Below are 70311 nucleotides of genomic sequence, written 5' to 3'. Positions count from 1 at the left end.
TCCCAAAGGAGACTACAAATTGAGGTCCATGTTCTGGGGGGCACCGGCAGAGGCTGAAGTAAGCTGGCAGGGGGAGTCCCAGGAGTTTTCACACTAGCACATACTGGGCATGAAGCAGCTAACACCCTTATGTTAGAGGACATAGTGGGCCACCATTATCTTTGGGCCACCAGGAAGGCGGTTCTAGTCATTCCAAGATGGCAGGCTAGGCGAGACGAATGCCCCCCTTTCAGGACCGACTGTTGTATATGAGAGGGTACAAACAGACACTCTGCAGGGCAACCAGATAGAATGTTAGTGGGGTCTGGAACCGAAGCCTTGACCCTGCGCTCCAAAGACCACCAGGTAGCCCCCAAAACCAGACGAGAAGGAACAATGGTGTTGGATATTGAAGAGTCCCCTCCTTCCTCTCTCTGATGCAAATAGGACAAGGCGTCTGGCTTGATGTTTTTGCTGCTAGGACGATAAGAAAGGGTAAATTTGAAGCGATCGGGAAAAAAAGCCCACCTTGCCTGGTGAGGGTTTAAATGTTTGGCAGTCCGGATATACTCCAGGTTCTTGTGGTCAGTCCACACCACAACTGGTTTTTCAGCCCCCTCCAACCAGTAATGCCACTCCTCAAGAGCCAATTTGACAGCAAGTAATTCTCTTTTAACTCTTGTGCTATCTTAGATGACCCCACCCTTGCATTGAGATGTTCTCCCTACCATGACAAAGGTGGATAAAGGTGGAAAGATTTCATGTAATCCATGGACACCAGTGAAGATCACAAATCATTGAAGAAAAAAGGTTCAGAGCTCTGTCTAGTGGGTCTAGATGACATGGTTGGAATTACTGGGACAGCCTTTAATTGGTTTAGGTAGATAGATAGATAGATAGATAGATAGATAGATAGATAGATAGATAGATAGATAGATAGATAGATAGATAGATAGATAGATAGATAGATAGATAGATAGATAGATAGATAGATAGATAGATAGATAGATAGATGGATGGATGGATGGATGGATGGATGGATGGATGGATGGATGGATGGATGGATGGATGGATGGATGGATGGATGGATGGATGGATGGATGGATGGATGGATGGATGGATAGATAGATAGATAGATAGATAGATAGATAGATGGATGGATGGATGGATGGATGGATGGATGGATGGATGGATGGATGGATGGATGGATGGATGGATGGATGGATGGATGGATGGATGGATGGATGGATGGATGGATGGATGGATGGATGGATGGATAGATAGATAGATAGATAGATAGATAGATAGATAGATAGATAGATAGATAGATAGATAGATAGATAGATAGATAGATAGATAGATAGATAGATAGATAGATAGATAGATAGATAGATAGATAGATAGATAGATGGATAGATGGATAGATGGATAGATGGATAGATGACTTTATTAATCCCACGATGGGGAAATTTCATTTATTATTTTATGTATTTATTTATTTTAAAATAAATATCATTTAATGTTTATTTATTTTCATTTATCTTTCATTTTATTATTAGTTTAAATTAATTTTCATCTGAAAGGCACAAACTGATATGTGGGGTGCCCCAAGACTCCATCCTGGGTCCTACACTTTTTAATCTTTACATGCTTCCGCTTGGTGATGTCATCGGGAGACATGGCTTTAACTTTCATAACTATGCTGATGACACTCAACTGTATGTAGCTGTGTCTCCTGATGACACTGGACCTGTGGACAGCCTTTTAAATTGTATTTTAGATATTAAAATGTGGATGGGAGAGAACTTTTTGCAGCTCTTGGTAATCGGTTCTGAAGCTGAGAGAGATAAGGTCCAGTTTTATCTGTCAAACAACTTTATGACTATATGTGATAGAGTAAGGAACCTCGGTGTGGTTGTAGATGTAGATCTTAGCTTTGACCAACATGTGAACCAAGTTACTAAAACTGCATTTTACCATCTGAGGAATATCTTCCGAGTGAGACCCTTTCTCTCTAGAGCCAGTGCTGAAATCTTAATTAATGCTTTTATTACATTATGATTAGATTACTGTAATGCCCTCCTCTCTGGGGTAAAGAAAAGCACTCTTAATGGCCTGCAGCTAGTCCAGAACTCTGCTGCACGCCTTTTAACGAGAACCAGGAAGAGGGAGCACATTACACCAATCTTAAAATCTCTGCACTGGCTCCCTGTCAGCTTCAGGATTGATATTAGGATTCTTTTAATAGTTTACAAGAGTGTTCATGGTATTCGTCCTTCGTTCATACCAGATTTGCTTTTAACTTTAATAACCAAAAATCCTCCACATTTGTGGGACAAAAAACGAGAGATAACTGACAGGACTAGACAGGACACTGCGACAACAGAAAAACAAAGACAGAACCTTAAATTACTAAACACACTCATTGAAAATAGCAAGCAGCTGAGAAGCCTGGTGAGTGCACAGAATGGGAGCGAATGCAGCTGCAATCATGACAATTTATCTTTTTTATAATAAGACTAAATATTTTCATATTATAATATGAAATAATAATAATATATAAATCATGCAAATTACTTCAAAAATGATTTTTCAATGTCTTTTTGAAACAAATTTACTTCACTCCAACTGTTGTCACAAGTATATTTTTCTGTTTTTTCCAGTTTTGCAATTTTTCTCTGGGTCATCCTCTCTGGAGAAGAACCTTTCCCCAGTGAGTTCAATCAGTTTTCTTATTATCAATACATGCCTTTAAAATAAAGACCAAATGAAAGATCTGACATCCTTTTATCTGTAAAATGAACCCATTTTCATCTCTGCTTCTGTGTTTCAAAAAACAAAGCTGCTCATCCAACACGTTTGCGCAAGTGTGTCGCTAAAGGTCAAAGACCCACTCTTGAAGAATTATCAAAGCAAGATAAAGCAGGAATGAACGATCTGCTCGTTTTAATGCAGAAGTGCTGGAACGGTGATCCAACCCAGAGGCCAACATTTGGAGGTATGAGATCATTTTAATTACAGACATGTTCAAAGTTATCTCAAAATCATGGTCTTCTCTGCAAAAAGCAACTGGAATTTTCCAGTATACATTCTGTTTTTTCATCTGTTCTCCTTCATTATTTAAAATTCTTTAGAGATTACTCCCATGGTGGAGAACGTGTACGCAAAGCATAAATCCAAAATTATTCATGAGGTCTACGAGGTTCTAAAACAGCTGGTAAGAAAAAAAATGTTTTGAATAAAAACACCTAGTTTGAAAGTGAACGAGTGGTTATTTTATTCTTTCCTCTAATTTTTTCACACATTTTGTTCTTTCAGGACAGTGACTCAGGAAGCATCACATAATCCTCAGTTTACTAGCAACTCCACCAAAGTTTCATACTGTAATATATTTTAGGCCTGGGTTTTATTTTCCACATTTTATTAAATTGAATTTACCAGAGCCTTCACGATCCCTTCACGATTTTTACTGCCTGTTTGCTATTTTTTTATTGTTTTTGTTTTTATGTTATTCTTTCGATCTGCTCGATTTGATTCAATTTTGAACTTATACGGTTATTTAGACATATTTGTACAGAAATACAATAATAACCAACATAGATTTTAAATAAAATGTATTAGTGAAAGAATAAACCAATAAGATTGTTAACACCATAAAGTGTTCTCAAACGAAGCAGCTCCAACAAATATGTGTAGATCATTATGTTCCGCCTCTAGAGAGCGTTTCGGTTTGGCCACTTTATTACACTTTATTTCAGAAGATTTGAACAAATAACTGAGTTTTATACCACAAAGGGTTAATTTAAAGAAAAAATTTCCTTAAAAGAGTTTGGAAAATTTCTGGCTGTGAGAATATAAAGCTGTTCATTTAGTCAGCAATGTATGTTTGGGTCAATTGTGCATTAGCATTAGCCATATAATGGTAAATTGTTAGGTTTGGAGTTGCTGGACCCAAAAAGGCAGACAGGGACTTGGTTTGATTTAGTGAGTTTTATTGTAGGATGAAAAAGAAGGGGTTGGGCGTTGGATCTTTGGCGTTGGTTTTGGTTCTTTGGGTTTTTGTTCTTTGGAGGTGGATTCAGAGTTTCTTGTGGCTTTTGATCAGGAGGCTTGGGTTCATGAGGCTTTGGTTCTGATGGCTTTGGTGTGGACGTTGGCTTTGGCGTTGGCTTGGGGTGTCGGCTTTGGCTTGGTGTGGGCTTTGGCTTGGCTTTGGCATAGGCTTTGGCGTAGGCTTTGGCGTAGGCTTTGGCGTAGGCTTTGGCTTGGATCGGCGAGTCCTTCATTAGAGCAGACGAACCGACAATGGCTGGAGGGCAAGATGGACTAAAATAGGTTCACTGATGCTGAACAGGTGTGCAAGACCGGATCCTCAAGCAGGTGTGCGGGGACGACCCTGACGCCTGACATAAATTCCATTATGTGTTATCATCAAGCTAGTGGAATTTGGTTTATTGCTGTTTCTGGAATCGAAGTACCCGATTTTATCAAACCCATCCTTATTGTAAATTCAGCCCCTTTAGACCTCTCCAACACTGTGGAAACATACCCAATTGCAGGAGTGATGGATACAAATACTGGCACTTGCTTTACGACACGTAATGCTGGTGTAGGTACCAAAACTATTCGGCTTGCAATAACCGTTCGGGGTCCTTTGGGGTACTGGGACTAGTGCTGAGGTCACATCATGTGATTGGCTGTCCGTTGGTCCAATGATGTGTCAGATAGTGATTGGTCTGGACAAATTACGATTCTACCATAGAAGAAGATAGTATTAAGTCAGTTGTAAACAAACAGAGCTCTGACATTGAACAAGATTATCTTCTAGATGTGCTTTAAAAACGTACCTTCAAAAGCCGCCTCCGCTAGCGCACACACCGTCCCAAAGTTCGACAGCTCGCTCACACAGACAGAGTAACCAAACGGATAGCGGTCCAAACCCTCCTCCGCACCGCAGACTATAACAAAGCACCTTCCCTCCCTGCGAACATGAAATGATGAGACTCCAGCTGCTCTGCTCAGAGACACGGTTCGCTTGAATGAAGCAGCCGGTTCATTCTAACAGCCACAGAACTTTTTTCAAAGTGGGTTGTGGCAAAATCTCTTTGTAAATAATACAGAGAATAATGTCAGACACAACTTATGAAGAAAAAGAAATTTAGTTACAAAAAGAAACGTGACATGAAAATCTCTAGAGCCCCAGCAGATCTGGACGCTATGTAGTTTGTCCAAATGGGGGGATGTTATCCTCAGTCGACAGGACCCCGAACGGTTATTGCAGGCCGAATAGTTTTGGTACCTACACCACCCAGCACAGACTGATTGACCGCACCACTACCCAAAGGTTGCTGGAGGCTCAGGCAGCCCCAGGTGGTATCACTGACATCAGAACATTTATTCTTTGTATATAGATTGTGTATATAGATGTATTAAATAGATATTTTATTTCTATTTATTTATTTATCTGTTTTCTTTACTTAATAAATTTATTTATTTATTTACTTAATTTAAGGACTATTCATTTTTTATGTTTTTTATTATGCGATTCTTTTAATTATTATGTTATTCATCATTAATTCGTCATTTACCTTCTCCCGTTTTATCCCCTTCGGGGTCGTGGGGCTGCTGGAGCCTATCCCAGCCATTTACGGGTGAAGGCTGGGGACACCCTGGAAAGTTCGCCAGTCCGTCGCAGGGTCACACATATCACACACCAACGCACACTCACATTCACACCCATGGACAATTTGGAGTTTTTGGACGGTGGGAGGAAGCCGGAGTCCCCGGAGAAAACCCAGGCATGCACGGGGAGAACATGCAAACTCCTTACTGAAAGGCCCTTTATTGGTGTATTCTGTTTTAGGTCCCCAGCCGGGACTTGAACCAGGGACAGATTATTATTTTACTTGTGATATTTGAGATTATGTTTGAATCATTTTACGTATTTTATTTTTAACTGCTTATATTGTTATATCTCATTTTATTTTTATTGTTATTTTATTATAATTTTTAATCTGATGTTTCATACTCCAGTGTTTCCTCCTCCATTGTTCTGGGGCTCTACCGGCTCCGCCTGCAGGGGGTGCTGTTGCTGCGGTGCCCATTCCCATTGGGCTGGCTGGGGTCCCGCTCTGTGGTCTAATAGCTGTAAAGTGGGCCCTAGGCTGCTCTGTGTTGGGCGAGCGCTGTGGTAATGACCCCCGTGGTCGGGCTGGGCCTTGGAATAAATGGACCCCCATGATATTGTTTCCTCATAGCAGTACCAAGCCAGACTTTTTCTTTTTTTCTGTGTGCGATTGTCCTGCGTTTTCTGTTTTTAATAATTTTCACTTTTTATGGCTATTTCATCTGCTTTTATGTTAAGCGCTTTGTGTTTTTGATGAAATGAAAGGCGCGATATAAACAAATGAAATTTGAGTTTGACAACAAGGACAGATACACACAGTTCACAAGGCAGCAAACAGAGGTTTTGTTGAGGAAAGTCAACTCCACTGCTCCACTGCACAATGCAGAAAAGGCTTTTACTGGAGTGGAAGACCCCACAACCAGAAGGATTTTGTCTGCGGGTGAAGCAGTACAGAACGGTTGGATGCTAAAGGAGACTGCACGCCGCTACATGGAGGTCCAGCTCTTGACTGGAGGGCTGGTCAATCCCAAAACAGGCGGCAGGATGAGCGTCATAGATGCCTATACGTCCAAAATGATTGACAGCACAATGATGAGGGAACTGCTAGCCGACGTATGAGAAGGATATCTTAGACCCACTAACACAGGAGAAGATTAACTACAAACAAGCTCTGGATCGCTGCAAAAAAGACCCAAAGTCTGGGTTACCGATGCTGCCCACCTCCTCCAAAGGAACTGGCTACACAACAGGCAGCAACTCATTCAAGTATTCTTGAATCTAGATATGTTTACTGATCAGGGTTAACTTGTTTATGAAGCTACGGGGTAAACAAGTACCGCTGGAAATTTAAAAAAAAATTGTGGACTTTTGCATGTTGACTCAGGAGATATCTTTTTTTTTTTTTTTTTTTTTTTTTTTTTAACTTGTCCTGTCCAACAGCTGGGCAGACAGATGAGAGCTGAGGGCCTCTTGTGTTGGACAGATTTTACTTTAACAAGAGGGGTTATTAATCTTCAGACAAACCAAAGGTATGTCTGAATAAACCCCTTTTGTAATTGAGGCCAAACTTTATTAATTTCAATCATGTCTGTAAATCTTTGGTGTTGGACCGGACGGAAAAGGAAAGAGGGGAAGAAGAGAGAGGGACGATAGAGAGAGGGGGGGTAGGGGGTGATAATAGGAGGGGAAGGGGGATAAGACCATGAAGCAGCATAAAGAAACAAGTTTACTGGTTGTTAATCATTATGGTAAGGTTCAAATGTAGTACAATAAGGGCGGAGCCTGTCCACACACACACTCAAATGTTATAAACACACCTGCTAGCTGCAAAAATGTCCACCTGTCGATATGTATACAAAACAGATAGTGTTCACACGCATACTTATGCCTTAAAACCAACTAGTGTGAAATATTTCAGTCATTCAGTCATGCAAACTGTTAGTGCAAAGGTGAGCTAACACCTGTGCTCAGGTGAGTGTTTATGTTCTTCTAAAATGGATGGTGGAACGTGGAAAGAAGGAGGGAGAGTGCCCAGCCATCCCCACCCCAAGACCCCCACCGCAGCAGCAGCGGCAGCCGGAATCCCCCCAACGCCACACGGGAACCGGCAGGGAACAACCGCCGCCCGGGCGACCAAGCCCGCCACCCAGGCCAGAGCCAGCAGGACCGCCGCAAGGCCCCCAGAGCCAGAGAGCAGGGAGGCACGGAGGGAGAGAGAGCGCCGCCCCAGCCCAACCAGGAGAGCAGCCCCCCCGCCGCGCCGGGAGAACCCAACGCAGGGCCCCACCGGAGAAGGACGCCCACAGCCCCAGACGAGCACCCCACCACCACCCAGGAGTTCCGGGCATCCCCCCGCCCCAACCCCAGGTACGAGCCAGGACCCCCCAAGGGAGACCCGCTCCGCACTCCAGGCAGCCATCCGCCCGGCCCACGGTTGGTCCAGGGAGGAGCGAGGCAGGGGCCCGCCGCCCCCGCCCAAGAGGGGGGAACCCCGGGGAAAAAAGAGGGCCCACACGGGGTGTTGTAAATATGGCCCGACCAGGCTCGGCCACAGTTGAAAATTTGGCGGGGCCCAGCGCTCAGGAGCAAGGACCAGAACCCACCCCCCAGGGACACGAACACTCCCGGCTCAGATGTAATGTGAACCCCCCCGCCGCGCGGAGAGAGCACCGCCGGGCCCAGGAAACCGGCACCCCGGGGACACGGCCGCCGTCGCAAAGGGGCCCGTACCCCCCACCAGGGAAGAGGCAGGGGACAGATGGTCCTAGGTCCCACCTTCCTTGCAAAATGTGTGTGCGTGTATGTGTGTTTGAGAGGGTGTGTGTGTGCATGTGTGTGTGTTTATGTTGGAATGTATATATTGAGGGGGGAGGGGTGTGTGTGCTAAGGGGGGTGCAGTTAAAATTGGCGGGTAGGGCACTGAGGGGACATCTCCTGATTACTCACAGTGACGTCCCCTCACCCTCCCCACCAAGGGACCCTATATGTCTAAGGTGTGGTTAAAATTGGCGGGTAGGGTGCTAGGAGGACATCCGCTGCTTGCTGGCAGTGATGTCCAAGCACCCCCCCTACCAAGGGCCCTACATGTCTAAGGTGCAAATAAAACCGAAAGAGGGGGGGCCCACTCCATACGGCAACCATAGGAGGGGGGCCACTGCCTAGTAAACCCCCCCCCCCCAAGGCTCATCGCAGGCTAAGCCCCCCACCCCCTCACCCTATTATGAGGTTATATGAGGAAGGGGGTAAGTTGGGGACAGCTGGTAGACTGTCCCCCGGTGGTCAAACAGCTGTCCCCCCCCCAGCAAGGGGGCCAGGCCCACCCAGCCCAGGGGCCCCACCCCCGGAGGCGCCGACACCCCAGGCCCAGCACCCCCCCCCCCACACAGAGAGAGAGGAGCCAGAAAGCGTTGGCCCCCCCCCGGAGCAAGCCCAGGCCCCCACCCCCAAACGCCGGCCCTAGAAGAGCTCTGATCAGGCCTCGACGGGACCGAGGCAGCCGACCGGCCGGGGAAACCGCCGATGGCCTCAGCGGAGACCCCGACCCGTCAACCCCCCTGCCCCGTACCAATAGTGCCCCCCCCCCCTCCCCCAGAATGCCCCCCCACAAGGCAGGGCCGACAAGACACCCCCCCCCCCAGACCCCGACTCAGGAGATATCTACAACTACAGCTGCCTGTCAAGCTAAAATATTTGCACAAATTGTAAACATAGATCTGATTGTATATTACTTTTTTTGACACCAAACTTTAAACTCAAGACTGTTCTTATTTTATTTATTTTGTTTTGTCTTAATGTAAAGCACTTTGTGTTGTGGGTAATATAGGAAAAGTGCTTCATAAATAAAGTTTGATTTGATTTGAAGCTCAATCCATCCCTTGTTTCGTTTTGGTTTTCATTCCAAAGAGTGTGATTTACTTTTGGAGAGTCTGACTTTTTAAGAAATTGGGAGACAATGTTGAGGGAGGTTTCAATGATTTTTGTTTTTCTTTGGCCCACCAAATCATTTTCCGTCTCACAAATACAAGCTTTTTCAAACAGCATGTTTTTTCATCTGCTCCTGATTTACAAAAACTTGAAAAATAAATTCCTTGAAAATGCAATTTGTGCTGGTTTTTAAAATATTTGTCCTCAATCATCATAAAAAATGCCACAAGAACGTGTTCAAAACACCAAAACCAAAAAGACTATTTTCATCAGTCGGTCTCTAAAATAAAATGACAGCTGCCCCTGGATTTGTTCAACAAATACACACCCTGAGAACGTTTAGTATTGAGTCTTAAATGTGTAAAAACCTTACAGGGTGATCAAGAGCAGAAGGAGCTCAGGCTGAAACAGTCAGGGCTGCATCATTGCATCGATTAATGGCAGAAACAAGTACTGCAGAGAAATAAAAACCTGAAAGGCTGTGATGACTGAAGCTGTTCCTTAGCGTCAGCAGGGTTTCTGAAATTTTCCTAAGATTTTTTGTAACTTTATTTAAAAGAGACCACAGTTTGTCAGCAGGTGGCGCAGATGTGCCATTATTTTAACTTTGAGAGGCTTGATTTATCTGTAATGATGGAACTTGTTTAAATAAATGTTTACCAAAGAAAATGTCTAAAAATCAATTCACTAACTACAGAATTCTGTTCTTGATATTGTTAAACACAAAAGGAAGTATTAGAATCACCATTTAAAACGTTTGTTTTTCATTATAAAATCATTACCTATCATAAGATAGTCATGAAAAAGTCTCACTTTTATGAGAATCTAGTCATAAATTATCAGTAAAAAAAATGTTAGATGAACATAATCATAAAATTACGAGATAAAAAGGAAAGATTTGACAAGAACAAAATTTTAAAATAAAGTTTTATAAGAATAAAGTCGTAAAATGATGAGGAGACAGTTGTGAAAGAAAAAAGTTGAGGTTGTAAAATTGAGGAAAAAAGCCATTAAAAAACCTTTTAAAAAACATTTATTCTTGTAGAATTGGACTTTTTTCCATTTATTGACTTTATATTCATAACTTCACAACTTTATTTCTGGTAAAATTTTGACTATTTCATCTTTTTTTCTTTAATAAATGTGTTCTTTCCCCCCAGAATTTTTACGACGACTCTATTCTGATGAACCATATTTGTTTACCTCTTCATTGGTGAACCTGACAGTCTGTCGAACAAATGAGACGAAGCTGCAATCAAAGCAGGAATGAACTGATGGATGTTTGTTTACTGGAGATCAGTGGAGTGTGATCTGCTGCTCTCCATTCTTTCCACACTGAGGCTGTTCTTAGTGGAGACACTGAAGAACCAGAGTGGTTCTTCACGGTTCAGCGTGTCCCACAGACACGCCTGTCACACCCACAGCCACTCAGGTATCTGGCATGCTGCATCTCTCAACGCAGGACTGCATTCATTGCATTTACGCACAGATCCAGGACTACACCCACAAACTCCTCCATGTTTGAGTTTCAGAGAGGCCAAACCGAAGCGTTTGTTCACCTGCTACTAAATCGCTTTTTGGAAAAAAAAAGCTGCCCTTTGACGAAGCTGCCTGTATAGTTCTCATGATGTTCCTCCTGTCGGGTCTAACATTAGATATGATCTAGGCGTGTGCGTGAGTCATCTTATGTGTCACACTCTGTTCTCCCCTGGGTGTTCGCCCCGGGGGTCTGGGCCAAATGTTAGTGCTGCTCTGTGATCAGATCATCTGTCCGGCCCGGCCTCCAGAGGACGCCCAACAGGTCCAGCTGGTCACGTCAGGATCAGACAGGGTGTTGGCTTCACCCTTCTGGGCCGAAGATAGCAGCTGTTCTCCATGATCCTCACTGAGGTTTCTGCCAGTTTGAACAACCTGTTTCTCATCTTTAATCAAACCTTTGCCAGCAGATTATCTAAACCGATCAAACAAAGGTTTTGCTTTTACTGTTGTTTGTACTCTTAAAGCAGCAAACTTTACAGTTATCTTGATTTAAAATGTCAATGGGAAGCAAATAAGGTGATGAAGACTCTTGTCATTCTCAGGGATCCGCTGCCTGAAAGGTCAGTTTATCTCCGAGCTGCTGACTTATGTGCAGGAATGTCAGAGCCCGCTGGGCTGCATAGCTGTCATCCCGTTTGTTGCATTCCTGCCCAGCTCTGGTGGCTCCAGGTTCAGATGCAGACAGTTTGCTAATTTGAAACCCTTTTAATTGTTTAATCATCCCTTTCAGGGAGCTTGTGGCTTGCCATAGTATCTATCTATTCTACATCACACCTACAAGCTTTTTCCAACAGCTTTTTTCATCTGCTCCTGATTCACAATGGTTTAAGTACTCAAAAATTCTAATTTAAGATTAATTTTCTTCATCTGTGTCTTCATTATCAGAAAAAGGACACAAGAACATGTAAAAAAAAAAAGGTGATTCAAGACAAGATGTTTTTGGTGGGAACAGCAAAAACACCTTTAAGATGCAGCCGCTCCTCTCTACGACCCTCCACAGCCCCGTATAACCCAAAAACCGCCACACCAGTACGGGTCAACCCCCAGATAACTAAGGCTTTAGTTAACAAAGTGTGTTGATAAGCATTTAAATATTTAAATACATTTGAATGGTAATAAAATTATAGTTTTGACCTGGAGCAGCTGTTTTTCACAGATTTGCCTTTTTTTAATCTGAGACTTTCGTGAAAAAAATTCCTCGCATCAAATATAACATTTTAAATAATCTAGATAATAAGGAAAAAACATTTTTTTTCCCTTTATCTAATGCTTAAGGTTCAGATGCAAAACATTGTGTGAGCTCCCTCAGGTGTAGTGAGTCAGAAGTGGGAGGGGCATGGTTGCTAGGGGCAACACACGCTGCCAAAGTCGAGTAAAAACAATATCCACATTTTTTCTTTAATTCTTAATTAATGCAACAAAGTTTTTATTTTAATGCTAGTCACTGAAAAAACTGTTATTTTTGAGTCTAAAAACTTGTTGGAGGGTGGAGATGCGAACAGCATTTAATTTGATGTCCACTCTTTTCGCTTGTTTTGCTTTCAATTCATTTTAGTTCAATTCAATTTTATTTATATGGCCCAAAAACACAACAACAGTCGTCTAAATGGGTTTTGTCTTTCTGCCTGTGCGGCTGGATTCTGACCCGAATGGTCCTCCTTCCTTTAATACCAGCAGAGCAAACACACCTGAAGCTTAACAGGTTACCACAGTCTTCAGAACCATAAAATTACTTATTTACTTTCATAAACTCTAGTGTTCCTTGAATTTGTTGAATTTTTAACTTTCCCGCTTTGTAAACGTCAACATGTGTCTGCACCACATCATTATTTAAATCTGATTGCTTAGATGCCTCTCATGCGTTACCATAGCAACCACAACATCCGGATGAAACAACAGCATTTAAATTAGTCACAATTGAGCAAAATAAATGTGTTGTTTAAAGAAAATAGAATACGTTGTTTTTCCTTAAAAGTTTAGTCTCGTTTAGAAAAGGTGTCGGGAGTGACTGGGACGTGATAACAACACTGTCAATCGTACACGAGTTTCTGATCAGGACATGTTTCTGTCACCGCAGTGGACCCCATTTAGCCCACCTTAACACATCTGCATTTGTCTTTTTGCTTAGTGCCATGAACAGAAAGCTGCAGATGCTGAGAAGGTTCTTTCAGTCATCGCTCTGCCACGCCCCTCCATTCATTTCCAGTTACCCTTTTTTTTCTCAGTTAGCCGCGTGCCGGCTGTTGTATTCCCCAAACATCTGTGGACATTTCTGTTACATTAGCTAGTTAGAGAGCTGAAGCTGTCACTCATTCAAGCATTGACTCTTGAATTCATTTATGCTAATGTTGATTGATTGTCATCTGTCCTTTAAAAATTCTCTCAATCCTCTTTAGTAAGAAACACATAAAAAAAAACACAGGGATGTTTTCTATAATTTTCCAGGCTTGTAATCAAACCAGTTGACCCTAAATGCTGTCTCTTGTCCCCACCCCCTTTGACTACATTTTTTCTGTCAGCTTTTTGGTTCAGAGGTGTGTGTTGCACCTGTCAGGGTGTGTGAATGGGAGCGCAGGATTCCTCTGCAGGGTGTGTAAAAGTTTCCTTCTTTAAGTGGGAATAATGGCAAACGATTGTTGGGCCTTTACCTGTTAAAGGATTTTATATCATTAGACAAAAATGTATAGCTGAAGAGGAGGCAGCAACCTTCTGCAGATGACCCCCAAAATGTTTGACCCTGTTGTTAACGTGTCAGACTCTTGATAAAAGCATTTCGGCTTTAGTGTTTTTTTTTAATGAACCTGCTTGTCACGTTGAATAACTGAGCAGGTTCAGCTCAGGTCAGACATCCGGAGCCTCCAACATCAGTCAGGAACCAGCCCGCCGCGGTCTGCATGCTTCGGTTAGTCAGAGGAATGATCCAACACACCCTCATTGTGTTTCTGCTTTTGTTGTTTCCTCTCAGTTTGGAATCTCTGGACATACAGATACAGGATTTCTGTTTCGCCACCTGAAACACTGAATAATTCAGGATTTTTTGTTTTAAAGGATAATATTTTTTCTTCTAAACTGCTTGAACAATAACTAATAACTGTTACATTTTATGCTAAATCACAGTTTCACAAATATTTTCCAGAGACGACTCAAACAAATACGTGTTTTGCTGAGATGAAGGATTCTTTTATTATGTTGACAGCTCAGTGAAAGGAGAGGCTAACATCATGAAAGTGAAAGCTGTGAGATCAGAAAATGTTCGCCTGTCTTCAATCTGCTCTTTTGTGCAATGCACACTAAAATAAAAATAATACAGCTTAGCCTAAAATACAAAAGAGGTTTACACAAATATACTCCTCAGGTGCCTGAAGCCTCAAAAGCCCTGATTGGAACAAAGAAATCTGTCCAACATGAGAGGCCTTCAGCTGTTTGCGCATTTTCTAGACAGAACAAGATTAAAAAACAAATACTTTTTTTTTTTTTTTAAAGAGCTTCACCAATAAACTGACAGGTGACAAGAATGTCTGTGTGATGCTGAACAGCTTAAGTCTGAACATCTTATTTCTTGTTGTCGGGGAAACCAGCTTCCTTTTATTTACTGTTAAAAGTGTTTGATATCAAAACATTCAGCTCCCTAAATCAGTTCCAAGTTTATGCTTTTAGAATTGACGTTTTTTACAAAATAAACACAAAAAACTGAGCTTTTAAAATGAAATTTACACACTTTTAAACAACATTTTTGTGCTTTTTATTTAATTTTATTACCTAATTTGCAATTTAACATGTATTTAATTTTTTTCCACTGTTTCTAATTCTTTAACATCTTCCCAACTGCCCCCTACAGTCTTCAGCTGATTCAACATTTTGTATTTCAATTCCATCACCAGGTAAGGTTAAAAACCTTCAGCACAGACTAATGAAGAATGAATCATGTGTTTTTAGTTTCCACCTGCAGACTGATGTCGATTGAGCTCCTCTTTTGACTCTTTTTTTTTTACTGCTTTTTGGTTGATAAGTTGCTGGTTCAAGTTGTTTTCCTTTCAAAAACTGTTATTTGGAGAAATTTGTTTTTTCATATTAAAACGTCACAACAGATTTGAGTAATTTAGGAAAATGAACATCCTACAGAGTCATGGACGGATCAACTGAATGAAGGGCTTTGGAGATAAATTCTTCCTCATATCCCCTTTGATTTTTAAAATCAACATTTAGATTTTTTTTTTAAATGTCTGTTTTACTTAAAAGTGGATGTTTTTGGTGCCTTTATCCGTAAAAGTGAAACTCAGACAATCGTTTCTTATTATTTGGGAGTTGCCATAATAAACAGTGACTCTGAGCAAATTGAAAAGAATGAATGAGTTCTGACGGGTGAACACACCCAGAGAGCCACGCTGTGACTGAACTGTTCAAAATGCGTCCCTTTCGTCACGCCGCCCCAGAGACCAGCTGCTCAGCCGCATTCCTCAACGTTTTGCTGCGATGCTGCAGAGACAGACGCCCTGATCCTGTCCAGGCCTTCAATGCAGCGCCAACCTGTGCAGCCAAAGGACCCCTTCTTTTAATCCCAGTCCTGTCGTGTGTCTCTGTATGAAAGTGGTGATAAAACGACCTCTGTGACCTTTGTGCTGCTCAGCTGTTGACTGTACACATTGTGTGTCTGTGTTTCCGGCCCCCACCTGCAGGTTGGGACCTGAGTTGGAGTCCAAATGATAAATTATAATGAACAAAAGAAGAAAATAAATGTTTCTCCTTTGTTTGAGACAGAACAAAATACAAAAAAAATAAAAAATGTTTTTACTATTTGAGCAAAAACCAAGGGAGGACGCAGAATGTTCTTTTGCATTTAAACTTTGTTTTGAATGACTTTTGTGAGGGTTTTTTTATTTGTGCATCAAAAGACGGCTTTTCTTCATCACATCTGCAGGTGTTCCTGTACTGTCGCTCCTTCAATGAGACGCTCCGTCTCAGAAAAGGGGCCTCGCTCCTCGGTGTCTGTCGAGCCCGGATGACAAGAAAAGCCTGAAGGAGGGAGGAGGGAGGAGGAGGAGAACAGGTCAGTCTGGTCTTTCTCCACGACATGGTTGGGTGTTACCTGCCTGGGAGGTGCCAAAAGTGTGTTGGTCTGAGTGTGTGTTGTTTTTATGTGTATCTGAGAGAAAGTTAAGACAGAGAAGGAGAGGGAGCCACAGGGTGAGGAAGACGAAGACGGACGAAGACACAGAGAGTGAGGTTTTCCTGGGATTTCTACTGGACATCAGCCAAGATGTTTAAGAAAAAGGACACCAAGACCCCGTCTTTAAAGATGAACTCGTGAGTTCTTCCTTTGCAGAGAGAATGTTGCATGTGTTTAGTTTATTCTTTCTCCAGAGCAGAGAAGTGACTTTAAGGCCGGCTCTTTGGTGAAGTTGTTTCACTGCTTCGCCTCTGTGATAGTGACGTTTTTCAGGTGAAGTTTCCTTTGCGAATGCGAGACGGTTCTGTAAATAGATCAGGTGGAACAGGTGAGGATGTGTAACCCTGCAGGCTCTGGCTCATTTTTCTGTAAATGCAGAGGAAAAGAAAAGAACCATTTGAGGATGGATTGTCTTGTCTGATAGATCTTAAGATGCTAATTTTAAATGAGTGATATGAGTTAAGACACAAACACCTGTTTAATTCTGCAGCTTGAGTCATAAAACGGAGGAATCCACCCAACGGAGGGTTGAGTCCATCAGGTGGGACAGCAGGGACGTCAGGCATGACCGGCCTCCTGCTTCACCTGTCTTTCGGGGTGTGATGAGGGCTGGGTTCTCTGGTGTGGGGCGTTGGTCCTGAGCTTTCACAGATGCAGATTTTAACAGAACGAGTGAATCAGTGGGTGTGAATCACCAATGAATCAGATTTCAGGTTTCTCTTTTTTCTTCTGATGTTTGACCTTGGTGTGATGCTTCGTTTTTTCACTGGTTTCATGAATCGTGGAGACTCGGCCATGTGCACACCTGAGGGCCAACCTCCAAGCCTGCAGATGGCGGCCTTGCTTTTCTCTGACTGTTTTCACATTGAGTGACAGGTGTTCAGGAAGTTTCTAAGCACCAGATTTGAGTGTAAAGTGGATGTGACGCCCTCAGGCGTGACGGATGTGTGTTGTGGGTCCCTCCGGAGTTCGTCTCCTGACATTTATCCACGACATCATTGTCCACATCTGCAGCAACGCAAAGATTGAATAAGCAGTGTCACCGGCGCGCTGTTGGTTTCTTTGCTTCTGTAAACATTCCGTGAACGTTGCTACATCTCAGATGGATGGGTGTGAGAGAGCAGCCATGACAGGGAGTGTTTCAGCACAGACTCCAGCGACAAAAATGCAGACCAGCCCTTCCCAGATATGTGGGTCGTCCAGTTATCCCACTTTAAGTGAAGTATGTGACTACAAGAAAAAACGTTGTATCCATCAAAAAACTACAATTCCCAGAGCCCCACCCTTTAATTTTTGGTATCATTGGAAAGCACCAAATGTCCTCTGCAGACACCAAAAGGAGTTCCTTCTGTAGTAATCAGTGGTTGGGAGATATTCAGGATCAGAAATGTTCTCTACAGGGAATAAACTTGCACTACAGAGAGTCAGAAGGTTAAATCTCAGCTGAAAATCAAAATAATCCAGATTTTCTTCAATAGGTTTGTTATAAATGTTGGCAGAAATGTTTCTGATGTTTGTTTTTTTTGCTATATTTATAGCTGTATGGGAATATCCAGCCTTATAAACCCCCCCCACCGGTGAAAATAAACACACCCTGCTGACTCACGAGGAAACCTCACACACAGTTTCCATGACAACACACAAAAGAGCCAGAAAAACCAAAGCAAATGCATTTTCTTCAAAAAAATCGAAAATATAAATTGAACTCTTTGACATTTAGGAGTAACAATGCATTTAAATTGTGAAAAAATAATGAATAAAACGCCAAAAGTTTGTTCTTTAGGCTCTAAAACGTTTAACGAATGGAGTTTTGTTCTTTGATATGAAAACTTCCTGAACTCTTACATGAATTATGCTAAAAATTTGACTAAACTTGCGATGATTTTCAAAGTACAGAGTTTGAGCTGCTGATTGTGCAGAAAGCTGTTGTTCTGCACATACCTGTCTCACCTGCTGAGTGAGTCTCGGCAGACACCCTGACTCTCTGCTCATTCCCCCTTCAGAGCGACTTTGGGTTATATTCACACTAATCTTTCCATAATGCTTGCTTCCGTTCACGTTTTAGACATACTGTCTTTTTGAGTCAAACCAAACACGGAGATGTTCAGAGTTTTCACAGCATGAAAGATAATTCCTTTCACCCGATTCCAAACATGCACATTCCCGGTAAAGACGGCGTTGCATTCCTCCACGCTCCTCTGTAAAGGAATGTGGCGTTTTTTTAAACATCACAATGACAGATAGACTTTCATTTGATATGGGACAAAGGCCACGTTTCTGAGGTGACCCGGCTCATGTGAAGGAGGTCCAGTAAAACATATCAATGGCTTTGTCACTCAAGCTGTGAACTCTGTGAAGGAATTCTGATGATGGATTCCAGCTGACTGTTGCTTTAAAAGAAAATCAGTCAAGTCCTACTCCGATCATCTTTTGATCTATTACCAAATGGTAGTCTTTTAATGACGATGAGGTTGTTTTTAGCCAAAATTAAAATAAAAACTGTGTCATTTTACAAGGACATAGTTTCTGCAGAGCGGCAGGAGTTTGTTAGAAATTCACCTCTCTGTTGTGGACCGGACTGTTACTGTCAGTAATCAGTTTACATTCTGTCCCGCAAGCTTAAATACAAGGCTTAAAGATTTTGTCTAATAAAATTTTGTTTTCAACATGTTCTTGTGGCCTTTTTCTGAGAATTTATTCATTTCCTTCATTAAGGATCCCCCATTAGTTTAAGACTATTCTTCCTGGGGTCTTCCATTAAGAATACATGCGTTGATACATAAAATCATAAAAATACATACATCATTAAAACCAATAAATGGGAATCATAAATAATCGTAAATTTGTGTACCGTACTTTGTTTTCTAACTGTAAAACTTTGTTTTATAAAAGGATTTTTGTGTGAATTTCCTGATCCAAAGATGATGCACTATAAAAAATAATTGGAAAAGATAATCAAAGGGCTGCAAAACACAGACCTTGTTTTTTTTAATTTACTGATTCTAGGGATCAAGATGTCACACAATTCTTTATTTGTGTGCCTTTTACAACCGTAAAATGTCAAAACCATCACGATGTCTGAGTTTTAAACTTTAGTGAAGCTTCACATTAAGGCAGGAGTCATCAGCAAACATTCACCAGCTGAGCAGCATTCATACTTTACAGGATGTCTTTGCTGTGGAGCGTCCTCTCCGTGTCCTGAAGCAGTTTGTCAGATTTTGTAAACTGATTCGGATAAACAGGCAACATTTTTAACATAAGAAAAAAAATTCATGCAGTTTTTAGGGCAAATTTTAATGCTGCATAGTCAACTGCCAAATGTTGTTCTTGTTGTCTAAACAATTCCACAAAAATATTTTCTGGATTGAAAGTTGGGGTCTTGAAGGCTGACTTCCTGCTTCCCCTCGCCCTGCAGGTCTCAGACCACCTTGGCCCAGCTGATCGCCAAGATGCAAAAAGACGCCGACTTGGTGGAAAGAGACGTCCTCCGGGCTGAAGGGCTGATGGCTGTGGTGAGGCCCAACCATCAGTTTTAGCACATTTGGTGTATCTTTTTAGCTTTGTTTACCACCCGAGTTCATTAGTAAAACATTTAAAGCTATTGGTGTTACTTCCCAACTGTGCTTTTTATGCTCAGCCTGATGCTTAACTTGTGCTTTAAGGGTTGAAGGGGTGGGAAACATGGAGAGTCCAGGGTTGTGTCCAAATTTTGTCACTAATCCCCAATTGTTGCACTATTTTTGTTGGGTTGTCCAAATCTACAATTCCAAAATCCAGAGCCCTGGAAATTTCTCAGAAGTCTCTATGAAAAACCAGTGTACGTCGACGCCCACTAGTTTGGACCACAATGCATTGCGTTTCAATGTTTAATCGTTTGGGGAAAAAAATATTTAAATGTATTTTTTCTGAATCATCAAAGTTTTTCTCATCTGAACATAGTGGATTTATAAATATTCTTAATAAAATATTTATATTTATTAAGGTTTTCTTTTTTGGGAAAAGGGTGGTTTCATATTTGCCGTTTTTAAAAAAAAAAGGTAAGTAGTCAAAATGTGTTTGAATTGCAATAAATTCAATTTCAATTTCTGTTTTCTCCTGTTTTGCACTGTGTATGAAGAGTGTAAAAAAAGATTGAGTTGATTTGCTTGCTCCTTTCAGGATGCTGAAAATGACAAAAAAGAGCGGCCGTTGCAGCATCAGCAAGAGGTCTCCAGTAAACTTGGTGAGGCTGAGGATCTGCTGAAGGAACTTTTCTTGGATGTGGACAAAGCCAAGAAAAGCAATTTTTCACAAGCTCAGGAGATTGAAAATGAGTGAGTAGAGAGAGAGCTGACAAGGACCTGTGCGTTTAGCAAACGAGGGTATCAGAAAGAGGCTAAACGCATGTTTCGGTGTCCTGCAGTATCATCCACCTCCATGAGCGCTGGCTGAAGGACTGCACCTTCTACCGAGACGTCTATGACCAGATCGACGATGTGTCGATGCTGCCCATCATTGACTGGGGACCCGTGTTCAGTGAAAAGGACGTAAGTGCAGTCACACCACCAACAGAAGAGGTCAATACCTTTAAAAAATGATGATAAAAATGTCAATCACACCAAGCGCCCCCACATTCTGATTCCAAATTTGACAAAAAGCAAACGCTGCAGTTCCTCAAAAGACCACTGAGGGCTGGTTGTAGAAGAGAGTCAAATACAGTTTTTCTCAGTTGCTTTAGTACAATTCTCAGATCAGAATTGAAGTTTGCGAATACGTGTGTGCGTTTCTCAAAACAATTTGTACAAACAGCAAAACACTATGGATTTCTTGCAAAAGTCTGTAACTTGCTCAAAATCTTTAGTTCATCTCTCAAAACTAAGTCTTTATGTCTTTGAACATGTCAGTGCCATTAGAATGTCAAGTCCTTGTGTCATTGTCTACGAACAAGACAGTCAAATGACTTAGTCATGTTGTCAATAACTGTGTACTTTAGAGGGAGGTTCTGATGGAAACTATGGCTAAAGTTTGGATGACAATTATTGTAAAATGGAAGTTACACCTTTTTTGTTTGATTGCAAGAGACTGGACAAGATTCCCATTTACACTTTTATTGTTCATATTGTAATTTGTTGACAGACCATGTCATACCAACATAGAAAAAAACCACTGCAAACAGTAACACAAAGGGGAAAAAAGACAGGACAATACTCTGTACAACAGTACAGGCAGTGCAGTAGGAATTGGTGTGGTCTTCCTACACCTCTTGTCGTTCCTGTATGTTAGGCCACAAATTCTCATCCACATCACAGCGAATACCCTCTCTTGCAATGCAGCGAAATATGTTTGTCACATTATGACAACTTGGTCAACCATTTTGCAGTTAATGACTTATACGATGAACTAATGACTAGGTGTTTTGAGGAGTAAGACTATTGCACAGTGAACTATATAATACATTTTGATCAACATGACATAAACAATTGATAATGTAGCAAAGAGCAGAGAATTGTACATAATCATTTGCATGGATGTACCAAAGCAATTGCAACTTGTTCAAAGAAGTGAGAAACTGCTTATATGATGTGCACAAGTGACATCATGATGTGAAGATTGAATAGTTTTGGGACTTTCCTTCTGATCTGAGAATTGTACTAAAGCGACTGAGAAAAACTGTAATAGTGTGCAGAGGTGGGATTATTTTTTTTTGGAAGGTAAAGGTGACAGTGGTAATTGGAGCACTCGGGGCAGTAACCCCCAAGCAGGAGGAGTGTGAATTCAATAGGATAGATGGATAGATGGATAGATAGATAGATAGATAGATAGATAGATAGATAGATAGATAGATAGATAGATAGATAGATAGATAGATAGATAGATAGATAGATAGATAGATAGATAGATAGATAGATAGATAGATAGATAGATAGATAGATAAGTGTGGGCACCCCTGGACATTTTCTCCTCTGTACTGATGTCAAGAACATTCAATCCAAACACAAAGGTGCAACAAGTTTTTGGAACTAGATTAATGAAGTTATTGCTACAGTTTTCAATGATTTTGTGACTATAGGTACCCGGCTATAGATCCACTTTTAAACAGTGAAAGAGTCCATAACTACTACTTGTGATTTTGGCCATTTAAAGCATGACATCACATCAGCTTTGCACGTATAAATGAGCCACAGGAGTACATTTTTTTTTATCCAATTGTGTTTTCTTTCAAGTTTGTACCTCTTGGGCTTCATTTTCATCTCACATTTGTGCAAAGTTTTCCTTTTTTTTGTTCATTTTCATGTAGTTTCTTCCTCTTTGTGCCTCTTCAGAAACAAGTCAACACGGAGGAGTACGGCCCCACCATGGCGGACGTACAGAAGCAGATCGCCTCCCACAACATCTTGCACAAAGAGATCGAAGCCTACGGCTCACAGCTGTGCCTGAGCTCCGCCGGCAGTAAGGTAAGCACGCATGTTTACATGAAAACATGATCACACAGAGCCACTTTCACAGCTTAAGTTACCTGTCACTACCTTGTGCTCCAGGATAAACTGACAACCCTGAAGAGGCAGTACAATAACCTGCTGGTGAGTCAAACTTTCTGTTTTTTCATTTCTGCTCCACCTTTTTCCCTCTTCTTTTTGGGGAAACCATTAAGTGGACTTTGTGGAAAACTTCTACAAATCCAAGCAGTTAAAACTGTTTGTTTTTTTAAGTGACTGGTAAATGACATTAACATCTGGATCTGTGGATCTTCTTCCTGTTACCTTCAATGCATCTTCACATCATTTTTGGGATACCTCAGTGTTTGGAAATCGCTTTCATCACAGCTTGTTAGAGATTCACAGGAACCTTTTTTCCTTCCTTTAGGATAACTCCAAGTGGCGGCACCACTACCTGAAGAGCCTGTATGAATACATGCAGGGCTGCGACAAGGAGCTGTCCTTTCTGGACAAAGAGCAGAAAAAGATCATCAAGCAAGACTGGAGCGATGACATGGTGGACCCTCCAGACGTCCGGAGGCAGTACGAGGTGAGACCTGATCATCTAAGTTCACTGTTTGCTCATAAACAACCAGAAAAAAACACTCGTTTTCACAGAAATGTTCAAACACAACATTTGATCGACTGTCTTTCAGAATTTCAAGAGCAACAGTCTCATCCTCCATGAAGGTGAGGTGAACAAACTCCAGGATGAGGGGGACCGACTCATCGAGCTGAAGCACCCGGCCAGCGTCACCATACAGGTAAACAGCAGCTCAGCCTTTCAGCAGAAGGTTTTGGCCCCGACAGCTGCCACGCTTCTTCACCTCTGCTCTTCCCGTCACTCCTAAAGGCTCAGAGAGACGCCTTGCAAGACGAGTGGCAGAAATTCCTCAACCTCTGCATCTGTCAGGAGACACATCTGGAAAACGTGGAGGCATACAGAAGAGTGAGTGTGAACAAAAACGCATGAATGTAAATGCATCTCTTTCATTTACTTTCAAGCAATGCTTTTTTGTTTCAGTTCCAACTGGACACGGAGCAGCTTTCAGAGACTCTGTACAAACTTGATAAGAGCCTGGAATCAAATTCTGGAAGCCAAAGAAACAAAGCAGCGACGCTTATGCAGCTGGAGGTACGAGACGTTTACCGAGGAAGAGGATTTAGAAAAAATGTAGACTGCTTAAAGCTGACATCAAATTAAGAACTCTTATTTTTTAAGAATGTGCAAAATCTGTATCTTTTCACTTTTCTGGAAAAGTAGATTTTCGAAAAGAGAAAGATTAAAATAGTCAAAACTGTACATTTCAAATTTGCAGTCTTTGTTAGAGAAAAATGTTTGTTTGCCTTCAGGGTCTGAAACCATATGTATACCCCCCCCCCCCCCCCATTGCTCTATGGTTAAAAAAAAACGAAAAAGGTTTTAAATTCAAAAAGTAACTATGGAGTAAAAATGTGAGTTATTAGATTTAAAAAAATGAATAAATCATTTATTTATCTATTTATTGGAAAACAATTACATACTTACACCTAATCTTTTTTTAAATATTGCACACAAGACTGCTTTTTTAAAAACAAATACATTCATCTATTGCACATTTCACACTTTGCATTTATTGAGTTGTATTTGGCCAGATTTGATTGTTGTTCATTTTCCAATTGTTGGGAAAGGTCAAAAGCAATTTTTATCGTTAGGGTCAAATACTGCCCCCATGAGTTTGTGTTTTTTCACATAACAAAATGTATTTTATGTTCCACTAAGATGTAACATGAAGCCCAAAACACTACATTGTTTTTCTGCTTAATTAGTTTTTAAATGTCCAGTTTTAAAAGTATAATCTTGACACTAAAGGATATTTGGTCAAAGCAGACGTTTGTGTGAATTTTGGCTTTGACTAGTTAAATGAACAGATTCTCACCTGGATGTATCTGTTGTAGGAAACAGAGATTATGGGTGTGGGGGTTACATCATTCAGATTTTTTAAAATCATAAAAAAGGAAACAAAATGTAAAATCAGAAGTGATTAATAAACTCGACTACGTTTCTCTGAAATGCTGTAGAGTCAAAGTGCAAAAACTTTAGATTAATCAAAATTAAATGAGAAATCCTTTATACTTTTGGGCTCTTGTCTGTGTGGATGATCGGTTCTGAGGGGAGTTCTGGTTTGTTTCCCATCAGGGGGGGGAACCAGTGGTGCAGAACTCCGATCAGCTGCTGGCTGACCTCAGGAGGCGGAGCACCACCATCGCTCCACTGAAGCTGCGGCGCGTTCCCGTCAACAGGCCCATAACTGTGGAGTCGCTGTGCGACTGGGAAACAGAGAAGGTGGGGCTACTGTCCATGTTTTGGTTTTTTATTTTGCATGTTCATCTCAGAAACCCGTCTCAAAGCTGTGGCTGATCTCCTCTCATCCCTGCAGGATTCTGTGTCCCGAGGCGACAAGTTTACTCTGAAGTCAAACTCTGTCAACGAGAACTGGGTGCTTGTTTCAGCAAACGGAGCCACTAAAACCTTTCCAGGTGTTTGCTTCCTGATCCCACCTCCCGACCCAGATTCTGTTGACAAGGTGGACACGTAAGTAATGCAAAGCTGCAGTCACACCACCTCCAAAACGCCCTTTCAGCCCTTCATCTCTGCGTCTTCTACTACACAGTTTGGGCAACGAGCTCGCAGGCGTTAAGAAAAGAAGAGCACAACTGGCAGCGTCCCTGAAGAACCACCAGGATGTTCCCAAAGTCCAGAAGTCAGGTGGTTGTCTCTTCCTTTATGGGCTCAGGGTCCCTGTAAAACCCCGTAACCTATGGATGAGAAACAGCAACATGCAAAAGGAATTATTTGACCCCATAAATAAGTGAACTGGGTGAAACATTAGAGAGTTTACAAAATACAACAGGTTATGTTCAAAAACAAAAGCTCACCTTTAAACTTAGATCAGAAACTCTTTAATTCTGTTCTACAAAAGCAGAAAATGAGACTAATTGTTGCTGAACAGAAAGTGGAGTTCTTTTTTTATTTTGAAAATGCAACACGATCAGATTAAAATGATGTAAATGTCAGTGAAATACTTGTAAAACCTGTCTGTTTTGTAACTTTTTTTGTTCGTTTGTATAGCACCGGTGTCCTCTGCACCGCCGGACCCTAAACTCACCGCCATGGCTGAGCAGCTGGACAAACTGGACAACGACCTAACCAAGGCTGAGGAGAGCATGCTGAGTCGCCTGCGAGCGCCGCTGAACAAAAGCGACCCAGCCGGGGATCTGGCTCAGAGGCTGAAGGAGCAGGAGGTGAAGGGAGACGGAAACATTTCAGCCTGTTCAGCTTTTTAGATTTGAAAAGAAATGTTTAAAACTTAATTTAGCAAATAAATCAGTTTGTTCGTGCACAGAATGAACTGGCTACTATTCAGCGGATCTCAGGTGATCCTGTCACAGGAACTATAGAAATCTCTAAACAGGAGGAAAAAGCTTCTTTTGCGTTTCTTCCTGCAAATCAGAGCTGCAGATAATCTGATCAAAAGCCAGACGTGTGATGTGTTTTTGCTCAACGCAGAAAACCGAAAAGGCACTGAAGGATCTGGAGCAGAAGAGACAGGCAGCTCAGTCCAACCTGCAGCCAGTCATCTCCAAAGATCTAAATGGCACTTCGTCCGGACTGCCGCAAAAACTCAGCGCAGCCGCCAACAAGCACGACAGCATCTCTGAACTCGCTCAGCTCTACAACAGCAAGTGCGTGCTTTTCCATTGAAAATGTCAAGAGTCTGTAAATGTCTGAGAACCTTACAACTCAACATTCCATTTTTTATTGTTATTATTAGAGCAAAGGCGTCCCTCAACTTGGAGAATCAGATAAAGAAGGTGGATGGTCTTGTCTCTGGATTTGAAGAAGACCTTAGCAGAGACGGTCCGATTCCTGACACGCCAAAAGCCCTTCAAACTCAAGCAGAGAGGATCCATGTGAGCAGAAACTACCATCCATAATGTGGTCTCTGTGCTGCACGACTCGGCCCACAAACACAAGTCTCCTGTGCTGTTTTCAGAACCAGCGCAAGTCTGTTGCTGCAGCTCAGGGGGACATGAAGAAGCTGAGCCAGGATCTGGAGACCACCGAGCAGCTGTGCGGATCTCTGCAGAGGGGCTACCAGGAGTACTGCCCTGACATTGAGCGCCAGAAGACGGACGTCAGGCAGCTTCAAACTCGCTACGCTAACGTTGCAAACCAGCTGCAGGAGAGGTAGGGGTCCGACTGTGAACACTTCAGTTTGGAAAAATGGATGTCACACAAATCCAGTCAGTCGATGTCATTTCATCAGTTCAAGCAGGGAAGAGTAAACTGATGTGACAACCCAGATTTGTTTTGATGTGTTGTCAAAGCGTTCCCAGTGGTCTTTTAATTATGATTATGATGTTTTTAGGCAAAATCAAAATGCCTGTGTCTTTTGTAGGACCTAGTTTCTGTTGAACAGCAGGCATTCATAGAAATTCACAACTGAGTTAAGGGCAGCAACCCCACCCCCGTTTCCCTACACTTTGCTGAGAGCTCTTTGTTTAAGCCCTCTCCCAAAAGCTTACTGCCCCTTCTAGCCCTCCCAGCATATCTTCTATATAGAAAATAAGCTATTTTTCAAACAGATTTTTTTCATTTGCTCCTGAATCCAACAATTTGCATAAATAATCAGAATGTTAAGCTCAATTTTTTTTCTTTAAATACGTCCTCATCACCAAAAATCACCAAAAACACAATTTTTATCAGAGTGGATCTTAAAATTTTTGAAATTAATCAAATTAATCTGAATAAAGTTACAAAAGAAACATTTGACATTTTCCAGTTTAGAGAATTTAGGCAGAACTTTTTTGAGTCACAGTATTTCATTGAGGTGAGGATCAGGATTGGACTGATCCTCACAGTATCGTCACATTCTTAATCTTCATTTTCAGTACATTGGCTTCAGATCCTTTTCTGTTGTGCCACAGAGTTTTAGACTAATTTTAAATGTTGCACAGACTGCCTCAAATTTGACTTCAGCATAAAAACAGAAGACTTCAGAATTGACAAATGAACACAACGTTCCTCTGTCTTGTGACCGCAAAATAAACTCATTGGTGCAATAAAGTTCATAGTGTCTAGAGTTGTTAGTCCTCTGTCTACGGCAGAGTCTCTGACGAAGACGGAAGATGTCCGTCGAAACATGTCAGGAATGTATCAAACATCACCTGTGTCTGATAACAAAAGAACCAAGAAGTCAGTCAAAATAAACCCAAGTTAAGCCAAGGCTTGACTTATGATCATCTGATGAAAGACCGGACATGTTAAAAGATCAAGTATTACCCACTGAAATTGCAGCTCGTGACCATTCCATTCAAGTATTGTCGTTTTTCTTTGTGGAAGTAAACAAGCTTTTCCTACCTCCTGTAGAGAAAGCATCTTACAAGAAGCTTCAGCCAAGAACCAGGAGTTTCAGACCACATGCAACGCCTTGAACAACTTCTTGGACAACCTACCAACAAATAAGGTCAACCCCAAAGATGATCTGTCCCAGCTCACTGCTAAGACCAGCACCCAAGAGGTGAGACGGTCTCCTGTCTGTAAACTGAAATCTTTTGGGGAAAATAAAACAGCAATCACAACATCTTTTATTAGACCTTTTTCCCAATCCTAACCCTGTGTATATTCTGTTCATCACGTGACCGTAGAGAGCAGTAAACGATCTGAAGAGGAAGGAGGAAGAAGTCAACAGAGTGTCTACACTTTCGCATGACCTGCAGTCGCTACTCGATGTAAGAATCTGTCTGAACCATTAACTGTATCTGAGAACTGGACCAGTGAGTGTGACCTTATCCATAGAAAATGATTTACTTCTGGCTTTAACCAAATCAAGTCAATTTCAGTCACCATTTTTTTACGATACGGACACCGCCATGTTGAAACCGGACGACGCCATTAATCAGTGATTGGACCGAGACGGTCTGATTCAACAATTCTATGGCAACCACTCTCACCAATTAGGAGTGAGGTTGTTGAAAGGCCACACCCCTACCACTTAAAAGCGAGCTACAAAAAAAACAGTCGAACATTTTGAACATTGGACGTGTGGGACAGCAGCCTCCCCCTACTTTTATTGAGGCATCTGATTGGTCAGTTTATAACTTGAACTACAAAAATTCAGGACCTTTAAAAAAAAAAAAGTAGCAGAGCAACAATGGTTATTCTGACCAATAGAATGGCAGAGTAGCAGCTGTTAATTTCTCAATAGAAGTCTACGGGATTTTTGGCGTCTTGGAGCCAGCAGATACTTCCTGCTTGAAACACCAGTGGAGGGCGGTCATTCAGTGCAGTTCTCATGTACAATCACTGATTAAAACACATAGAAGATCTTATATTTTGCATAGTTTAGTGGGGGGAAGAAATCATATGTTATTTGCATCTGTGCAGGAATATGAGACAAACGTGGACAGGTTCAACAGCACACTTGAGGATGCAGGTGCCACTGTACCAAAAAAACCTGACGTTCTCACTCTCTCTGATGCTATTGAGAAAGAGGTAACAGTTACAGGCATCCTCCACAAAGTATGACTTTACAATCATCAAAAAAGATAGAGAGGATTGATCAGTTTTTTTCTTGCAGGAGAAAGATTTGGTGAACCGTTACACAAAAGCAAAAGCTGAAAACGTTCAACGCCAAAAGCAGATGGGCTTGGCTCAGAGCATTATTGCACAAGTAAGAAAAAAAACCTCTAGTAAAAGATGATAAACTGCACCTAGTATCTGTAGATTTTGAGTTTCTTTGCTTTTTCTGCTCCAGAATGAAAGGAAGGTTGAGATGGTGTCACAGCAGCAGGTCCAGACTCAAAGCCAGCAAAAGACTGCTACTGATATAGACGCTCTGCAAAGAGAGCTGAATGAAGAGAAGGAGAGGAGTCTTCATGCTCAGGCCAGTCTGAAAACCTTCAGGGACAGGATGATGTCCCTGAAGAGTCGCAGGGGAGTGGAACGTCTCGAGGAGAAGGAAGTTCTGCAGTACTACAGAGACCCAAAACTGGAACGTGATTTGTCTGATCTGAAAAACACACTGCATGAGGAGGCGCTGAAACGTAGTACTGTTCAGTCTGAGGTTGAGGTGGTGAACAAAAAAATCACAACGTTAGAGGACGACATCAAAAACAAGCCACCAAAACTGGTAACTAGAGAGGTGACAGAGTTTGAGAGAGATCCTCAGCTAGATGTCGAGGCCGCTAAGTTAAAAGATGAAATTGCAAAGACAAAAGACGAAATCAGAGTTAAAGACAGAGAGCAGCATAAGATGCAGACAGAAGTTGAGATCCTCATGCAAAAGAAGCCCCCCATCAAAGAGAAGGTGGTGAAGAAAGAGATTGTTAAAGTGCAGCAAGATCCGCAGATGTTGAAGGCAGTGCAAACGTTTCAGGTGGAAATTTCTGAAGAGAGCAACAAGACCAAGCTCCTCCACGATGAAGTCTTCCAGACGAGGAGCCAAATTAATGCGCTGGAGAGGCTGATTCCCAACATCCAGCCAAAGATCATCACCAAAGAGGTGAAAAAGGTTGAACAAGACCCTGAACTTATCTCAGAGTGTGAGAAAATCCAAAAAGACCTGGAGAAGGAGAAGACTGAGGCAGATTCCTTGACCAAACAAGTCATTGAGCTCCACAGTCGCTACAGAGACATACAAAACTTGAGGCCAGTAGTGGAGGTGAAGGAAATTGTTAACGAGATTTACCGCATCGACCCAAACACAGAGGCTGAGATCATTCGCATTAACAAAAACATACAAGACATCAATAAACAGCGTGCTGGTCTTGAACGAGATATCACCAAGGTCACCACTGATGTAAACCTCCTTCGCTCTGAGAAACCAAAAGTGGAACTGAAAGAAGTTCTCCAAGAAGTTGTCAAGGAAGAGCGAAGCCCTGAAAATGAGCGTGAGATTCAGAGGCTAAATGAACAGGTCAACAACCTGCACTCACGCTACATATCCCTACAGGACCAAGTCCGACTGCTCCAGAAAGAGAGGGATGAATGGAAGGCTGAGAAATCCAAAGTAGAGACCAAGCTTGTCACCAATGAAGTCATCAAGTATCTGCCTGATCCACTTCAGGAGAAGGAGGCAGGCCGCTTAAGAAAAGAAGTGCGGGAAGAGGCACAGCTGCGACGTAACATAGAGGAGATGGTGTTTGACCTGCAAAATAAATGCATCAATTTAGAAAGGCTGAAACCTGAAGAGAAAGTGGTTAAGAAGAAGGTTGTTCACCAACAGAAAGACCCTCAACAAGCCAGGGAGCAGGAGAGGCTCAGCAAGACCCGAGATGATGAAGTAAAGAGTCGTCGTAGGCTAGAGATTGAGCTACAGCAGTTAAGAATAAAGCTGGAAGACAAGGAAAAGATCCTGAGAGAGAGCGATGAGCGACTAAAAAAGATCCAAGCAGAATCGGAAGTCAGAGAGATCCGATCTCGCATCAGTCAGCTGGAAAATGCTCCACCTCCTGTTGAGGAGAGTATAGTTGTGGAGGAGGTGCTGAAGGTTGAGAGGGACCCCAAGCTGGAGAAAATGACAAGCAGTTTGCGCTCCAGCATGGACACGGAAACCAGCAATATCTTGCGTCTCGAGAGAGACATCCGTAGCATCACTCTGAAACTTGAAGTTCTGCAAAAGGAGAAGTCAGGAGAAAGAACGGTGTATAAAGAGGTTGTCCGCGTTGAGAAAGATCAAGCTGTAGAGGCCGAGAGGGATCACCTGAGAGAGCAGGTCTCTCTGAGCAAATTTGAAAGACAAAAGCTTGAGGATGAAATCAGACGTTGCAATGACAAACTCAATCTTCTGAAGAGCGGCCAATCCAGCACTTCCAGAGAAGAGACGAGTCTCGTTTTGAAGAGGGATTCCTTACTGAGGGATAAGGACACACTCACAAGAGAGTTCAGAACGCTGGAGGCCAAGAAACACGACATAAGCCTGTCTTTCCAGCAACAAAACCGACTAATGAGTGAAAGAACCCAACTCAACAGGCAGAAAAGCCTCAAGATGGAGTCAGATGTCCAGCGCCTAGAGAGACAAATATTGGATGAAAAAGACAAGATCCATGAGCGAGACAGTACCATCCGTGAGCTTCTGCAAGAGGTGCAAAGAGAGGGAAATTCTGAGTCAAGGACCAAAGAGACCAACACGTCTACCAAAATCACTATCTTGGATCCAGAAACGGGTAAAGACATGTCTCCCTATGATGCCTACATACAGGGCCTCATTGATCGTCCGCAGTACTTGCATCTGCAGAAGTTAGAGTCCGACTGGGAAGAAATAACCTCCATGGGACCTGATGGTGAGACATCTGTCCTGCAAGACCGCAAAAGTGGAAAGCAGTATCCCATTAAAGATGCCATTAAAGAGGGAAAGATAACAGAGTACGATCTGCAACAGTACAAAAAAGGCAAAATTCCCATTTCAGAGTTTGCCCTGATGCTTGCAGGTGTTGACAAAAAGCAACAGCAGCTTAGTTCAATCCTCCCAAAGTCTGCCACTCCAGTAAATTCAGCCCCTTTAGACCGCTCCAACACTGAGGAACTATACCCAATTGCAGGAGTGATGGACACAAATACTGGCACCTGCTTTACAATAAGTAATGCCACCCAGCGCAGACTGATAGACCGCACCACTGCCCAAAGGCTGCTGGAGGCTCAGGCAGCAACAGGTGGCATCATTGACATCCAAAACAAGGACAGATACACAGTTCACAAGGCAGCAAACAGATGTCTCATTGAGGAAAGTCAACTCCAGCGACTGCTCAATGCAGAAAAAGCTTTTACTGGAGTGGAAGACCCCACAACCAGAAGGATTTTGTCTGCGGGTGAAGCAGTACAGAACGGTTGGATGCTAAAGGAGACTGCACGCCGCTACATGGTGGTCCAGCTCTTGACCGGAGGGCTGGTCAATCCCAAAACAGGCGGCAGGATGAGCGTCACAGATGCCTATACGTCCAAAATGATAGACAGCACAATGATGAGGGAACTGCAAGCCGAGACAACGTATGAGAAGGATATCTTAGACCCACTAACACAGGAGAAGATTAACTACAAACAAGCTCTGGATCGCTGCAAAAAAGACCCAAAGTCTGGGTTACCGATGCTGCCCACCTCCTCCAAAGGAACTGGCTACACAACAGGCAGCAACTCAGTCAAGTATTCTTGAATCTAGATATGTTTACTGATCAGGGTTAACTTGTTTATGAAGCTACGGGGTAAACAAGTACCGGTGGAAATAAAAAAAAGTTTTGTGGACTTTTGCATGTTGACTCAGGAGATATCTACAACTACAGCTGCCTGTCAAGCTAAAATATTTGCGGTTGAGTTGCATTTGTTTACCAAATCGATCTTTTGTGGGCGGATTTGTTAGTTTTTTCTGGTTTGCTTTTGGTTTAATTTAAAAGCACAGAATATAAAGGCTACTTATCTGTGATATCGTGTTTGTTTGGGATCCTGGGGCCCGGTGCAATGCTATTTGCTAAGATTGATTTGATTATGTATAACTTTTGGGATGTTGTTGACACTAAACTTTAAACTCAAGACTGTTTAATATCCAATGCAAAAAATATATATATCAATAAATTATGTGATTAAAGAGCACAGGCCTTCGCAGCTTTGTTTATGTACAGTTTTCCCTCCAGAGTGTGAATATTTATTTTATTTATTTTCTACTCAAACCTTCAAAATTCAAATAAGAAATCTGTATTTAACCCTTGTGCTATCTTAAATGACCCCACCCTTACATTGACGTGTTCTCTCTACCATGACAGGTGGATAAAGGTGGAAAGATTTCATGTAATCCATGGACACCAGTGAAGATCACAAATCATTGAAGAAAAAAGGTTCAGAGCACTGTCTAGTGGGTCTAGATGACCCAAATCCCAATGTCAAAGTGCCTAGGATAGCACAAGGGTTACACATGTAACAAATTCTACAAACTTTACTTTCACAAAGTAAATCCCTGTAAATCCACCCAGTAATATTCACTAATCTGTGGAAGGAGATTAGGGGAGAGGCACTCTGATGAATTACAGTAGTAAAGACCAACTCAGTGGCCTTGTGGTAGAGTGTCCAATTGGTAGGTCATGAGTTCAAATCTGTGGTCGAGTCATCCCAAAGACTCTAAGAAATTGTACCTAATGTCTCCCTGCTTGACACTCAGCATTAAGGGTTGGATTGGGAGGTCATGTTATCTTAGTCCTGACCGCAGAACATAAAGACAAAAAGCTTAAAGAAGTCAGCTACTGAACCAGAGGAGGTTCCTGCAACACAGATAAATAATTAAAGGCACTGTTTGTTTGTGCGGTCTTCTTCTGAACAGTCAAACTCTGTGTGGGTGGAGTGCTCCTGCCCTAAGTGGAGGTGTTTAAATATCTTGTCCACAAGTGAGGGAAGATCAGACCGTGAGATCAATATGCGGATTGGAGCAGCGTCTGCTGTCATGCCATTGCTGTACCAGTCAGTTGTGGTGAAGAGAAAAATTTACCGATTGAACTTCATTTTAACACTCACCTATGGTCATAACCAAAAGAACGAGGTCCTGAATACAAGCCGCTGAAATGAGCTTCCTCCGTAGGTTGGCTGGCTGCTCCCTTAGAGATAGAAGAGGAGCCAGTTGAGGTGGCTTGGGCATCTGGCACCTGGACGCCTCCCTGGGGATGTAGTCTCTCCAGCATGGGTCATGTCCCATTGGGCTTCTGCCCAAATGGCAGCTCACCACTTCCCCAGGGGATGGGTCAAAGAGTCCACACACCCATGTGTGTAGTGTGTAACAGCTAATGGGACTTTAACTTAACCCTTGTGGTATCTTAGATGACCCCACCCTTACATTGACATGTTCTCCCTACCATGACAAAGGTGGATAAAGGTGGAAAGATTTCATGTAATCCATGGACACCAGTGAAGATCACAAATCATTGAAGAAAAAAGGTTCAGAGCACTGTCTAGTGGGTCTAGATGACCCAACTCCCAATGTTAAAGTGTCTAAGATAGCACAAGGGTTACAAATGATCACCTTACCTTTTATTCCAGACACTGGATATTCTGACCTCTTCTATGTTCAAGCAAATGTTAGAACTGAAAATAAATTCTGCAGCTTTGCTGTTAATAGGTTGAAACCAGTGACTTCATTGGGAGTGCAAGTTCATGAAAAGTTAACTGCAAAACAATTATAGTGAAGTTAAGCAACAACCCATATGCTAATAAATCACACAAACTGTCAAGAATGAAGTATTTTATTAATTTTCCATAAACCTACCTCAAGTGTTTTACTGCTGTCTGCTATAAACAGAAAGTTCTTGGTATGAAACTCAATCCATCCATCGCTTCTTTTTGTTTTGATTCAAAAGTCTTACTTTTAACGAAATCTTGAAATCTTGAAACCGTTGACAATGGAAATTAATTTTTCATTTGGACGCTTGTTATTTTGGAAGTTATTTTCAGTCCCGCTCTCAAACTTTTCGATTTTTTTCCAGGAGGATCTTGTTCATTTTTTGATAAATGTATACATTTGCTGATCCTGGTCTGACTGAAAAAAATAAAAACAGATGTTGATCAGCATCGTACAGCGAAACAAGATTATCTCACATGCAGGCAGTCGGTGTGGAATGTTTTGATGCTGGAAAGCGAGGCAAAAACATAACATCTAAACATTGGAGCCAGTATATTATCCAGTAACTCTTCAGAGAACAAAGGTTTTCTACATCAGACTGACTAACTTTGGCTTTTAATTGCTCCAAAAAGCCGCCTTGGCCGTCAAAGAGCAGTCTGGGTAACTGGGGGAGTGAAGATCCTGATCAGATTGCTTCTGCAGGTTGTGCCACGCCACCGTCTGTGTGCTCTCTCTCTCTGAAGAAGCTCCTTTGCCCCTCGATGGCTTTCTGCAGAAGGGCAATGTTTACACCGTCAACACAGCTCAGCACGCGAGCACAGATCATCACCCCAAACCCTGAAAGGCAAACAGTCGAGGATTACAAAAAAAACTCCTGGATGAACTTCACTGTTATGATCCGTATAAAACGATTCAGCTATGCTAACAACATCCATCTAATTTAGCTATCAACCAAAGTATACTATTCCCCCCATATTCGTGGGGGTTAGGGACCAGAGACACCTGCGAATACAGATAACCACCCCCTACCCGAAGAACATCCGTCACCGATCTTTATTCATCAAAAACCCTTCTGAACATTTCTGATGCTTTGTAAAACATTTATTAAAAAACATTGGAATCTGGCCCAACATGTTTTTTTTTATTAAGAACAGACTGTCCTGTAGCGTACTTCATAACGCACATTAGGAGTGTCACTCTGTGCCTTCAAACCAGGAGTCCGTGCTTCCTCCATCATCAGGTAAGTGCTAGAGGGCATCTTCTTCCAGAACAGGCCATTTTCATCCATCATTCATTCATCCAGATAATAATTATTCACCACAGTCATCTTCCTCAGGGTTTCAGGATATTTTCCGGTTTCTTCTGAGTCAGCTGATGCCATTTCTCCATGCAGGGGGACAAACTTTGGTTATAGGGATTCAGGAACCGCAGGAAATAATTGGGAAATATTCCGTAGCAGCCGACAAGGAAGCTGACAGGCCGGAGGGCTCTTCATCTCCGCTCAGCTCCTCCATTGCAGCACCTCATTCGGACGCAAAAGTCTCACACAAGCCTCTTGAGTTGAGTTGTTGTGATGAACAACATGAGCATTTGCGTTTTTGAATTACTGCTAAATCCTGAGGTGGAGAACGGCGCCATTTTTGAAGATTGAAGATGTTACTGTTTTTATTGGATTGCAAATAAAAAGAAGTGCAATTTGAAACCTTTGCGGTATTTTTTTTTTTGGTATTTAAATGGTACCAAATTATTTTTATATGGGATTTGGCTTCTTTAGAACAAATCTGTGATGAGACAACTTACAAATGCCAACAAATATCTGACACCCCGTTTACTAAAACAAACACATTGAGTTACTTAAATAGTTCTGCAGTTCTGATGCGTCATTAAAGGGCATTCATGTAGCTAACTGTACAGTTTCAATGAAAAAAGTGAAGATCTAAATTAAGACAGCTTAAATGATTCAATTAGATTCAAATTTATTATATTTGCAACTTAAGTTTTTTAAATAACTTACAATACAGCAAAATACTTTAAAATATGAGCAAACCAGAAACTGAGATATGCAGAGACATTTTGTGACCAAACAATGCAAAAAAAATTCCTGCAAGGGCTGCAATGACAGAGCTTTGTGATACTGACAGAACTCCTTAAATGAATATGAACCCAGAAGAAAGGACAGAATCCTAATGAAGTAAATGTAACTAAAATAACCTACATCTGATGAGCTGCCATGCCTTACCTTCATAAGTCTCAGTTTCACCCAAAACCAGATACTGTGCTCCAATTATTGGGTTAAAAGGTTCCACAAACGAGGTGCGGACAAACACATGGTGCTCTTTAGAAGCATGCTGACATGAGAGAGTGGCTCTAGACGTGTCGGCTTCATAACAGCTGAGTCTGGAAATGTAAACAAAGGTTTTACATGTTAAAGATAAAAAAACAAAACATTTTTATTTGATCAAGTAAAAATAATAATTTAAAAAAAAGGTTAAAACTCTTTCAAAAAATTAGGATTCAGATCAAATACATTAAAACCTGCAAAAGTTTCTGTTGTTGATTAAATAAAAGCCTACCTTCCAAACGTCCGGACTGATTTTCCTTCTCCAAGACAGTTTAACTCCCACGGAAAGTGAAAGACTGCATGCGGTGGAAGCATCGTCATTTTCAAAATGTAATCAATAAATAATAATAGCGACAATAATAATAATTCGGTTTTCACCGCTAAAAACAACTTCCGGGATGTGTGTCACGTGGGTTGTTCCGTTTCCGCCGTTCTGCGCCTGCGTATTAAACAGGCTACCAGGAGTTCTGTCAGTGTGTTAGAGGTTAGCTCGATTGAATAATACTTTTCAGGCTCCAGTGGTGCACAACATCAGTTTGTTTTATAGTTTTCATATTTTCAAAGTCTACAATGAACGCGGATTTAGCAAAAGAGCGACAAAATGCTACTTTTGACGTCGAGAAACTGACTTATATTCTGGACGGGGGCCCAGAAAAGACCAAAAGAAGACGAGAAATTGGTAAGTTTGTAATGTTCTGATTTATTGTTCTGATTAACTTTGCGCTATGCTAGTAAAAGTCTGGTTTGGAAAAAAGGAAGCCAAATTATATATATATTTCATGTCGTTTAGACACCCAGGGAGTTGCATACCGGTCATTTCAACAGGAAAATCCGGAACTCAGATGAGAGGATCTGAAAAATTGATTCAGTTTGGTCAATTTATGGTCTTAATTATCTATATGCTTTGGGTTTTTTACACACCTCTGTATGGGTTTACAGGCTTTCATTTATACTTCTGGTTCCAATGTGGTGATGACTGTTCAACCTAAAAAATGTTGCATTAAAAGAAAATAAATCTCAAAAAGTAAAAGTAATAATAATAAGAATTTTTATTGTTAGATAATTAGTGTTTATCAGATCAGACATTGAAATGCCACACCAAAATAAATAAATAAAATAAAATTTGAGAAAGCGGGGGAAATTTATTAATTAGATACTTTTCTCAAAGTTTGCTACTTAAAGACATGGAAACAGAACTTTAGGAACTTTAAAGAATCCAAACTTGGTGCAAATGGGAACTTGAATCTATAAATGGTTTAAAGTTGTTACCCTTTTTTTTTTTACTAAAACCTTTTTTATTTATTTATTTTTTTACTTCTGCAGAGTCGCTTGTTTTCAACGACCCGGACTTTGTGGAGGAGGACCCAAACTTCCTGTCCCGCAGCGAACGCTTTGACCAGGCCGTTCGGAAAAGTGCCCAGATGATCCTAAAGCTCAGAGAGTTTGGCATCGCCGACCCAGAGGAGATCTACCAATACAAGAGGTATAACGCTCAAACCACAAACACAACCGGCTGCATAGTCTGTATATTTAGCGCCATTTCATCCAACAAGCAGTCATTTTCTGAAGGTTTTTCATCTATTGTATTGTGACATTGAGAGTTAAAAATTGCAGGGTAAATCTTACCGCTTTACTTCTCTTACTCCTCCCAGCTTGGCATTAAAGACCTTTAGAAAGTTTAGACTCATGTTTCATGTGTTTTTACACAATACAGGTGGTTGTTCATCGATTATTTTTGCTTATTCGTCTTGCTTTAACTTTAGAAAAAGTTTTCTTATGTTTAAATAAATAAAATAAAGTTGCAATCAGTCCCATTACATGATGCATGGTTTGTAATTGTCTGATTGCTGTAAGTAATCAGAGTATGTTGTTGTAATTCTTTATTGTATATTATTATTTTTTTCTGTCCTTTTTTTTCGGGTCGCTTCTACAATTTTAAAGATATGAAAATGATTTCAATTGTAGTTTGTAAAGCTCCATTAGGAATAGTGTGCTATTACTTTGGTACAAATCTGTAGTTACGATTATGTATTATTAATATTTTTTATTGAATATTTTTCTCATAGAAAATGAATAAGGCCACACATTTTAGGTCTAATCTCTCAAAAAGTACTTAGACTAAAATAATGTAACTTAGTGAGCAATAATGTTAGAATTTTCTCCCCAAGCTTTGATAAAGTTTGATTGATTGCGCCACCTTGTGGTCAGTTGTGGTACAAAACACGTTTACGCTTAAACCTCCTACGTAGTAAGTAATATTAAGAAAAAAAAAAATTTTCCTCCTATTCCTCGGTTGCTTAAAAAACGTTTGGAAAATGGGGCCGCCCACTTGCGCCTAACTAGATTTTTCAGAATTTACGACTTTTCGTAAAACACATTTTTGGCTTCCTATTCGATATACTTCAACCAATTTTCTATGGATCCAAAGTTATCACTCATTTTGTGCAATTCTTAATCGTTTTTATAGAAAAAGTAATGCAATTGGGGGGAGGGAGATTCTAAACTTTGCAATGCTCCAAATCCCTGTCAGATTTTTCTACCGTCACCAAATTTGAAATAGGACTTCCTCTTAGAATGATCAATGAAAATAAGAATTACAAAAATATTCCTATAGGTGGAGCTATACATGGTGCTAATGCGTTTACACCAATAGCTCAACAACTGCTTGACCTAAACGGATAAAACTCAACATGTACGTTGTATTAGAGGTCCTGTATAATATACTAGGAAACTAGCTTTGAAGTGCCACCTGGTGGTGACTAGTAGAGGCTGCTTTAGCTGTGGACAATGTATTGCATCTCCTAAACAAATGGAGATATTGACATGCAACCACTAGTAGTTTGCAAAGCTCTTTGGGGAGGCCTTTGGTTTAACATTTAGTATTATTCGGTGTGATGGTTGATTTTATATGAATTTAAAAAAACAATGTTTTTTGCCATAAAAAATGAATGACACCCAAAGTTCAAAGACTTTTATCACATAAAGTATTGCAACTAATGGAATTATACTTAATGAGCAATTACTTCAGAGTGATCTATTCCTGCTATATGATTTCTGACTCTATCGTGTCACCAGGTGGTAAATTGTAGCACAAAAGCATTTGGGCCTTAATCTCCCAGAGCAGTAGTCGTAGGAACAGGTCTCAAAACACCTCTTTGACTCTCTATCCCACATACTTTGACCAATCTTTGCATATTTTTTAACATTCCTTGTTTGGACTACCTCAATTCCAACAGTACAACCCATTTAGCATAATGCTATACCGTTTCTGTAGAACAGGTAATGCAGATTAGACAGGACTGGTTGTTAACTTTCACAAACCTTAAAACCTTAAAAAAAATCATCCTCTCACCAAATTCTAGAGACTCCTTCCTCAATTTAAGTTAAGTTAGCACAGCAACTTTCATAACAATACTCCCAGAGGTGGCACTACAATCTACTTCACTATGTTCCCTCGTATATATCCAAAAATGATTGACCTGCAGTGATTGACTGCAGTATTGACAAATTGAGGCAAAAAGCAAAGGGGGGGGAGGGGGAGCTCAATATCCATCTGTTATCATCTGCTTTTCCAAGTATTCCATTTAGAAGATTGGGAAATAAAGCAAACTCTGAAGGCATCTGTGAAGATCAAGGGTGTGCTGTTGATAAGATGACATAAGTTTATGGTTGATAATGGAGACGCTGCACTTTGACAGTAATCAGAGATTCTTCCCTCTGTTAGCTTATGCAGACTTCCTTAAGTGTTGGTTTTTAGGGCCGATTCTTTAAACCAAAGGAGAACACGTTCCCTCCATTCAGTTTGGATTATTATTTGAGCTTTTTCTTTTCTTTAAACTCTTTGTTTCAGTATTGAATGTGTAGCTGAAACTCTGTCCTCTTAAAGGGACAAATGCGATTTAAAACGACAAAAAACTGTCAAGATGTGATGCAAAGTTTAAGACTTTTCCCTAAAAAATCAGGTTGCACTTGAACCTATCATTTTATCAGCTTTCAAACGGACATTTCTACCTGGACCAAAGTTCATGACAGATTAGAACTTGGTCAGAGGGCGTGCCGGCTGACATTAGGTCATCTTTCCCAAAACTGTAACTGTAAAGACACAAACTGTTATTCACCAAAGGGTAATTTTTCACCTCTTGGTGTAAATAAAAGTCCTTGCTCACAAAAAATGATTTACAGATTTAGATAATGCACCATATAGAAACAACAATTACCAAACAAATGACAAATTGTGCAAAACCCGCTCTGATGAAAACGGTGTTAAACAGGTTCTTGTGGCCTATTTTCTCATGATGGAGGACATTTATAAAGACAATTAAGCTTAAAATTGTATTCTAAGTATTTCTTTATTCAAAATTTGAATCAGGAGCAGACGAAAAAGATCAACGTAGAAAATTCGCTGGGCGGGCCACAAGCTTCCTGCTCCGCCCCATTCTGATTCATCCACTTTTAGACGCCTTCGCTTTCCTCGTCTAATCTAGAATCTGGATCTGAACTGTACAGCTGGGTAGCTCTGATATTGCTCACTATTTTTGTTGTCGTTGTGTGTCTAAGGGACTGTAAGCTAGCGGGAGACGGTGTTTGAACCACTGACCGTATCTGAGAACTGGACCGAGTTAGTGCGACATCATCCATAGAAAAGGGTTTGCTTCCACTTACGTCATTCGACTTTTTTTAGGATATGGATGCCGCCATGTTGGAACCACATGTTGTCGGTTGGCGGTGATTGGTCTGAATTGGTCTGAGCTAACATTTCTATGGCAACCACTCTTGCCAAGCAGGAGTCCACAACCCTACCGCCTGAACGTGGTAGGGGTGTGGGACGCTCAGGAGACTGTCAAATGTTAAGTTTGTTCTGACGTGAGACTACATGCTAATATGAACCATCTGATTGGTCCGTTTATAACTTGAACTACAGGAAAAATATAATGGGGAAAAAAGAGGATTATGAAGAACATGTTAAAAAAAGGTATCAGAGCAAGAATAGTTATTCTGACCAATAGAATGACTGAGTACCAGCTGTTTATTTTTCTATTGAAGTTTACGGGATTTTGGCTTCTTGGAGCCACTTCCTGTTTAGAATGCCTGGAGGAGGGGTTACTCAGTCCAGTTCTCATTTACCATCAATGGTGTTAACAGAGAGCTTGCAGGAACTGGGAAGTGAAGGGGGGTTGAGGTTCTCCAGGCAAACGGTCGCCTCCAGAACTCTGAGGTAAATTTGAACTTCTGCCACTCTGCTGAAATTAAGTCCAAGAAAACAAAAACAGTTTTTTTTAAAGTTTTTTGACTAAAAACGACATAATCATGATTAAAAGACCACTGGGAACACCTGGAAAATGGATCAAAAGATGAACGGAGTGGCTTTTTATATCAATAAATACACAAAAAACTAGTAATAAGTTAACTAACTGTGGTTTTCTGTAAATTTAGTAAACTGATATATGGCTCACTATAAACCAGGATTGTCAGAATCCAGGCCTCGAGGGCCGCTGTCCAACTTTATTTTCCAATAACCAGCCTGCCATTGAAGCTCCTTATTTGCTAAACACACCTGATCCAGGTAACCAGCTGCAGGTGAGGCAGAGTTTCTGGCAAAAGCAGCAGGAGGCCAGCCTGGAGTTTGACACACCTGCTACAATATAATTACATGTTAACTGCTCTCCCTCTCAAAGCATCAGTTGATCAAGTTCTGGTGTAGATGATGATGATGATGATGATGTCGGGCAGAGCTGCCTCAGTCACTGTGTAAAAGCTGAACCTGCTGCCCCTTCCCTCCACCCAGCATGGTCACAGGCCACCATCCAGACGCGTTGGGCCTTCACTTTACCATGTTCCTCCCGACGCTCCTCAGGCTCTGCGACCCCCAGCAGATGAGCAAATGGCTGCCTCTGGCAAAGTCCATGCAGGCCGTGGGCACGTACGCCCAAACTGAACTGGGTCACGGTCAGTCCTGGACTTTGTCCTGAAACCTCCATGTGTATTGTGTCTCAAAGCCCCTTGAGCTCCAAAGTTTCACCAGCATAAACAACAACAAAAAAGAAAGAACCTGAGAAATTAAGAAAGGAGGGATTATAATGCAGTACATGTTACAAAGAGGTTTTTGCAAACATCTTGTACTTGTTTGACAGATCTAAATGTTGTAAATTTGCATCATAAATGGCTGTGATTGTGTGTTTTGTCCTTTTCACACAGCTGTACTAATATTCTTAACAGTTTTACATCAGTAGTTTCTCTTTAACACTAAACTAACATAGTGATTAGAAAGCAAAACATTTAGCACCAAATGTTGAATTTCCTCTTTCTTCTCTGATGATGATGATGATGATGATGATGATGCACGCATGTTTTAATCCACATCTTGTGATTTCTTTGCCACAAATCAAGTTCACAGCGAGTCTGGAACTTTGGCGGATGAAATTTTTTGCTCCTGCATCTTTGTTCTCCTGGCTAATGAGGCCTCTGAGTGTCTTTGTCACGGGAAAGCTGGCAGAATGTAGGCCAGGCCTTCTCGTATTTGCTGCTCTGTGATGAAGCTGAGCCTTTCGTATGTAGCTCAGGAAACGAGGATCCAGCCAAATCCTGATCAGAAAATGTTTTTGTTCTTGCTCACTTCATGATTATTTTTTCTAAAGTGGCAGAAAGTGAACTCTTTATTGTCAGTGTTGTTAAGATTTTGCAGTTTTGACAGTTTTAGTGTTTTTTTTAAATATGTATAGATATTTTTATCTACATACCGGTATATATGTTGACGACATGCGTTTTAACAAGAAATGAAGCACTGACTAGATTACTTACATACCCATTCAGATGAAATTGATGTTTTGGACATGTTCTTGTGGCATTTTTCTGATAATGGAGGACATACATAAGGAGATTGAAGCTTAAAATTGCATTACTGAGTATTTCTTTATTCAAATCCTTGTAAATCTGAAGCAGATGTAAATTTTAGGGGTGTGTATTGGCAAAAGTCTGGCGATACGATACGTATCGCGATATTGTACCGGAACCCATTTTCTTTCTCTTTTCTGTAAAGTATGACTTAGAAGAAAAAAAACTCTACCTGAATTACAATACGTCTTTTATTGTAATAAAGTTGTAAAATTCAGTTTATTTAATGATCACAATGTTAAGCATTGCATCTGTATCTCGCCGCATATAAGTTGCTTTTACCCAAGCAATTTCATGGTGCTTTTATTTTGGTAAATATTGTATCCCTATATATCGCAGAAACAATTTTTTTCCAACACCCCTAATTAATTTGAATTTTGAGAAAGATCCTATTTGTGGTGCAAAAAATATCCTGGGGGGGCCACAAGTTCCCTGCTCCGCCCCATTCTAATACATCCACCTGCAGACAAATGGATCCATGAACGTCTTTGTTTTCCTCGTCTGAGCTGGAATCTGGATCTAAACTGTTCAGCTGGATAGCTCTGATATTCCTCACCATTTTTGTTGCACCAGTAATGTTAGGTCGAGTGTGTGAGGGGCTGTAAGCTAGCATGAACGCGTGGAAGCAAGAGCTCTCTAACTTATGGGTGATGGGAAGAGGGGTGGTGTTGCTCCATGCTCATAGTACTGCCCACAACTCAGAGGTGAATGTCTAATGAACTCCTGCCGCTACGCAGGAACGATGTCCTAGATAACAGATTGGTCTGAGCCAACAGATGACACACAAATAACGGCATCATCGACCACTGGGAAGAATTTTTAAATGGATCAAAAGTTGACTCTTTTTATTTGTAAATGTTACATTTGCAAGTTGCAAATTATTTACATGTTTTTTTCCCCATGATTGAAAAATGCTGTCCTTATTGGTTGCTAATGAACTAGTTGTAATTTGTGTTTTTGTTTTTTCACTCCCATCACTTTTTAAAATACTGAGAAATGAATTTTAGCCTAATTTCCTAAATATATGTCCTCCATCATTAGAAAAACGGCACAAGAACATGTTACCGTTTTCATGGGAGTGGGTGTTTAATGAATGATGCACTGAGCTAAAACAATGACTAAAGTACCTTTCCCATCTGTCTTAAACATGGATGCTGAATATGGAAAAACTTTCAAATGAATGTATTTATCTCCAGGTGTGAACATTCCTGCATGTCTGTCTGAGAAACAATTTTTAATTGATCTTTATAATTTGTGCTTCTTCTGATCTTCTTCGCTGTGTTGACGAAACACTTTCATTCCTCCTCCTCCTCCCCGTCTCCTCCTGGCCTCCATGGGAGATTCCCCTCACACCTCCTCCTTTCACACGTCTCCCCATGCTTCTCCTCTCTGTTTGCACCTTTCTTTTGGCGCCAAGTTGCGTGAACCCAGACAGGCCGTCGCCCCTGGATCTGCACTTAGTGATGTTCCTGCCCACTCTGCTCAACCAGTCCACCCCTGAGCAGATGGACCGTTTCTTCATGCCCGCCTGGAACCTAAAGATCATCGGCACCTACGCTCAGACAGAGATGGGCCACGGTAAAACCCGCAGTCCGAATCCCGTCTGCTCCCACACTCGCCATGTTAGGCAGTCATGAGTCGCTCTTTGGATGATCTCTAAGTGACGCATTCCATTTTTCTGCCACTATGTCAGCCCACCACAGTGTAAAAAGACATTTCTGAGAAACATTTTGAACTGTAGTTAGTTATTGCGGGACTCTTGACTTTAAAAATGTAAAGTTTTCTATTATAGCTACAGCTACATTGGTGGTACTAACCAATCAAAGCCTGGTGCCATTTTTCTCTACCTCCATCCATCAAGATGGACATGGAATTTAACTGATGTGTCGTTCTTTTAGATGTAAAACGTTTTTTTAATGAATTCTTTTTACAAATAAATCTAGATCTTTTTAACCCATAGTAGTCCAGGGCCTTTTTGCACTTCATTTCTACTTATATTACAATTTATCTTTTAAACCGTTTTTTTGTGGCAGTGCTTGCTATCCAATCTTTTTTAATACAACCCCAGCTTTTTTTTTTCTTTTTCTTTTTTTACAAATATATTTTTGATTTTCGTTACAGAAGGAAACAGTCAGAAAACTCAATTCCAGGTGGTAAATTGAGATCAAACAGTTTTTTATGTTTTTATAAGAAAAGATCAAACACGTAGAGACAAAATAAAGATTTATAATCCACATAATAAAGCAGACATGAAAAAATGGGGGAAAAAGGCAAAAAATAGCCGGAAGAAGCAACATTAAACTCCATACAAACCTCCATGGATTTATTCCATGATGTGTCATAACTCCCATGTTTGTTTATAACCAGGTATTTTATAGCTAAAATCTTAGTTAGTCATTTTGAATGAACACTTTGCTGATGGGAAGGTCGGTTTGATTCCCATTCAACAGCCGATGTGACTGGAAAACTCCCAGGTGAGTTCAGGGGTTAAAGTTGTAACAAACAGAAATCTATCGAAACCTAATTATACCGTAGTTTTCAAATGAGAAAATGTTCTGCAAGTCTTTAGGTTTTTTTGCCAATTTAACCTCATTTAGCATCTTTATTAAAGAATAGAGTGGCAGGAACCATCAAAGAAACCTGAAGTTTGTGTTTTTCCATGGTTTAACGTCAAAAAGCTTAAAAGACTTATGAACATGAGATTTTTCTGTCACCGCTTTTAGCCAAACCTGGAACAGTTTCCAGCTTTAGAAATTAGAAATTAGCCCACATCAGACCCCCCCCCCCCCCCCCCCCCCCCCTTTAGAAAGACTAACCTGCTGCTCTGTCGTCAGTCCCACTGAGTAACCGTGTTTTCCATTTTCTTAAGCCGGTTTGGGATGCTGATGCATGCTGGGAATGCACGTTCTTGTCCTGTTGAAGGTCGCTTTACATCTGTCAAACAGCTATAAGATTTACTGCAACTGAACTCACCTTTATATGTAAAGTAAAATAAGATTTTAGACTCAGGGGCTCCACATGTTTGTTTGTTTTTTCTATTGATATAACTCTTTCTGGCATTTTAAAACTGCATATTTATATACTACGTACATTTTGCGCTTTTTCCACGTATGAAATGTTGGTCTTTTCTGATTCATGCATGATCTACGTAATTCGGAAGTGTTTTCTTGCGTCATTCATCGATGTCCGCAGACGTCCGTCGAGGGTCTTAGCCGACGTGAATTCAAAATTTTGGGTCGGTTGAGAATTATGCTGTCTACGCATATTTCTGTGCTATTTATACTTATTATTACGTAAATCTTACGCAATTGTGCGTAATTTATTTATTTATTTTTTTCCATGTATGGTTTATTCATCACTTATTTACTTCTTCCTTGGTTTAACGTTATTCATTTGTCATAAATTTTCACGTAAAACCACAACTTTTTAACTTTTTCCAAACAAATTCACGTATGACCAATAAGCGCATAATGTACGTAGTGGCTGTGTGACACGACTTATGGAAGTTGTAGTCATGTGTCACGCCGTGTGCTGTGCACACACGTCTGGCCCATCTTTCATGTGTGGTGTGAATCCAGGAACGCATCTGAGAGGGTTGGAGACCACGGCCACCTACGACCCGGCCACTCAGGAGTTTGTCCTGAACAGTCCCACCGTCAGCTCCATCAAGTGGTGGCCTGGAGGACGTAAGTGTCTCCAGTCTCGTTCAGAGGTTCTTCTGTGTTTTTTATCGTCTGAAACCGACCGCAGCAGGCGGATGCTGCGACTGAATGTGGTTCTGCTGAAGGTTTCCTCCTGTTCCTGCAACTTTTCCTAAAAGGACACTCAGCACACCAGAAAACACCAAAAATACTTGACCTTAGGTTATACTAATATTCAAAAGATGGACTATTTATTAAAAAAAGAAAGCATTTAAATTCGGGACGAGGATGTGCTTTATAACTGAACTGAATTCAATCTTTTTTTTTCAAACAGAAACTGTAACTGTCCCTCCTTTTTCGTTTTAGTTGGAAAGTCTGCGAACTATGCTATAGTTTTAGCTCAGCTTTACAGCCTTGGGAATTGCCACGGTCTGCACGCCTTCATCGTACCTGTCCGGGACATGGACACACACATCCCGCTGCCAGGTAACCTGCTGCCATCTGTACGTTCTGCGCGTCTGTCGCATGTTTTCCTGAGCCCAAAGGTTTGTCTTTGCTGCAGGCGTCGTAGTTGGCGACATCGGACCGAAGTTCGGCTTCAATGAAGTCGACAACGGTTTCCTGAAACTGGAGAACGTGAGGATTCCACGGGAGAACATGCTGATGAAATACTCAAAGGTGAAGTTTCGAAGGACTGCGTTTGAACCAGTAGATGTTCAGAGCTTTGCTTAGACCAGGGGTGAGCAAACTACGGCCCACCATATGCAGCCGAGTAAACTGTTTAATCTGGCCCACCAAGCTGGAATAAATGATATTGATTATCCTTTATAATGGTTTATTTTCCCTGTAATGTGGTGTGTCCTCATAGATGGGCACTACAAATAAATTGACCTTTAAGTAAAGAAAGTTATTCTGCTTTCATATAATGTCAGAAGAATTGTTTTTCTGACGTCCATGCGTGTTTTCTAAATCATTTTTGTAATTATTCCTTTACCACATAAGCACAGCATTTCTCTAGATTAACATTTTTCCCCTGACAGACATCAACCAATTGGTGCAATTGGCCCTGAAATATGAACAAAGGCCACAGTTTTGAAATTAAAACTCAAGTGTTCTGTTTTTAAAGATATATGTCCATTTTCATTTAAAATTAAAGCAGAATCTTTCAAATTCCATGTTATTTCTTCAAAAAAAAATAAAAGTCCCGCTGTCTGTCACAAAATTTGTTCTCCGCACTTGACCCATTCAGGGAACCATTTGGTGGTTCAACCCAATCCAGCCCCTTAATGCTGAGTGTCCCATTTTTAAAGTCTTTGGTATGACCTGGCCCGGGTTTGAACTCATGACCTTCCAGTCTCAGGGCGGACACTCTAACCACAAGGCCCCTGAGCTGGCCACTTTCAAAGCCACTCTCTCTTATCAGGTGGATTAGCAAAACATGCCATGCTCCTGGTCTGGCCCTTCTGTCAAATTTTAGAATCCTTTGTGGCTTTGGATGGGCTGTTTGCCCACCCCTGCAACTGCAGCTTATTTTGTGTTGCCTGTCTGTGACGCTCCCAAAAGTAGCAGCCCTTTAGTTTATTATGCAGATACCATCTTTAAAACAAGAAAACAGTATTTTTCTGAAACAAAGAGGCGCACATGGAGGAGCAAACTTTAACATCCAACTTTCTGAAATGACTGAAAACCTTCTTTTTTTTTTTCAATTTAGCCTCAACTGTTCAATTCAATTCAGTGTTATTTCTATAGCCCAATATTTACAACAATAGTCGTCTCAATGGGCTTCATACCGGTAATTGTGTAATAAACATGAATCATAAAGAACATAAAATCATAGATTTCAATAGGTGACTAAACAGACTAAACTAAACCTTTAGGCCATCCTTCGCTGTAAGGAAAAACTCTTAAAAAACCCGGATTCCAGAAAAAAAACCCAGAAGAAACCTCAGGGTTGCCCAAACTGTTGGACTGCTGGTTTCACTGCAAGACGCTCTGGTTCTGCTAAACTCCACAAACTGATGGGAAGAGCTATCACCGATACGCTGCCTGCTTTTTGGAGAAAAATGATTTGTTTATGCAAATCTACCGTCAATCCATCACTTTATTTGTAGACCACCTGTAGAACACAAGGTGCCCCAAATAAAAGACGTACACAGAGGTTAACTAACTGACTTCTTAGGTTCTTCTGTTATCAGACACGGTTGTGTCGTTCGCATACCTGACATGTTTTGACGGACGTCTTCGTCGAAATGAGGGGCACCTGCCTGCTTTCTGACACCTGGAGTAACATCCTCCAGCAGCAAACTTTGACAGGTGACTCCGCCCCAGTCACAATCGTCTGTTTTTATCAGTACCGTCTGATGACGACTCTGACGAACACGTCCGTCCAAACATGGAAGGGGTGTGAAAAACACCGCCGTGTCCGATAACAGAGGAACCAAAAAAGTCAGTCATCAATATAGACACTATGAACTTTATTGAGGTTAAATAAATAAAAAGTTTGAAAACACAGTAGAATAAAAACAGCAACAATCAAAAGATAAAATGTAGGAAATGCGGTGGCTAATAGTTTGAGACATTTTACAAAAAAAGAGGCAGCCTTTGTCGTTCTTCCTCACTTTTACTCTGTGTGATTATGAACAGAATTCCTTTTCCCTGTTTTCCTGTGGATAACATGTTCTGATCGTCAGGTGAACTGACTTTAGCAGATGTCTTTGGTGTGTGCTACATGTAAATAATATTTATTTGTGTAAAGTTAATAAGTAGTTCAGAGACTGCCGGCGTAAAAATTCCCTCCCTGCTTACCTACCTGAAGTTTAAAGGATTGAAAAGATTAAAATGTATGTTTTTGTTCCTTTTTTTAACTGAGATTAAAACTAAGATTTCTTTTTCCATGTTACAATAAAACATGTTTCAAGGTTGATTAAAGAATTAGATTCAATTTCATGAGTCTGAAGCATTTAAGGTGATTCTGTTTTATGTCCACTAGGTGGAGCCAGACGGCACCTATGTGAAGCCTCCCAGTGACAAGCTGACCTACGGCACCATGGTGTTTGTCCGCTCCATGATCGTTAGGGAATCGTCCAAAGCCCTGGCCAAGTCCTGCACCATCGCCATCCGTTACAGCGCCGTCCGCCACCAGTCGGAAATCCGCCGGGGGTGAGTCACGCATTACAGCGCCGAACAGTCGACCTATATGTAGACGGACCTGAAATCGGAGGGAGGCTTCTGCTATCAGGTTCAGTAACAGCGTGGGAATTTGACTCGTGGGTTGTGATGCTCCATAATAAAATAGTTCAGGCTTTTATTTTGAAATGAGATGGAGAAGACGCTCAAATAAAACAAAAAATATGTTCTTGGACATGATTTTTTTGGGTTATGTAGGAATTTACATCAACTTTACAAGGAATATAAAAAAATCATTCAAATTAAACAGGTTATGGCCACCAAAAGATCAATTACATTTCAGTTAACAGGTTTAAGGTGGATTTTGATTATCATTTCCCAAACATGTTTTCTGTTTGTTTGCTTCTGCCAAAAGAAAAAGTTTTCATTTATGGTGGAACTTTAAAAAAAAGAATATTACTTTATTATTACTTCCAACACGTTTTTTCTTTTTTCCAGAGAGCCAGAGCCTCAGATTCTGGACTACCAGACGCAGCAGTACAAGCTGTTCCCTCTGCTGGCCATGTCCTACGCCTTCTCCTTCGTCGGACAGTACATGACAAACACCTACCAGCGCATCAACGCAGAGATCAACCGGGGGAATTTTACTGAGCTGCCAGAGGTACAAAGCAGAAATTACATTTACAGTTAAATCAATGGATTGATTTCATGATTTATTACAACAAAACTGTCGGTTTAGACTTGAAATCTTAAAAGACAACATTTTATTAAATTTCCAACTTTTTTTAGACTGAATATCTATATGCATGTATTTCTTTTATGTACCGGTAACTGTATTAGTCACATAGCCGAGCAAAGAGGATTACAGTCACTACAAAAAAAAAGATATGTTAGATAGGAAATTCTGATTTCTTTTATTTATTTAAAGATTTAGTTTTTTTCTTTTTAGGATCCCGGTGTTGCTTCTGAACCTGATCCTCAAGTTCCGACATCAATTCCAGAATCCAAACTATCCAAACTACTCTCAGAATTTAAAAAGCTCCACTTTGATCTCAGAATCCCATTTTTAAATCTAAAATTGATCCACTAATCCAGACAATAATTCTGGAATCCTGACATTGATCTCAGATTCTCAAATTGGGTCTTAAAATCCAGACTTTGATTTAAAAAAACAAAACAAAAAAAAAACAGTTTGAAAGTTTGACTTGATCTAAGAGACTTGAGTTCTATCTCAGAATCTCAACTGTGACTCTGAATCTGATCCACAAATCCCAACCTTGATCTCAGAGTCTCAACTTTATCCTTAAAGCTCAGCTTTAATCTTAAAAGCTTTTTTACTTGAATTTCTAACTTTTCAAAATTAAGAGAATAAATGATCTGAAAGGAAAGTCAGAATTCTTTTTAAATAGATGAGTGTGAACTTATCATAGAATCTTTTGAAAAGGCCTTTTGACTTCAGCCATCGTTAACATCGCAAAATGCAGAAACTTCCTTATAATTTTTATTTTTACATTGATGTTAGCTGGTCAGAAATAATAGTAAATGCAGTTTTTGACCAATGAACTGTGAAGTCACATCCATTTTGGTATAGTAAATACAGTTTAAGGCTTTTGAAAAACGTATATATTTTTTTTCCCCTCCACCCTACAGCTGCATGCGCTGTCTGCGGGTCTGAAGGCCTTCACCACGTGGGAAACCAACTCTGCCATTGAAGTGTGTCGCATGTCATGCGGCGGCCACGGTTACTCCAGGAGCAGCGCGTTGCCAGACATTTACACAGAGTTTACCCCGACCTGCACCTACGAGGGGGAGAACACCGTCATGATGCTGCAGACTGCCAGGTAAACGTGCAGCTCGAGTGTTAAGTCACCACGCCACATGCTTTATCATTTTTATGTAGGAAAAAAAACCTCATTGGAGCTGGATGAGGTAAACATTTGTCCTTCATCCACCCACTGAGGGCTGCTATAATCACTGGAGACACATCCTCACTCCTCCCACAGTAAAAACAAACACTGTGATGACATCCGTGCTCAGCGATTTAACCACAAACAGTTCACGTGATGACTTCCTGTTTGAATAGTCAACGTTCCAAACATAGATCTGGAAATTTTATAGATGTCATTTTTGTACAGAACTGCAGAAATCCACTTTTCTTTTTCTAGTAAACATTTTGTGTTTGTATTTAAACTTCACATAAAGTTTAAATTCTAGCAAACACTTTGTGTTTAAATCCGAGTTTAAATCCGAGTTTAAATCCGAACACTATAAAACATCAACAGTTCTTCAAGTCATCGGCTCTGCACAAACCCGGCTTTCCAAGATTCATGGATTCATGCATGCGCTGTGGTCCTGATCTGTGCAGATACCTGGTGAAGAGCTACCGGCAGGCTAAAGAAGGCCAGTGGCTGAGCGGCATCGTGTCGTACCTGAACGAGCCGCTGGACCGGAGGCTGCAGCCGCAGGCCGTCGCCGCCCGACCGCTGGTGGTCGACATCAATGACCTGACCAGCCTGGTGGAGGTCTACAAGATCCGAGCCGCCTTGTAAGATCCCATCTTTGTTCCCCCATCACAGTTATGCATCCTGCAGTTCCTCTATCAGGCTGATTCCATTTCAAATCTTAAGCCATTATAGTAAGTAACAGACATTAGAACATAAGAGCGCCATTCTACGTTCTCACTAGAGTGGACCCACTCCAAAGAAATGGTGTGTTTTTTTTTTTTTTAACTTGTCCTGTCCAACAGCTGGGCAGACAGATGAGAGCTGAGGGCCTCTTGTGTTGGACAGATTTTACTTTAACAAGAGAGGTTATTAATCTTCAGACAAACCAAAGGTATGTCTGAATAAACCCCTTTTGTAATTGAGGCCAAACTTTATTAATTTCAAACATGTTTGAAAATCTTTGGTGTTGGACCGGACGGAAAAGGAAAGAGGGGAAGAAGAGAGAGGGACGTTAGAGAGAGAGGGGGGTAGGAGGGTGATAATAGGAGGGGAAGGGGGATAAGACCATGAAGCAGCATAAAGCAACTAGTTTACTGGTTGTTAATCATTATGGTAAGGTTCAAATGTAGTACAAAAAGGGCGGGGCCTGTCCACACACACACTCAAGTGTTATAAACACACCTGCTAGCTGCAGAAATGTCCACCTGTCGACATGTACACAAAACAGATAGTGTTCACACGCATACTTATGCCTTAAAACCAACTAGTGTGAAATATTTCAGTCATCTAGTCATGCAAACTGTTAGTGCAAAGGTGAGCTAACACCTGTGCTCAGGTGAGTGTTTATGTTCTTCTAAAATGGATGGTGGAACGTGAAAAGAAGGAGGGAGAGTGCCCAGCCCTCCCCACCCCAAGACCCCCACCGCAGCAGCGGCAGCCGGAATCCCCCCAACGCCACACGGAAACCGGCAGGGAACAACCGCCGCCCGGGCGACCAAGCCCGCCACCCAGGCCAGGGCCAGCAGGACCGCCGCAAAGCCCCCAGAGCCAGAGAGCAGGGAGGCACGGAGGGAAAGAGAGGGCCGCCCCAGCCCAACCAGGAGAGCAGCCCCCCCGCCGCGCCGGGAGACCCCAACGCAGGGCCCCACCGGAGAAGGACGCCCACAGCCCCAGACGAGCACCCCACCACCACCCAGGAGTTCCGGGCATCCCCCCGCCCCAACCCCAGGTACGAGCCAGGACCCCCCAAGGGAGACCCACTCCGCACTCCAGGCAGCCATCCGCCCGGCCCACGGTTGGTCCAGGGAGGAGCAAGGCAGGGGCCCGCCGCCCCCGCCCAGGAGGGGGGAACCCCGGGGAAAAAAGAGGGCCCACAAGGGGTGTTGTAAATATGGCCCGACCAGGCTCGGCCACAGTTGGAAATTTGGCGGGGCCCAGCACTCAGGAGCAAGGACCAGAACCCACCTCCCAGGGACACTAACACCCCCGGCTCAGATGTAATGTGGACCCCCCCACCGCGCAGAGAGAGCACCGCCGGGCCCAGGAAGCCGGCACCCCGGGGACACGGCCGCCGTTGCAAAAGGGCCCGTACCCCCCACCAGGGAAGAGGCAGGGGACAGACGGTCCTAGGTCCCACCTTCCTTGCAAAATGTGTGTGCGTGTATGTGTGTTTAAGAGGGTGTGTGTGTGCATGTGTGTGTGTTTATGTTGGGATGTATATATTGAGGGGGGAGGGGTGTGTGTACTAAGGGGGGGGTGCAGTTAAAATTGGCGGGTAGGGCACTGAGGGGACATCTCCTGATTACTCACAGTGACGTCCCCTCACCCTCCCCACCAAGGGGCCCTAAATGTCTAAGGTGCGGTTAAAATTGGCGGGTAGGGTGCTAGGATATGGAGAGAAATTAGACTCAGTCGGATTTGTGCGTGCGTAATTCTTGATTCGTGCGTAAATTAGGATTTGTGTATGCATATTCTTGCTTTGTGCATGAGAAAATTAGGATTTGTGCATAAATTTGGATTTGTGCGTGATTTGTTACCCACATAAAACATAAAAAAATATAAAATGCAATTTACGTATGCACAAATTAAGATTACAACAGCTTGAAACTACTTACACACACACATCTTTAAAAAACACGCACAAATCCCTTGTAACGCACACACGAAGCCTAAGTTACGCACGGATCTACCGTGAGACTGTTTTCACGTCTCACAAATTCGTCCGTAAATGCTGCGTTTAAATGCCAGTGGAATGCTCGGTCATTAGAATTTTCCTATCAGCCTTCCCTTCCAAACGTATCCAGACAATGACTCAATCAATACATGAAGACAGTAGATGTTAGTGTTGAACACAGAGGCTACTTACTTCGGGGCGCTGACCACCGAGATGGGCCGCGATTCTTCCCGTGACTCTCTCAGTCTGACTGCCTTTGATTTTTCCGGAAGAAAAAAAACAGTGCCCCTTACTGGTCGTTCCTGTTACGCATTTTGTATCAATTCTGTGTCTCGGAGAATAATATACTTTTGATATATATATCAGCGTTTAAAAGTGAACGTCATATTCTCAGATAATAATTTTTATTTTCCTTTAAAGTTTTTTACGCCCTGCTACATCCACTGAAGGAAATACGTTTAGAAGGGAAGGCTGATAGGAAAAATCTAATGACCGAGCATTCCACTGGTATTTAAACGCAGCACTTACGGACGAGTTTGTGAGACGTGAAAACAGTCTCACGGTAGATCCGTGCGTAACTTTGGCTTCGTGTGTGCGTAACAAGGGATTCGTGCGTATTTTTTTAAAGATGTGTGTGTGTGTAAGTAGTTTCAAGCTGTTGTAATCCTAATTTGTGTATACGTAAATTGCATTTTGTATTTTTTTCATTTTATATTTTTTGAACTTATACACAAAACGAATTATGTGAGTAACAAATCACGCACAAATCCAAATTTATGCACAAATCAAGAATTACGCACGCACAAATCCGACTGAGTCTAATTTCTCTCCATACTAGGAGAAATGGTGTGTTTGCCGTGTTAGAAAATACGCTGTCAACAACAGGAAGGGGAGAAGGGGCGGGGTTGCTCCCGCCAACAGCCCCGCCCACAGCTCTGACGCTCTAATGAACTACTGCCGCTCTGCAGAAACTACCTCGTAGAAAATTACACAGGCTTTTAGATGTAGGCTGGTAAAAGGCCCTCAGGGCGCTTTTACAATGGATCCAAAGATGATGGGAGTGGGTCTATAAAAGTTTTTGTTTTCAGCCTGGTGGAGATGGCGGCGAAGAGCATCCAGCAGGAGCTGCAGCGCCGGAAGAGTCAGGAGGACGCGTGGAACAGCAGCGCCATCGACCTCGTCAGAGCCTCCGATGTGAGTTCAATGAATGAATGCTGTGATGTCAGGACATTTTAACTTTCATCTCACACATTCATCCAAAACATTCAGGCATCTCTCTTCACTTGACTCCTCCTCCCTTCAGTGTGTCCTTCCTGCATCACTGACTGATGCTCTTCCTCTGTCGCGTGTCCGTAGGCCCACTGCCACTACGTTGTGGTGAAGGCGTTCACGGATAAGCTGCAGGACGTCGGCGACACGGCGGTGCACTCGGTGCTGTCGGCTCTGGCTCTCCTCTACGCCCTGCACGGCATCACCAGGAACACTGGAGACTTCCTGCAAGTAAGAAAATAGGCTCTCCTACTGACTTCAGGGTTTCTGCTTTCTGCATTTATTCAAAGAAATAGAAGAACACATATTTATATAGTATAAAATCAGAATCACTTTATTTGCCAAGTACAGCGCCTATACAGGGAATTTGTCTTCTGTTACTTGTGCTCTGGTGCAAACTAGCAAGGTATAGAAGTGTGATGGGTGAGACAAACAAAAGGATAAATAATAAAAAGAAGGTAGATATAAGGTAGCTGTATGAGTAAATAAACATAACTAAATAAAGTAAAATAAAAATGCACCAGCAGTAGTTCCAGTTTGACAGTTTCTGTGGTTGTTCAGTGTCCCTGATTGGTCCGGAGTCAGGACTTCATGAGAGTGACGGCTCGGGGGGAGTGGCTGTCTTTGTGGCGAGTGGTTTTGCTAAAGCGCCGCCCTGACGGGAGGAGGCTGAAAAGGCAGTGACCAGGATGCCAGGGGTCTTTTACGATCCTGCCAGCCCGCTTCCTGGCTCTGGATCAGTACAGGTCCTGAATGGGGGGGAAGGCTGGAACCAATAATCCTGATGATATTGTTTTGATTTTTTTGACCGACTTTTAAGAACACTGTGGTTTCTGTCTCTAGGATTCTGTCTTAAAATAAACATTTTTCAGTTCCTTAACTTTTAACTGTGGAGGGAAAACACTCAAGTTTTCAGATTTTTCAGGTATCGGTAGATTTTTTGTTGACTCTCACAGAAAAGATTTTTTATTTGGAAGGAAGGCTAAAGTGGATTTGACTATTAGGGGTTTTTTTGTTAATTTAGTTTATTTCAAGCAATTTTCAGCAATAATAACAATGAAAAAAGAGTAAAAGCACAAAAGATATAAAATCTATTCAATACAGTCATTCATAAATTGATTAGAAAAAAAAATCAGAAGACCATCTTTCTAACAATGTAGATGCTTTTAATCATAAACAGACATATTTGCGCTTACACACACAGTATACGTATAACACATTTATTACATTAATTATAATAATTGTCATATAGCTTGATTAATTGCTTTAAAGGAAGTTGGAAAAGCATTTTTTTTTTATCTCACCCCTAAAAGAAGCTGACGAGTCAGACAAGAGTGAGAATGGAAAATCAAATTCTTCCTTCTTATCAACGCCGGTGGTTTAAGTCATTCATGTAAACAAAGTTCTTTGTTTTTCTGTGAGGAAATAAAGAACTACTCCTGTACTATATTTCCCTCGATTTTGTTCTTCCCTGTAAAACCAGCTGTTTGTTCTCTTTTTGTTCATAAGTCGCGTTTCTGCAGATCGTAGTGGTTCTGTGTGACTTTTACATCCCATCTGTCCGTCTGCTCTTTGTTTCTGTCAGTCCGGCCTGCTGAGCGTGCCGCAGGTGCTGCAGATTTCCGTTCGCATCAAGGAGCTCCTGTCCCAGCTGAGGCCCAACGCCGTGGCGCTGGTCGACGCCTTTGACATCCACGACAGGAAGCTGAATTCGGTCCTGGGACGGTACGACGGCAACGTCTACGAGAAGATGTTCGAGTGGGCTCGGCGCTCACCGCTCAACGCCACAGAGGCGAGTCCCCCCGTCGTGTTTCTGCTCGTAATGGTTCGTGATTGTTTAGGCTCACCTGCAGCGTGAAACCATCAGAGCTCTGCAACGCCAAACAAAGAGACGGCGCCATAACTCAGGACTCAGCAGCAGAGCGGATGGATAATGTTTCACCTCTGCGTCACATCGTCTCAGGGGTTTCCCCGCCACAAACAGGCGGGCAGGTTTACCAACTGTACAAAGAAAAAAACAGTCCATAGAAGCTCAGGCTGTTTCTGATGCAGTGCTGTTCTGTGAAACAGTCCCAACACACAACAAACTGGAGCCTCCAGATATACAAGACAATTTCAGCTGACAAATTTGCTTTTAACATTTTATTTAACCAGACAAAAACCCATTAAAGTCCTTCTCTGATCACTGTTTGATCTTTTTTCAAAGTGTCCTCAGTGGTCGTTTTATTATCATTATGCCACTTTAGCCAAAATCAAAAAACTGTTGTTTTTTTTGTTTTGGTTTTTAAATATAGTTTTTTTAGAGAGCAGCAGGAGTTCATCAGAGAGGTGAAGTTCAGGGGGCAACCCCACCCCACTTCCCGTCCCTGTTGCTGGGAGCTCTCTGTTTACGCACTCTCCTGCTAGCTTACAGCCCCTCGCTACCTATCATTAGCGGTGCAACAAAAGGTTTTAAGCCAGTTTTGAGCCAAACTTCGGCTCAAAGATGTTTGTGGATCTATTTGTCTGCAAGTGGACGAGTCAGAATGGAGCGGGGAGTTTAAGCCCCGCCCACCGTTTTTTCCACGTCACAAATACAATCTTTTTCAAACAGCCTTTTTTCATCTGCTCCTGATTCACTATGATTTAGATTTTACGCATTTTTAAGCTTCATTTTCTTTTTATATGTCCTCCATCATCAGAAAAATGCTACAAGAACATTTTAAAAACACCAAAAAATACGATTAGTGGATTATTAAGATCGGGGTGATTTTGTCAGGAACGATCAGCAGCAGCTCATAAAAAGAAGATGAGTAAAAACACAATGAAAGATAAAAAAGAAAATAAAAAATATTTAAAGAATATTTTTTACATTTATTTTTTAACTGGTAAATGACAAGTGAAAATAAAAAAAAAACGTTACAATAACAAACAAATATTACTTTTATTGTTACTAATATATTTGACATTTAATAGTATAAAACTGTAGTTTAATAAACTGAAGAGTGACAAGTAAGAGGCTAGAGCACTGCTTTTTTTAGATGATACAGTTATATCTTTTTGTATATTTGTTTCCTACAATATTTAAGTTACTGTTGAAGCAGGTTTTACGTTGTTTTCCTAACATAAGCGGTAAAATCCATTTCTTTTCTTTTCTCAGGTCCATGAATCTTTCCACAAGTACCTGAAACCTCTGCGCTCCAAACTGTGAGTTCCTCAGCGGATCTCTGAGGCCGGCTGGAACCCCCCCACCCCACGACTGAAGCAGATGATCCAACCCTGTAGCTTCGCCTGTGTGATGGTTGAACCCGTTCAGCCGTCAGACGTTCTCCAGCCTCCAGACTAACCTCGGAACCGGATGCAGGTTTAGTGGGGAGACTAATCAAACGAAGCGCTCAGAGGACTGAAAAAGGCTTTGGGGTGTGAAACAGGAAATGAGCACAAAGTAAAATAACAGTTAAATCATGCAGAATAGCTTTAAGAATAGATAGAAAGCTTTCAATGTTCCTTAAACAGAAGTTGGTGATTTCAACTTCAGTCAAATAGACCTGCCGTATTCCAGTTAAATAAGGAAATAACAGTCATCAATAATTTGATGTTTATTAATTAGACAACTTTTCCAAAAGTATAAGTATTTGCACTTTAAATCAGAGGTCCACAACAGAAAGATATATTTTGGCCCCTTGTGCTCTTGTTAAATGATTAAATGGCATCATGTAAATGACTATGTGGAGTCCATTCGCTTGGTTCTTTCACGGCGTCCTGCAGTTCACTTTAGAGGAACATAGAGAACTCCTTCTTCACATAGAAGATGGAAATGTTAGAAGCTATTTTTTTTTCTTTAAAACAGTTTTAAATTTCATCCAGGAAGCCTGAAGGCGAAAAAATGAAGCTCACAAAAGAAACTGGGCATTTTCTCCTCTTCTGAAGTCATTTCATGGTTAAATAGGAACCCTACCACTTAAAATTGCATTTGGATTATTTAATTTGAGATGGGGAGAGTAATCTAGCACTTTATATTGATAAATTTCCCTCTTTTTTCTTTTATTGGCACATTGTCAGAAATTTCATCTTCGTCTCAGCTGCTGGGTCTTTTATTTTGAAAGTCTGTCTGTGCGTTCACTTGTCAGTGTTCAGTTTCAGAGTCACGTGAGTAATTACCTTTTTTTTAAATCTGACTCCTGTTGTTATTTCCTGATGCCACACATGAACAGTAAAGTCTGAGCACTGCAATTATCTTCTTACTGTGTCTCGGTCACACATCATTCCACCGCTTGTAGGGTTTTTTGACCATCTTTTCTTTAACACAAACTTCATTCTCTGACCATTTCTAGTGGTCTTGCTGCTTCTTTTAAAAGAAAAAAAAGGTCGTTCTTTAATCAGTCAGACAATAAAAATGACTTTAGGATTACAAATGAACACTATTGTGAAAATAGAAGCTTGTGCCTGAGGAAGTTTTCTGTCCTTAAACTGGAGATTTTCTCTCTGATTTTCTTTCTTTATATCAAATGACTAACATTTATTAAACTGTTGAAAAAAATGGGAAATTTCCTGTTAAATAATAATGATTTTTTAAATGGATTTTTAATGATTAAAAAAATGAGGTGAACTATATTAATAAAGAATGTGTTGTATTGTCTGTTCATTCGTCTTTTGCCTTAATTTCATCAAATAGAAAAAACTGTAAAAATCTTCTGTCAATAAAGATTGATTCAAAAAAGGACACATTTCATGAAATACTTTATATCCTTTTTTTACTTGTTTGAATTAGGGTGAAGGTACAAAAAAGTTTAAGAAATCAAGTCAACTTTATTGTCGATTCTTCACATGTGCATCACATACAATGAATTGAAATTCCGTTTCTTACTCTCATGTCTGTTCAAGAGAAGAAAAATAAAAAATAGAATAAAATAATAATAAAAAGGAAAGAAAAGAGACAATTTACAACATTAGCTATTAGCTATTAAAGTGCGAGTGCACTTAAGGCAGTGTCTCAAGGCAGCGGGGGGGGGGGGGGGTTCGTTTGAGCACTGTTCATGGGGGGAGATGGGTGGTGGGTAGGTGGAGATGGGAGAGGGTGTGCGTCCTTGATCATTGTTAGTGCTTTGCGGGTGAGGCGGTGATGTATAGGTCCTGCAGGGAGGGGAGTGGTGCTCCAATGATTCTCCTGGCTGTGTTGACTATGCACTGCAGGGCTCTCCTGTTGCTGTGTGTGCAGCTGCCCCCCCCCCACCCCCCACCCCCCACACACACACAGTGATGCAGCTGGAGAGGATGCTCTCAATGGTTCCTCTGTAGAACGTGGTCATGATGGCTTTGAAGCACCTGATCTTTTTAGTTTTCGCAGGACGTAGAGACGTTGCCGACCTTTCTTTGCCAATGATGTGGTGTTGGCGGTCCAGGAGAGGTCCTCACTGATGTGAACCCCCAGGAATTTTGTGCTGCTCACTCTCTCCACAGCAGCACCATCAGTGATCAGTGGCAGGTGTTGAGTGTGGCCCCTCTGGAAGTTGACAACAATCTCCTTTGTCTTGCTGACATTTAGCAGGAGGTTATTGTCTCTGCACCATTTTGTCAGCAGATCCACCTCTTCTCTGGTGGGTCCCATCGCCCTTGGTGATGACACCCACCAGAGTTGTCGTTTGCAGATTTCACAAGGTGGTTTGTGCTGTGGGTTATTGTGCATTCATGTGTCAGCAGGGTGAAGAGCAGCGGACTAAGTACACAGCCTTGGGGTGCCCCAATGTTGAGAATGATTGTATTTGAGGTGTTGTTTCCGGCACGTACTGTTTGTGGTCTTCGGCTGAGGAAGTCCAGTAGCCAGTTGCAGATGGGGGTGTCAACACCCAGCTTGTCCAGTTTGTAAATGAGTTGCTGTGGTATAATTGTGTTAAATGCGGAGCTGAAGTCTATGAACAACATTCTTACATATGCGTCCTTTTTGTCTAAGTGGGTGAGAGCAGAACAAATGCCGTCTTCTGTCGATCGTTGGGGTCGGTATGCAAACTGAAAGGGGTCCAGGGTGGGGGGAAGGGGTGGATTTTATGTGTGACATGACTAGCCGTTCAAAGCACTTCATGATGATGGGCGTTAGTGCTATGGGGCGGTAGTCGTTGAAGCAGGATGGTGATGGTTTCTTTGGCACGGGTATGATGGTGGTAGCCTTGAAGCATGATGGGACGATGGCTTTCTCCAAGGAGATGTTAAAGATGTCTGTGAAGACGTCCTTTAGCTCTTCTGCGCAGTCCTTCAGCACCCGGCCTGGGATATTGTCTGGACCCGCAGCTTTCCGTGGGTTGATGGTGGAGAGTGTCCTCTTCACGCTGGCTGTTGTAAGGTGCAGAGTTTGATCCTGGGGGGGCTTTTTCTGTTGGTGTGTGCTGTTTAGTCCTTCAAAGCGTGAAAAGAAGCTGTTCAGGTTGTTGAGAAGGGGAGTGTTGTTCTCACAGCTCTGTGGTGCAGGCGTGTAGTCTGTGATGGCCTGCATGCCCTGCCACAGGCTCCGTCCATCTCTGCTGTCGTTGAAGTGAGAAGATATTTTGAGCATATAGTCCTTTTTTGCTTTCCTGACGCCCCGGGACAGGTTAGCTCTTGCTGTTCTTAGGCCAGCTTCATCCCCTGCTCTGAAGGCATCGTCTCTGGCCCTCAACAGCCCTTTGACTTCCCCTGTCAGCCATGGCTTCTGGTTGGCTCGAATGATGATGCCTTTTGTGTGTGTCGCATCATCGATGCACTTTGTGATGTAGGAAGTTATTGTGTCTGTGTACTCCTCGATGTCTTTGAGGTTGTTGTAGGTGGCAGTTTGCTTGAACATGTCCCAGTCTGTTGTTTCAAAGCAGTCCTGAAGGGCAGAGGATGCTCCCTCTGGCCACACAGGGAGCCTGAGGAAATCAGCGGTTAAAGGTTGAACCATTACAAAAAAATGTAGTAATTTCTATTGTTTATATAAAGTATTGTTTTTTAAAAAGTAATTTTTGTCTAAAGAAATGTTTAATAAAAAAAATGCTGGGAACTAAATTGTTTATCTTTTTGTATTCATAAAGGCCTGAGTGGTAATAATTTTCTTGAAGGTAATATTCTTTTTGAGTAAATTGAACTAATTGTTTTTAGCTGAGAAACCCAAACATGATAGTTGTGTCCTAAAATAATCTATACTGCAGCAGAATTTCTCCTTATATTCGTAATTTTTTGGTGAAAAGGGAGCTGGATTACTCTGCTAATGTAGATAATGTTTGTCTTCTCATTATCTGCACCATCAAAGGCCATAAAATAGATTTTAGAGATTTCTCCAAAGTGCATGTTGATGACGGAAGAAGCAGTGATTTAAAATGACGTGAGCTCTATGCTCAAGCAGTCATGATGGGACATAGTTGCTCATTTTTGCAAAATTCAAGATGTCAAGCTGGTGAACTGGCTTCAAATTGCCCTAAAACAAAACAAACCAAGTTATTGGGTTTGTCAACCACTAAAAATTAGCCTGCTTTATTTCATTACAAGCAAACGGCATCGGGATACAAGTTGGACTCCTCCAGGCAGATACACTTATCTGAAAGAAGTCCAACAGCAATTCTCCTAAACCTTATGATTAGATATAATTGTATTTATACCAAGAATGATCTGCACTGCTTCAAAGGTACAGTTTTAAAATATTTTATTTTTGGTTCAATAATTTCATGTTTTTCCCCATTGAAATATCAGATTTAAAAAAAAAGTCTGAGGAACCTCATCAATCTTTTCAACATATATCAATGCAAGAAAAAGTCGTTTCTAGCTGCCTTCATCGTGCTGCACGATGCTTCATATCACTCTAGGATTTTCTCAGATATGTGACATAATGAAAAAAAGATTTTCTGCCTCTCCAGTCAAGAATATGTTGTGTACTGAATATCCTTTTGTAATATGGTATTCTTTATTGAAAGGAACAAAAAATGAACTGAACAGAACAGAGATTCTGCATTTATTGTCTCCATTCATAATTTTGAAGTCACCGTTTTTTCTTCTCTTTGTGAAGATTGTGTTCAGATTCATTAAAATTCTTTGCCCATAAAGAACTTTCAGGTCAATAAACACACATAAAGGGCTCTAATGTCTGTACACTGTTGGGAAGAATTAATTTATTTATTTAAAAAAAACTAATTTGAAAATCTGAAATGCTGCCAACATTTTTATGTTTAAAAAAGGTACAAATCGCTTTTGGTCTCTGTTTGAAAGTACCTTTTCGCTCGAAACAGGAGAAACTATCAAAACAGTTTTCATTTAGTGGATTTCGTAAGTTGAGCGGAAGAGTTTTGTTTTCTGAAGTGTTTGGTCAAATCTGTATGGAAGCGATTCTGTAGCATAATTCAAAGTAAAAGTCAAAACCAGAAATCCTTTTTCATTTGTAAAATGTAGCTGCATTTTCTGACTCAAAATTAAAATGAAAAAGCAATCCGACAAATTGCTTTTTTGTTTTATTCTTCAACACTATTTATTCTGTCACTTAATTGAAATGATAAAGAAAATGGTATTTGACATTTCATTTCCAAAAAGTTATCTGGTAAATATGTAGCAAAATTCATTTAGACATGTAACTGCATCAAATGACTCAAAATTAAAATGAAAAATCAATACTTCAAATTACTTTTTCATATCTACTTAAAAAACACTCATTCTGTGTCATAATTAAAACAAAATGCAAAGAGGGGATTGCATTTTCATTTTAACCTCCACCCTGCAAACATTGTTGCATTATTCAATTCGAGTAAGCATTTCCAGCAGGGAGGCAGGGCGATGACGTCAGTGCTCTCTCTGTGTCCGACTGCTAACAGACACATGTCTAGGAGAAGTGTAGCTTTGTGTTAGCGGCATAATCATAACAGTAATAAAAGCACATTTAGAAGATAGTCTCCTGCAGCTTCGCGCTGATTTTGCTGTTCCGTGACAGCTGGAGCCCCATCAACAGCTATAGCAGATTTCACCATGCTAAACGTTTGCTCGTTGGACCAACACCCTAACCATCTATCACATGTGCGATCGCATGCGACAATGTTTGCAGGGTGGAGGTTAAAATGAAAATGCAATCCCCTCTTTGCATTTTCATTTTAATTATGACACAGAATGAGCTGTTTTTAAGAAGAAAGCAATTTGAAGTATTGATTTTTCATTTTAATTTTGAGTCATTTGATGCAGTTACATTTTGAAAATGAAAAAGCATTTCTGTTAATCCGTTTCAATTGTCAAATTAGACATTCATAAATGAATTTTGCTACACATTTACCAGAGAACCTTTGGAAAATGAAATGTCAAATACCATTTTCTTAATCATTTTAAACAAGTGACAGAATAAGCAGTGTTGAAGAAGAAAATGTAAAAGCATTACTGTTTTTGACTTTTATTTTTAATTATGCTACAGAATCGCTTCCGTCGGTAGCCGTCGAGTTCCTTTCAAAATAAGAGACCTGCGTGACCGCGCCGCTTCGGGACGGTGAGACTTGGCTCCGCCCCCCCGTCCCTTCGTGTGGAGCCGCGGTGAGGATGGTGGACGGAAGAAAGAGGGAAGTAGTGACAAACGGCTGGACAATACCCCTCCAAAACCTAAAGTTTCGGATTAAACCCCTCTTCTCATGAGGACGATTCCTCCTAGCTTTTGGAGGTGAGTGGAAGAAATGTGAAACTTGTCTCTTTTTTTTCGTTAAACCGGTGATTTACCGGCTGTGGTTCAGCGGTAATTCCCGACTTTTTAAACTGAAAGCGGGCTAAACTTAAAGGGCTCGCGGGCTCCTTTCGAAGCATTTATGCTACGTGCACGCGGCTGATAAAGATTGTTAGCTTACAGTTGTTTTATTTTATTTTTTTTATCTACAGTGAAAAGCTGGTTGGCTGGGTGTGGGAGGAAAATGTCTGGATATGCCTGAGCAAGTCCTCCGGAGCTAAACCTGCCGCGGCAGTTTCTCATTCTCGTCAGTTTCTCCAAAAATCGCCCCTAAAGTTAATCATGGGCGCCGCGCGCTCAGGTTCATTCCCGCCGGAGCTACACCCTCCCATCTGCTGTCCGAGAATGTGGGAGGTGGCGTTTACTGACGGAGGAGACGCGTTTTTGTCTCTATCAGTTTAAAATACAAATACTGGAGATTTATGGAGATATTTTTATATAAACTTTTTATAAACACCACAAGCCAACAGATTTGTACTGTTGAGTTTTTCCACTTTTAGTCGTACGGGTTGTTAGTTTCACCTGAACTCTACAATAAAGGTCTTGTTTGCTTGCAAGTGAACCCTGGAGCGGCTCGGCATCAGTGTGAATGCACATCTCCGGTTGAACAAAGTGTGTGATTTTATGATTTTACACTGGCTTTGAAAAAAGCGCATTCAAGCGACAACTTCCAATGAAAAGTACACGCACATATGTGCATGTTTCGAAGTTAAAAATTACATCAGCTGAAAGCTTGTCACATGCCCGGTGACTTTCATACTGGGATTTCACATTGTATCGATGCAAGTTGTTACATTAATGACCCACTCCAATAAAACATGTTATTGTGGCATTTTTCTCATCATGGACGACCTATATTAAGATAATTAAAATGAAAATAGAATTTCTATGTTCAAATTGTTGTAAATCAGGAGCAGATGAAATAATGCCGTTTGAAAAAGAACATATTTTTTACATTAAAAAATGCACTTGGCGAGCCACAAGCTCCCTGCTCCGCTCCATTCTGATGCATCCACTGTAGGGTTGGGCGATGTCCCTTAAATTGGCCGTTGACGATGTTTGCTGTCAACCATCGGGATGGACGATGACATCGTCCGGGGGGGGGTATTTTTTACATTTTTCGTTCTTATTTAACTGCTATTCGTTTTTTTGCTTTTTTCATTTTATTTCCCAACTAATGACTAATCCGCGATGATCCAGTATAAACTGAGGGAAGTGACATTAACAAAAAAAGTAACAAACAAAATAGAAAAGAAGTAGTCCGCTCCCGCACTTCACTAGTGAAGTGGACCGGCGGAGCGCGGACTTACAGCTTTGTGTTTGAGGGGAAGGGTGCTTTGTTACATGAGCGCTATGTGTGGGAGATTTAAGACTGCGATCCGTCCCGCAGCTCTAGGGGTACAAGCAACCGAACTCAGAACCGGGTCTAAAAGTGTGTGTCTGAGCACAGCTCGGATCGTCAGCACACACAGCGGTTTGAGCTTCAAAGCAGAAATGTCACTCAGTCCTTAGAAAACATTCAAACAATCACACGGATTTGTGTTTCCAGTCGTGTCCCGACTAAATAAAGGCTGATGTTATTCTTACATGTTTACGTGCAGCCAGCAAGCAGCACCACCCAAAGCTAATGTTGTTAGCCCGTGTTAGCATACTGCTAATCCTGGCTTCGTTCAGAAAAAGCACTGACCACACGGATAAAAATTCAAATGATGAGCGAACAGGTGTTCCATAATAACCGTAACATTATTAAAAGCACGTTTAGAAGATCATATCGTATTTTACCGAGCTGACATGTCAATGTAAATAGCCGCTCGGCGCTGTTTAACATTGTTTTGTATTGAATTGTTACATTCAATAAAGTTTGAAAAAAAAAAGCCGCTCGGCGGAATTTATATCCTTCCGGTTTTCAAACCCTACTGCGCATGTGCGAATGATTTATTCCGACGGAAAGTGTGACCTTAGTGAACGTTTTTATATTCTGAAAACATTTTTCTGGGCCCATGTACACCGTTGGATTCTAATCCGACCATTGATCCCATCAAGATATTTTGTACATGTAACCCCGGCTTATGGTGTCGACGCGCAACGTGGCGGGGGCGTGGCATCACGATGGTGGTCTCTCCATCGGGATGTCAGTCACCCATCACGATGGACGATGATATCGTCCATCGGCACAACCCTAATCCACTGGATAGCTCCGATATTGGTCGCCATTTTTGTTGCAGCTGTGATGTTAGGTTGGGTGAGGGACGGTAAGCTAGCGTTGTGTAAACAGAGCTCTCAGCAAAGGGAAGGGGTGTGGGGTTGTTCCGTGTAAACAGTCCCGTCCACAATTCGGAGGGGAATTTCTAATGAACTACTACTGCTTTGCAGAAACTATGTCCTAGAAAACGACACAGGTTTTTAGATTTAAAAAAAAGCCTCGATTAATGTCATTCAACTCAGGTTTTTAAGGACCAGCAATAACATGACGAGGACGTGCTCCGCCTTTTCTAGGAGACGGCTGAAGTCAGCCTCCATCAGCCTCCATGATCAGCGCTAAAACTAAAAGAAACTGGTGGAAATTGAAGAAACATGCATTTATGTGCTTTACTTTTGGATCTAAAGTCTTGAGGCCCAGTTGAGTTTTCTGGACAGACAGTTGCCGTGGTTACATGTGCAAAATATCTTGATCGGATCAAAGTGATGTGTTCTTAAACCTTCAGTGTCAAGTTTACCTAAACCTGTTTTAGTCTGTTGTTCAACCTGTTCTGAAGATGAAGCAGTAGCTGTGCTACTAAGAGAGGATCTGTTTTTGTTTAGTTTTTTATTTTTAACCAGTTTCAAAACTCCATTAAATGACTTAAAAATTCAGGGCTTCTCCTTTTTAGTTACTAGTGTTCACTGATATCTGTTTTTTACTCTTGTCTTTCTTAAATTAAATGTTACATTGGAGAACTTTGAACAGGTTTGTGGAAGTGAGACATCACATTTCTAAAAGAAGGAGTAGTAAACGTCCCTTCCACATATTTAGATGCATCTTTGAGGCTGTTTGTGGATTACCTGACTGTGAAATGTTGGTTTTATCTTGTGACAAAAGGATTGTGAAATCTGGGGAAGATGACCATTTTTTTTTTGGCATGGCGGTCAGACTATTGGAAACTTCTTGGCCCCTGTGGGAGCATTCTGCATATGTTTTCTCTGGCGCCTCTTCCGTTGGACGTCTGTGTTCACCTGGGAAACCGCCACCGCCTTTTTTTTTTCTTCCTTTTTTATAACGGATCTTTTCAGTATCTGGAATATCCTGTTCCTGATTCCTCTGGTGCAAACGTATTTTCTCTGTCCTCCCTTTTTACCAGTTTTTCCGCAGTGACATATTATCTGGCAGAAGTTTGGACATTTCAAGGGATCTGTATGGATCCAGCTTGACCCGTAACAGTGTGGAGGACTCTTTACAGACGGTTTTAGGTGGAAAGCATATTTCCTGGTTCGTTTCTCAAGAGGTACCAGGAGAAAAAAATGTCCTTAACGTCCGTCTGGCACTCCCCTGAGCGTAATCGCACAAACATTTCTGTTCGAACATGTAAACTGAGCTGCTTTTTACAAACCTTCCAGCTTGGTTGCCAGCTTGCGGGATATGTCGTGTTTTCTGTGGGAACTCACCGTAGGAACAACAGTAAAGTAGGTCATGGAGCAAAGCTGTTTTTAAAAAAGGAAAAAAATCTTTGAACCTGCTGTTTGAACATGTTTGGACATGCAGACTTACAAAAAAAGAAAAAAGTTGAGTCACTTTCATTCAAACTGTCGTGCTGGTAAACTTGAATCAAAGTCTTGTTATAAGCTGGAATTGGAAGCTTTTTTTCTGACACTGAATGTTTCTGGTGCTAGTCGGAGATGTTGTAAGTGAAGAGTGAGGGGGCAGTTTGGTTGTTCTGAGTAACACCACCAAG

The 70311-nt window shown here is 41.4% G+C and overlaps 5 protein-coding genes across 9 annotated transcripts in view; 4 read left to right on the top strand and 1 right to left on the bottom strand.

The window, feature by feature from the left end:
- The window catches only part of LOC110013360 (receptor-interacting serine/threonine-protein kinase 3-like), a 13638-nt gene extending 10210 nt beyond the window's left edge, over window positions 1–3428 (top strand). Inside the window, exons 9-12 of the mRNA XM_023954228.1 lie at window positions 2643–2692; window positions 2822–2977; window positions 3114–3196; window positions 3298–3428. Of these exons, the coding sequence (XP_023809996.1) occupies window positions 2643–2692; window positions 2822–2977; window positions 3114–3196; window positions 3298–3324 (316 nt within the window). The 3' untranslated portion in view covers window positions 3325–3428. The remainder of the gene's footprint in view (window positions 1–2642; window positions 2693–2821; window positions 2978–3113; window positions 3197–3297) is intronic.
- Window positions 3429–11572: 8144 nt separating this feature from the next.
- On the top strand, window positions 11573–33317 carry evpl (envoplakin). Of its 2 annotated transcripts, none has more exons than XM_020704503.2 (22): window positions 11573–11628; window positions 19651–19747; window positions 20394–20548; window positions 20638–20761; window positions 22538–22669; window positions 22754–22795; window positions 23079–23240; window positions 23347–23454; window positions 23544–23639; window positions 23715–23825; window positions 24870–25016; window positions 25111–25265; window positions 25345–25439; window positions 25803–25975; window positions 26241–26416; window positions 26506–26644; window positions 26728–26921; window positions 28104–28254; window positions 28382–28465; window positions 29121–29228; window positions 29314–29406; window positions 29491–33317. In XM_020704503.2, exons 1-22 carry the CDS (start codon window positions 11588–11590, stop codon window positions 32881–32883), a joined length of 5976 nt encoding a protein of 1991 aa, XP_020560162.1. In that variant the 5' UTR covers window positions 11573–11587; the 3' UTR covers window positions 32884–33317. The 2 variants fall into 2 exon arrangements, with proteins under 2 accessions (XP_020560162.1, XP_004065565.1); XM_004065517.4 differs by lacking the exon at window positions 11573–11628 and adding an exon at window positions 16160–16372.
- A 1618-nt stretch (window positions 33318–34935) lies between these two features.
- On the bottom strand, window positions 34936–37594 carry ten1 (TEN1, CST complex subunit). 2 transcript variants are annotated; one of them, XM_004065516.3, is made up of 3 exons: window positions 37401–37594; window positions 37067–37224; window positions 34936–35664 (listed from the first exon to the last, which is right to left on the bottom strand). In XM_004065516.3, exons 1-3 carry the CDS (start codon window positions 37487–37489, stop codon window positions 35513–35515), a joined length of 399 nt encoding a protein of 132 aa, XP_004065564.1. In that variant the 5' UTR covers window positions 37490–37594; the 3' UTR covers window positions 34936–35512. The 2 variants fall into 2 exon arrangements, with proteins under 2 accessions (XP_004065564.1, XP_020560027.1); XM_020704368.2 differs by having other exon boundaries at window positions 34936–35596.
- Window positions 37595–37605: 11 nt separating this feature from the next.
- acox1 (acyl-CoA oxidase 1) lies at window positions 37606–61414 on the top strand. Of its 2 annotated transcripts, none has more exons than XM_023954211.1 (14): window positions 37606–37847; window positions 38492–38651; window positions 45477–45637; window positions 47638–47745; window positions 48067–48186; window positions 48263–48378; window positions 50690–50859; window positions 51325–51487; window positions 52477–52667; window positions 53192–53371; window positions 56532–56637; window positions 56800–56943; window positions 58298–58504; window positions 59852–61414. In XM_023954211.1, exons 1-14 carry the CDS (start codon window positions 37739–37741, stop codon window positions 59900–59902), a joined length of 1986 nt encoding a protein of 661 aa, XP_023809979.1. In that variant the 5' UTR covers window positions 37606–37738; the 3' UTR covers window positions 59903–61414. The 2 variants fall into 2 exon arrangements, with proteins under 2 accessions (XP_023809979.1, XP_023809978.1); XM_023954210.1 differs by lacking the exon at window positions 45477–45637 and adding an exon at window positions 42954–43114.
- A 4731-nt stretch (window positions 61415–66145) lies between these two features.
- Window positions 66146–70311, top strand: part of rhbdf2 (rhomboid 5 homolog 2) — a 37028-nt gene continuing 32862 nt past the window's right edge. The window contains exon 1 of one of the 2 annotated variants that reach the window (XM_011478340.3): window positions 66146–66322. The gene's annotated coding sequence lies outside the window, so the exon portion shown is untranslated. Of the gene's footprint in view, window positions 66323–69634; window positions 70043–70311 lie in introns of those variants that run through there. The other variant, XM_020704306.2, reaches the window with a different exon arrangement.

Source organism: Oryzias latipes, chromosome 1, assembly GCF_002234675.1.
Source record: "Oryzias latipes chromosome 1, ASM223467v1".
NCBI classification, from domain to species: domain Eukaryota; kingdom Metazoa; phylum Chordata; class Actinopteri; order Beloniformes; family Adrianichthyidae; genus Oryzias; species Oryzias latipes.
Note: the sequence above shows the minus strand (reverse complement) of the source record. Positions and strands in the feature narration are given on the sequence as shown.

Excerpts from the sequence above, each read along its gene's own strand:
- acox1 (XM_023954211.1), top strand. The coding sequence starts at position 37,739 with ATGAACGCGGATTTAGCAAAAGAGCGACAAAATGCTACTTTTGACGTC. Across the intron at positions 48,187-48,262 it reads CACACACATCCCGCTGCCAG|GCGTCGTAGTTGGCGACATC; the intron begins GTAACCTGCTGC and ends TCTTTGCTGCAG. Across the intron at positions 51,488-52,476 it reads ATTTTACTGAGCTGCCAGAG|CTGCATGCGCTGTCTGCGGG; the intron begins GTACAAAGCAGA and ends TCCACCCTACAG.
- evpl (XM_004065517.4), top strand. The coding sequence starts at position 16,326 with ATGTTTAAGAAAAAGGACACCAAGACCCCGTCTTTAAAGATGAACTC. Across the intron at positions 25,266-25,344 it reads TCTGTTGACAAGGTGGACAC|TTTGGGCAACGAGCTCGCAG; the intron begins GTAAGTAATGCA and ends TCTACTACACAG. Across the intron at positions 28,255-28,381 it reads CTAAGACCAGCACCCAAGAG|AGAGCAGTAAACGATCTGAA; the intron begins GTGAGACGGTCT and ends ACGTGACCGTAG.
- ten1 (XM_004065516.3), bottom strand. The coding sequence starts at position 37,489 with ATGACGATGCTTCCACCGCATGCAGTCTTTCACTTTCCGTGGGAGTTA. Across the intron at positions 37,225-37,400 it reads TCAGTCCGGACGTTTGGAAG|ACTCAGCTGTTATGAAGCCG; the intron begins GTAGGCTTTTAT and ends TTACATTTCCAG. Across the intron at positions 35,665-37,066 it reads TGAAACTGAGACTTATGAAG|GGTTTGGGGTGATGATCTGT; the intron begins GTAAGGCATGGC and ends TTTGCCTTTCAG.